General features: G+C 39.3%; 2 protein-coding genes and 1 pseudogene across 2 annotated transcripts; 2 read left to right on the top strand and 1 right to left on the bottom strand.

The window, feature by feature from the left end:
- Positions 1–21,691: 21,691 nt before the first annotated feature.
- LOC131694742 (thioredoxin-like protein 1) lies at positions 21,692–22,771 on the bottom strand (annotated as a pseudogene).
- Positions 22,772–31,429: 8,658 nt separating this feature from the next.
- Positions 31,430–33,276, top strand: LOC131694744 (uncharacterized). Its single transcript, XM_058983233.1, has 3 exons — positions 31,430–31,522; positions 31,649–32,651; positions 32,765–33,276. Exons 1-3 carry the CDS (start codon positions 31,430–31,432, stop codon positions 33,274–33,276), a joined length of 1,608 nt encoding a protein of 535 aa, XP_058839216.1.
- A 68-nt stretch (positions 33,277–33,344) lies between these two features.
- On the top strand, positions 33,345–34,505 carry LOC131694743 (uncharacterized). Its single transcript, XM_058983232.1, has one exon. It carries the CDS (start codon positions 33,345–33,347, stop codon positions 34,503–34,505), a length of 1,161 nt encoding a protein of 386 aa, XP_058839215.1.
- The last annotated feature ends 37,584 nt before the right edge of the window (positions 34,506–72,089 follow it).

Below are 72,089 nucleotides of genomic sequence, written 5' to 3'. Positions count from 1 at the left end.
ACTGGTTGCTTGACAGACCGTCCGTACCTTCCGCGTACGGGGTTAGCCTGTTGAGGATGATCCTCTCAAGCAGTTTGCCAGTCGTGTCGATCAGACAGATTGGTCTGTACGCCGATGGGTCGCCTGGCGGCTTCCCGGGCTTCAGCAACACCACCAATTTTTGCCTTTTCCATCTATCGGGGAAACGGCACTCGTCAATGCATCTCTGCATAGCTAGCCTGAACATGTTCGGGTTCGCTATGATCGCTGCCTTGAGAGCGCTGTTTGGAACTCCATCCGGCCCTGGAGCTTTGTTCATTGCTAGGGATTTGACCACTGCGAGTAGTTCTTCATTCGTCACTGGAGCCACCATTTCGGCCGTGCCCGCACTGTCTCGTAGTGCAGGTGGCCAGGGGCTTGTGGCTCGAGACGGGAAGAGTACTTCGATAATCGTTGCCAACCGGTCCGGAGACCGTTGTGGGGGTGAGGAGCCCCCTTTGGTCTTGGCCATCACAATCCTGTAGGCGTCACCCCACGGATTCGTGTTGGCACTCTCACACAGGTTGTCGAAACACGCTCTCTTGCTGCTTTTAATGGCCTTGTTAAGGGCCAATTTCGCAGCTCGAAACACTTCACGGCGGTTCTCTCTTGCATCCTCGGTGCGAGCTCTTTGCATCCTACGTCTAGCTCTGAGGCAGGCTGATCATAGAGATGCAATCTCGGCACTCCACCAGTATACCGGGCATCTGCCGTTTCTTGGCAGTGTTTTTCTCGGCATAGTGGCGTCGCACGCTCGTGATAGAACAGCTACCAGCGCATCCCCGCTTAGACTGTCGGTGTTGGCCTCCAGTCCGAGGGCCGCGGTGAAAGCTTCGCTGTCGAAGTGATTGGACTTCCACCCGCGTACCTGACAGGGATTTCCCGCCCTCGGATGCTGCACACCATAGTTGATCCTAAAGCGGATTGCCAAATGATCGCTATGGGTGTAACCTTCGTCTACCCTCCATTCCATGCCTGGAGCCAGACTCGGGCTGGCAAATGTTACGTCAATCCACGCCTCCACTCCGTTTTTACGGAATGTACTAGCGGAGCCATTATTAGCTAGCACAGTATCGAGTTCCGCAAGCGCCTCCATTAGCGCTTGACCCCTGCTATTTGTACAGCGGCTGCCCCACTCCACTGCCCAAGCGTTAAAGTCTCCCGCTATGACTACCGGTTTCCGGCCCACTAGGTCCGACGAGAGCCTGTCGATCATCTGGTTAAACTGTTCTATTGGCCACCTTGGTGGAGCGTAGGAGCTGCAATAGAACACACCATTGATCTTGACAATCGCAACACCCTCGGCGGAGGAGTGTATTACCTCTTGAACCGGGAACCGTCCCGTTGTACAGATTGCCACCATTCCAGACCCGTCCGACACCCAATTGCCGTTGCCGGCAGGGATGCGGTACGGGTCTGATAAGAGGGCGACATCTGTCCTCGACTCCGAGACCGACTGCCACAGCAGCTGTTGGGCTGCTGCACAATGGTTAAGATTTAGCTGTGTGACGTTCACGGTTTCTTCTTATTTGCCTCACCGAAGGGACACGAAGATCCGCCCATAGCATGTTTATGGGCTTGCTTCTTAGCGGTGCAGATAAGGCACTTGTACGCCTTAGTGCAGCCCCGCTCCTTATGCCCCTCCTCGCTGCAGCGACGACATAGTTTGCTCCTGTCTATGTTCTTGAACTCGTAGGCTTTATGGCCGGACTCAAGGAACCGATAGCACCTATCCACTGAAGGCGGCTGGGGTATGCTAATAGGGCATACCGACCAGCCGATCTTCAGCTTCCCTTTCTCAGTTACCTTTTTAGCATCCGCCTTCAGTAGCCTGAGGTAGGCTACTTGGGTGCCAGAGGGTCCATCTCTAAATCGCACAGAGGCCCGCTCGATTGTGACGTCGCATTGTTCCTTAACGGCTGCGACGACATCTTCTGCGGTCGTGAACTCGTCCAGATGCTTGCACTGGAGAGTCATTTCCGCCCCTAGCGACCTGACTTGGGCGCCTTCACCAAGGACCTCTTGGGCCAAGGCCTTGTATACCGCACTAGATTGTGCGCCTCGCTTCAGCACCAGAAGCATTTCACCCGTGTTGGTGCGTCTCACGCTACGCACATCTTGCCCAAGGGCCGAAAGGCTTTCGGCCGCCATCATCGACTTTAGGACGTCGCCGTATTTGTCCTTGTCGGTTTTTAACCACAAGGCCTCGCCTCTGTCCTTGGCCTTCTTCGCGGGCCGCGGTACCTCTGGTGTCGGTGCCGGCTTCTTCCTGGTGACCAGCGTCCAGGGGTTAACGCACCCTGCCCCGGTCGCGCCGGGTTGCTGGTACCAACGCTCTGCTCAGCGAGGTCACTCTCGCCCTCGCTTACCTCGGCCAGACGGCGTTTGGCCTTAACGGTTGCACGCCGTGTGGTGTCGGTTTTTGCACTCTCGCCTGGTGACTTCCTAGGGCGCTTCGCGTTCGACGCCGTCTTACGATTGCCCTTGCCCTTGCCTTTTCCCTTCGAGGGGAACTCGGCCGCCGCTTCAAGCGACGTAGCTGCTCCATAGAAGGTGAAGGCCACTGTCTGAGTGCCTGTATCGACCTTCCCGCTTCCCTCCCTCTTGGAGGCCACTGTCTGGGTTTCTCTGTTGGACTTCTCCCGACATTCCACCCTCTTGGCATAAGCCTGCTGTTTCTGTCTTGCGACACGAACAGTTTTCCGGAGTTCCAGGAGACTCTGTTTTAACTCCTTGCTTATGTTTTGCTTTGCGCTAGTGTACTCGATTATTGAATCGAGCTGCTCCACCACTTTGCGCATCGCTGATAGTGGCCCGTCCAGTGCGTTGGTAGGGCTATTTCCTACCACTACTGGGGGGTCACTGGTGCTATCCGATGCATCACTCGTCGCTCCACTACTCTCCCCACGGGGGGAGACCTCGCCAAACCACCTCTAGCAAAGGGGTTTGGCACCAAGGTTTGTTTGTTTTTGTTTTTTGTTGACTCCATGTTTGATCCCACGAGTAGCGCGAGAATAAATGTCCGCCACGCCAGAGCACCGCATTAACGTGGTAAGGGACGCTTACTGTGGGGGTTGCCCAGGTACCCCACAGGCTCCGTTAACGATCGAGCATCTTTTTCACCCCCTCGATCACTCAGCCCTCGGCACGGGTCGCTTCACGCCTTGGAATTGGGGTTATGACCTATCTTGCTTTACGTGGTGACCTCGGCCCAGATTATCACAACCATCCTCCTTTACCAGGGCTTTGGACCTGTAGCTCTGGTTCTCAATAGTTCCATGTACGTATATTATTACAGCCATGCCACTATTGAGATCCGTTATTCGCTAGCGGAGTTAAAATGTCTATGTGTGTATGTATGTGTGTGTATGTGTGTATGTGTAAAAAAATGTGACCTCTGTTTCTCAGAGATGGCTGAACCGATTTGCACAAAGTAAGTCTCAAATGAAAGGTACAACCTTCCCATCGGCTGCTATTGAATTTTTTATTGACTGGACTTCCAGTTCCGGAGTTACGAGTTGAAGAGTGCAATCACACAGCAAATTCCCATATAAACTGAAATGAAAAATTTTCAAAATCAAATTTGTATTTTTGATGCCAAATGACTTTAAAATGCATGAAACATTGAGATGTTTGACAAAAATTGACTTCTTTGGACTTTGGTACATTTTTGCCTTTCTCATATAGAAAGGTTATGCAATCACTTTAAAAATCGTGAGAGGTTACTACTTTAAAATTGAAACTAATTTGAAATTTCTTAACAAGTTGAAAATTTTCGGCAGGACCTGGACCTCCCGGATCTTTCTCCATGATCCGCCGCTGGTTTCAATCGATGTTTCAGTATCACATAATATCTCAAGATCGTGGCTGTCGATCCGTTGTATGTATGTGCAAATCGTACTGAACATGTAATATTCATTTCCACCATTGTATTGAACATAACCAGCCATGGAATCGTAGTCTGGACAAATGAGACAAGCACAATTCCACCACTAGGTGGATTAAAACAGGTTTTTATTTTGGGAATGCGTCGAGTTGAGACGAAAACGAAATATGATTAATAACGAGGATAACACTTTCCGAATGTAGAGAGAAATTTATGAAAAATGACGATTTCCATTCGATTCTAGCAGGTTCTGATCGATTTTGATGAGCATTTGATTTTTGTTGTATGACTAGTTTTATGTATAGGTCAAATGTTTAAAAACAGTAATTTATGGTCAAGATAACATCATTTTGAAACCGCCAATTTCGGAGGTTTAGTATCTTCGATGAGTTTTACAAACGTTAAACAGCGCATCATTTGAAAAAATAATTTTGACGGTATATCGTCCAAGAAGTATTTATGGTGAATTTTCTCAGGTTAATATTCATGACTACAATAAAGTCTCAACAAATTCGCTAAAGGCACGAACTCTGTTAGTATTTTCTGAAAAATTAATTCTGCATAATTTTAAAACTTCAAAAATTACGGTTTCGGAATTATGCCGTTTGGACAGTAAGATCGATTTTCACCAAACCCCCTCCCCCCCCAAACCGAATTTCTGGCTACACCGATGATTTCAAGTAAGTAGAAACAAAGTCGTTCTACACTCGTTCACAAGAAATTTTTTCGAATGCTGAATATCTATTATAATACATTGAAACCCCGATTTTATCAGCCAAATATGACATATGTTTGATGGGCTCTAGCAGACGAACAAGACTGAATTTGAGTAAATCCTTTCTTGAGCATGTTTTCCTTATCATGAAGATGGAAATATGCAAAAATAAAAAGTTCATCATAATCAGAAATAGTTATCAGACAACATCAATGAACGGGAAGAATATTTTAACAGCTTCAGTTTATTATAAAGAAAAAAAATTGCCCGATTTAGTCAATGTCCCCATTTTGTCAGCCTAAAATACGCCATGAGATTGATAAAAATGGGTCTTTATTGTATGTATTATTCACTGTATTTCACATTAATAGGTACATTTCATTTTTGGAGATTTTTTTATTGCATCGAACTACAACAATTTTTAGGTAGTTTTCAAGGGGTTATTTTATAAACTTCTTCGAAAATTTGGCGAACCTATTCCAATTCGTATACCAATTAATTGGTATACTTAAGGGTTTATATGTTGCAGATGGAGAAAATATTGGAATTTTCAGCTTTTTTCCTACACAATATTATGAAAGCTTATTAAACAATTTTTCCTAATAAGTTTGTGAAAATTATAAACTATTTGAAATTTTTAATAGTTTTATTTTTTATTTAACCGTGATTTTTTAATAAATTGTGACCATCACTTCACAACGTAGTCTATTTTTCATGGCTTGCGGTGGGCACGATTTCTCGAGTTGCTGAACTGAAAATTATGCAAAAGAAATTATTTTTTAGTATTCTTTGCAGATTTAACTCGCCGCGCAGATAGCTCTGAATTAGACCAGCTGGCGCCCTAAGACGATTTCGCTAGATTTTCAGAGCACTGTGCACCCAGTGCATTAACGCACGTGACGTAAGGTTATCGAAAAGATTCGTGAAAATGAAAATTTCAGTAATGATGATGATTTTCTCAAACGGTTCGTTTTCGTGAGGTTTTTATTTGTTATTTGGCATTAGGATTAGCGATAATAATTCAAATCAAGGATACTACTGGGAAGTCACCATTAGAAAAAGTCGATGTCGAAGTAAAATTTGAAACTATGCATGCATGCACTTCAGAGATAGCGTGATATCCGGAGCTGCGATTTCATTTCAACGCTTTTTTGTGAAAAGGACGATACTTACAAATGTAAACATAGGGCTTTTTTCATACATGCGAATGAGGGCTTTGAAACGCAACAAATTAACCTAAAAATTTGGATTCTACGATATTGCTTTCTAAAATTACAGCAAAAAATACAACGGGCGAAACTGTATTTTTGTTTGTTTATTTAAAGTTTCGCCCTCCACTCTCCATGCAAACAAACAGGGCGATGCTTTTTTTGCTAGCAGTTTAGAGGCGAAACTGTTATTTTCGTTTTTTTAGGATTATCAAGCTGATACCAGCTGTAAATAGTAACAATGATCTCTATTGAAAAAACACGGACGAAATCGGTGGTGTAGAACGGTAGTTATTGTAAAAAAACGTAAGGGCGATACTTCAATGCTGATAGGTGGGACCGAAAAAGTAAACAATCGCCAAAGGGGCGATACTATCATTTTGTCAATTTCAATAGCAAAAACAAATTTTAATTTAATTATTTCAAATACTTTATGAAGTTTTGGGTTTCGATCACTGAATCATGCAATCTAGGATGTAAAAAAACACAATAGTTCTTAAATAGGAAATAAAACCAAGTCAGGAAATATTCACTGTTGATTTTCTTTGAATGGTATCACTGCTAGTATCGCCCTTTTCAAGAAAAAGCGTTGATTTCTTAGTTCTCAGTCTCGTTGGAAATTTGAGTAAAGTATAAACTTCAAATCGATTCAAAAAAAAATTTCGACTTTTTTGGCTCAGTACAATATATAACCCCATTAGGAAAATTCAGTTTTCCCACCACAATTTAGGTATTTTATTCACACAGCATTAACAATAATTCGTTGGTATGTCTATTTTATGGACCATTTTTTTCGCTTTCCCATTGATTTGGTTTGAGATTTCTAGCACTGATGTTGTCCTATGCTGATTTGAGCGCTTCTCTGAGTCCTGCCACTATCCCATGTAGTATGTGTTATGAAAAACATCGCGAAGCATCAAGTTCTAAATGTTCTCAAACGATATAATATCCGAAGAGAGTGATAAGAGTTATAAGTAATGTCTCATCACACTGTTAGGTGGATTAAAAACGTTTTACATTTCTTACAAAAGAAATGTATAGGATTCGCTCAAACTTTGAAAACTTTTTCCGAGGCCCGGAGGGCCGAGTCTCATATACCAATCGACTCAGCTCGACAAATTGAGACAATGTCTGTATGTGTGTGTGTGTGTGTGTGTGTGTGTGTGTGTGTATGTATGTATGTATGTATGTACAAAATGTCATGTAATTATCTCAGCAATGGCTGAACCAATCTTTATGAAATTAGTTTCAAATGAAAGGCCTAACGTTGCCATTTGACACTATTATTTTTGATTTTCGATATGTTGTTTACTCTCTGAGATATGGGCGATTTTGTCAAAACACAGCAGGTTTTTGGCGAATAACTTTCGAACATTACAATATTGTCCAACAAACTGCACATAAAAAGATAAAGCTTGTAAAAATACCTTTCTAACAAGCTATAGATTGTCTAAATCTGTGCACGAGCGGCGGAGATATTAACTATTTTGTATCTTTAGTCCTCGCTTACCAATTTCCACCAATTAAAAATGAGATTGTTTCATACAGAGTATTGCTTTACTGGTGTTTTAGGGGCAAAACTAAACCGATTTTGAATATCGGGGTATGAAAACACATCTACGTGATTCAAGGAATTCGATGTTGAGAACATTTTGTGAATTACCTTTATAATAAATTAACTATTTCTCAAAAATCAATATATAAGTTCACTTCAAATACAAAATAATGTGTTGATAAAGAAACAGTGAGTTCTAGTATTTATTCCTTGGATTAGGCATTGCGTTCAATCATGAGGTAAATGTTGGATTGTATATCAATACACAGATCAACAAGTAATTCACCTAGTAGTGAGATAAAAGATTTCTCATATAATTATACTCGTGGCGTCACCGAAAGCAACTGTATGTTTGAAGCCCAAAAATCTAGCGAAAATTTATCTCTTTTCCGAGATTCAGGTTATACTGGTTATGGCGCAAAAATTACTACTCACATTAATTATGACAAGAATGAAAGGAATCAATATATCATAATAATATACCTATAAAAATAATGTCACTGCATTAACCATCATTTGCCATTCCTCACACGCCCCCCCCCGCCATCCATCTCTCTCTCGCTCTCTGTCTCTCTTCTATCGCATCTATCTAGCTATTTCTGTATCCATTTCTAAGTTGTGTGATAATCTGCCAATCTGAAATATTTATTAATTGTAATTGCGAAGGTTTGAGACAACAAAACTATTTTTTGTCTGCTGCTACATCAACTCAATTTTAATTCAATTGTATTCAAAGCCTGTATCTACACTATAATTAAGGAAATTCATGGCTATATCCGAAAAATATTTGGCTTAACTGGGTAATATGAAAGTTTGACGATGAAAATTTCCAAAAGAGACATTCCACGTGCGATATTTAAACTATTCGTATCTCTATTGAATTTTGAATGAAATATATGCTCAAAGACTGAAAGCTGAAGCCAGCAGGATTGGACTTGCCATCAACGTTTCGAAGACAAAATACATGAGAGGAAGAGGTTCTAGAGACGACAATGTGAACCTCCCACCCGAGTTCGGATTGACGGTGACGAAATCGAGATGGTCGACGAATTCATGTATTCGGGCTCACTGGTAACCGACGACAATGATAACAGCAGAGAAATTCAGAGAGGGATCTTGGCGGGAAATCGTGCCTACTTTGGACTCCGGAGGACGCTCCGGTCGAACAAAATTCGCCACCGCACGAAGTTGATTATCTACAAGACGCTGATTAGATCGGTGGTCCTCTACGGCCACGAGACCTGGACTATGCTCGTGGAGGACCAACGCACCCTTGGAGTTTTCGAACGAAAGGTGTTGCAGATGGGAGACGGAACGTTGCGCAGACGAATGAACCATGAGTTGTATAAGCTGCACATTCGTTGTATTGGTACGAACTTTCATGAAAAATAACGGATCAAGGACCAAAAATATCCACAAATTAGATCCAGGAAAAGAAGTTTCCCAAAGTACCCACTCTCGATGGGGGATGCAACTACAATGTGTCTTCTAACTTATCGTCGTCCATATCTGGATATACTGAGTAGTTTGAACCATTTATTTTTCACAGTATTGGTCTGTATAGGACTTATTTATCCATATTTCCTGCACGATAATTCCGAACGAAACAATATGAAAGCTATAAGGATGAATTGAAAGAGACGGCATTGCAATCAACTGAATGCACGGCTTTTTTGCTATCGACATAGCCTAGACATTTCACACTATTTACTTCAATGCAAATAAAAATTTTGAAATATCTACCTGTCTCATTCACGAATCGCATTCTCCCTGTCGTTCTTTGTTCAAGGGGCTTGAAAGCACATGTGACCTTGTCTCACTTTACTATATTCAATTACGCGTTAAAATACTGGACCAGTAAATTCTATTCTGTACATAAATATTTTTTTCGGGAATATGTGACCGAAAAGTAAACTTCGAATTCCAAAGCAAATTGAGCGTTCCAGGTTCCTGATAAATAAATATGGTCCAACAATAAGGTAGAAACACCAGATAATCTTAAAACGACACCGTCAAGTAAAGAAGCATGAAAACAAAAAGAATAAAACCAAAAAAGATGGAAGCCCTAGAAAGTCCATTGCATATTTATTAGCCTTTTCTCAGAAGATGGAATTTTCAAAAACATTTCAAAACTTTTTGATGCAATGGATCTCAAATTCGTACCGGATTGGTTTATTCATTTTCTTAATTCAAAAATATTTCTAGCTTCAAATATATGACCATTTCATTTTAATTAATTATTTCATTCCGCATCTTTTTATTCGTTTTGTTCATCTGCGTTCATTTTACTTATTTTATTCGTTTCATTCTTTGGATTCACTCTGATTAGTTTATTCTTTTTGTGCATTTTACTCATAACTCATTTAACTTATTTTATTCATTGATTTCATTGTATGCATTTTATTCATTTTTTCCAGTTTAATCATTTTGTTCAGTTTCTTCATTTTAATAATCTGATTATTTTTCAGTTTCAATCTTTTCTTCCAAATAATTTGTTTGATTCAATGTATTTCTTTATATTAATTTATAACCTTTTACCATTCTTCAATTTTTCATTTTAATCGATGCATTTAATTCTGCCAATTTTCTTCTTTTTATTCATTTTATCATTTCAGCTCATTTTGTTTATTTGATTCGTTTGTTTTATTTATGCATTTCATTTATTTTTTACTTTATTCATTTTGTTCATCCATTCTTTTTATTCATTTGATCCATTTCATTAATTTGATTCATTGTATTCACTGGATGAATTAAATCAATTTGATTCATTTGATTCATTTGATTCTTGTTATTCATGTGATTCATGTGATTCATGTGATTCATGTGATTCATGTGATTCATGTGATTCATGTGATTCATGTGATTCATGTGATTCATGTGATTCATGTGATTCATTTGATTCATTTGATTCATTTGATTCATTTGATTCATTTGATTCATTTGATTCATTTGATTCATTTGATTCATTTGATTCATTTGATTCATTTGATTCATTTGATTCATTTGATTCATTTGATTCATTTGATTCATTTGATTCATTTGATTCATTTGATTCATTTGATTCATTTGATTCATTTGATTCATTTGATTCATTTGATTCATTTGATTCATTTGATTCATTTGATTCATTTGATTCATTTGATTCATTTGATTCATTTGATTCATTTGATTCATTTGATTCATTTGATTCATTTGATTCATTTGATTCATTTGATTCATTTGATTCATTTGATTCATTTGATTCATTTGATTCATTTGATTCATTTGATTCATTTGATTCATTTGATTCATTTGATTCATTTGATTCATTTAATTCATTTGATTCATTTGATTCATTTGATTCATTTGATTCATTTGATTCATTGATTCATTTGATTCATTTGATTCATTTGATTCATTTGATTCATTTGATTCATTTGATTCATTTGATTCATTTGATTCATTTGATTCATTTGATTCATTTGATTCATTTGATTCATTTGATTCATTTGATTCATTTGATTCATTTGATTCATTTGATTCATTTGATTCATTTGATTCATTTGATTCATATGATTCATTTGATTCATTTGATTCATTTGATTCATTTGATTCATTTGATTCATTGATTCATTTGAGTCATTTGATTCATTTGATTCATTTGATTCATTTGATTCATTTGAATAATTTGATTCATTTTATTCGTTTGATTTTTTTTATTCATATCTTTAATTTTATGCATTTCATGTTCAGTTATTCGTTTTATTTCATCAATTTGTTAGTATGAGTCAATTTATTCTATTAATCTTATAACTATATCTAAATATAATCTTTATTTTTATTTAATAACCTAATCTAATTTGATTCGTGTATATTATAATTTTGATTTACATTATTTTTTCTACTCATTTCATGAATTTAAAAAACGTTTTGTTGATTTCTATAATTTATTAAGTTTATTCCAGATTTTATTCGTGCAAGACTAGAAACTGTTTTCATCCCACCTCTAGTTGGGTGCATACTTCTCGTGAGTTCTGCAAACTAATCCAATAGTGAAATGTGTAAGAAATGTCTCATCTCACTGCTAGGTGGATTAAATCGGTTTTTTTTATTCAAATTGTTTATTTGATAAGACACGTTGCGTTAGCTGAAAGGTGCCAATTTTGTTTTGTTTTACATTTTAAGTTGCCTAAAACTAGGGGATTACATATTGATTTTTTTTAAATAAAATTAATGCGAATTTATAGCTATCTTATATATCTACACAAGGGGATAATATTATTTTCGTAAGATTATGGGGGTCATTTAGTTTTTGTGGCAATATGGTTTGACATTTTTATCAGTGAGATTATTGGAGCAAATAATGTTTAACTAAGGGGGACAATTTTTTACGACTATCTTAAAAGTAGGAATAACTAGAGGGCATGATTGAATTTTGTAAAGATTCGTAATTATAGTTATTTTTGTGGGTAGTAGAGTTGGGCATTTTCAACGAGATTATATAATATAATAGTTAAAACTAGAAGAGACAAGAAAAGCTAAATGCTTCGTGAAGATATTGGGGGGGGGGGGGGGGGTTGGGGTGTTACTTCTGGGTATAAGAGTCAGGGGAGGGAGGGTAGACAAAGATGGCAGGGAGAGAAAATTATTTCAGTTTCAGACATCGTGAGATCAACGGATGGATTACAAACTCGGGTGGCCTTCATCAGGGGAATCATGTACTGGGACGCCGCACAGTGGCGGGTCTTCAAACAAAAGTCGGACAAAACCTCAAATGTTACCTAAATTGGCTGAAAATCACAATTTAAGCTAATTTAGAGGTGCTGAGCTCATTTTTGATGTCAAAAGTCGTAAAATATTAAATGCATTTTTCCATACAGTGTCATTGAACCTTTCTTATAACTAAGATCCTATTTTCATGATAGATTTTTCGTTACTGTTCACCAATGTCAGCAATATCATAAAAAATGAAGAACACTACTTTAAATCCATTGTATAACGTGTTGGTTTACTGTAGATCGCTCAACTATTTTACACAAAACACCATGCGCCTCCATATCAGCAACAAAGCTTCAAAATATCCTTAAAAAATTTTGCGCACCTAGGCGCAGAACGAGACCATGATATTCGAAAAGTAGAGGTTATTTCCCATAGAATGTATACTATGTGACCGTTCCGAAATGATTCCGAAATTTGTACAGAATACATTAGTGAAAAAAGTATTTAAGATCTGACCACCTCAAACATATTTAAACTAAAAAGCAAATTTACCAAATGTATTTTATTCACTAACGAAGTTCTTTCGTTCCTCTACACAATGAAACTAGTTGTGCTAAAATTGGCCCAAAATCAAAAGAGCAACATGCATTTGAAGTGAACAGAGCAATGGTGGTTTCGGAAATGCAAATCATTAAAAAGTCCGGACTTTGCTACGTTTAAACTCATGTCAAAAATCATGTTCTTATCCAATGATCATAAAATTTTGAATATACATCACTCAATACATGCGAAATTTAGGAAAAATATAAAATATCAATATTTCAAAAATAAATTTTTGAGGTTTTGGCCAGCTTCCAGCCACTGTGCGCCGGGTGGTCCAGACGATTTCGTAGTACGGCTCAGATGTGGATCGGCTACATTTCGAGTTAAGCGTGTTTTGTTCGTGCCGTAGGTCCCGTGTTTGTTGGCTCATTCGATATAGATGCTTTGATACAGGTGGAAGAGGGTTCTGAGAATGATAAGGAAAATAAGAAGGGGCAGTTAGACGTGTATATTGATGGTTTTCACAAAGGTGTATATAAGGACATCGCGGCTTGCCAGCACATTTCGAACCGGGACGTTGGTTGGTCTTCCTCGGGCCATTAGCCGAGACCTGGCGGAACTGTACTCGGTGCACGCCCAGACAATGTGCTCGATGTCGTGATAGCCGTCGCCACAAGCGCAGATACCACTATCCACGAGCCCAATACGCCGGAGATGTGCATTCAGTGTGTAATGGTTTGCCATGAGTCGGGACATCACACGAATGAACTCACGACCCACATCCATCCCCTTGAACCAAGGTTTCGTCGATACCTTAGGGATTATCGAATGTAGCCACCTTCCCAGCTCCCCACTGCTCCACGAAGTTTACCAACTTTCGCGGGTTCTCTGATGAGTAATACTGAAAAATTCGCTGAAGCAAATTGGTCTTTCGTAAACGTGTCCTTCTAAGGCACCCACCTTAGCTAAGGAGTCTGCCTTCTCATTGCCCGGAATGGAGCAATGAGAAGGGACCCATACCAAGGTAATCTGGAAAGAGTTGTCAGATAAAGCACTCAGTAGCTCCCGTATTTTCCCCAAAAAATACGAGGAGTGCTTTCCATGTTTCATCGAGCGAATAGCGTCAATGGAACTGAGGCTATCTGAAACGATGAAGTAATGGCCTGCGGGTAATGTTTCAATGACTCCAAGGGTATACTGAATGGCAGCTAGTTCTGCGTAAACTGAAGCAGGGTCACTGAGTTTGTAGGAGGCGGTGAACTTTTGATTGAAAATACCGAAGCCAGTGGACCCTTCGAGGTTTGATCCGTCAGTATAAAACATCTTAGAACAGTCGACTTCTCGGAATTTATTATAAAAAATGTTTGGAACCACTTGTGGGCGTATGTGTTCCGGAATTCCACTAATCTCGTCTTTCATGGATGTGTCGAAGAAAACAGTAGATTCAGAAGTATTTATGAAATGCACACGGTTGGGATTGTAAGAAGAAGGGTTAATATTCTGCGCCATGTAGTCAAAGTACAGGGACATGAAACGGGTCTGAGAATTGAGCTCAACAAGCCTTTCGAAATTTTCAATCACAACCGGGTTCAAGATATCGCATCGAATGAGCAATCGATATGAGAGTTCCCAAAATCGATTTTTCAACAAGAGAACGCCCGACAGCACTTCGAGACTCATCGTATGGGTCGACTGCATGCACCCTAAGGCGATAAGCAAACAACGATACTGAATTCTTTCGAGTTTGATGAAATGTATGTTCGCGGTGGAGCGAAAGCAGAAGCATCCGTATTCCATTACCGACAGTATCGTTGTTTGATACAACCCAATAAGGTCTCCTGGGTGGGCACTGCACCATGTTCCTGTTATTGTACGAAGAAAGTTGATCCTTTGCTGGCATTTCTGTTTCAGATACCGAATATGGCATCCCCAAGTACCTTTCGAGTCGAACCAGACCCCTAGATATTTTACTGTGAAGACCTGAGCGATAGTTTGACCCATTAATAGAAGCTGTATTTGTGCTGGTTCACGCTTCCTTAAAAATACAACTAGCTCAGTTTTCTCCGTGGAGAATTCGATACCCAGCTTAATAGCCCAAGCAGACAAATTGTCCAAGGTATTCTGTAATGGTCCTTGTAGATCGACAGCTTTGGGTCCCGTAACAGACACCACGCCATCGTCTGCAAATTGCCTTAACGTGCAGGAATTGTCAAGACATTCATCAATGTCGTTGACGTAGAAATTGTATAACAGGGGGCTTAGACATGAGCCCTGGGGAAGGCCCATGTAGCTAAATCGTGATGTCGATAAGTCACCATGCGAAAAATGCATGTGCTTTTCCGACAACAAGTTTAGTAAAAAGTTGTTTAAAGTCGCTGAAAGACCATGCTGGTGCAGCTTCTCTGAAAGAATGTTGATCGAAACTGAATCAAAAGCCCCCTTAATATCTAGGAACACTGATGCCCTCTGCTCTTTGCTAGCATAGTTCATTTGAATTTCAGTTGAGAGCAACGCAAGACAATCGTTCGTCCCTTTGCCTTTGCGAAAGCCAAATTGTGTATCTGACAGTAAGCCATTTGCTTCGACCCAATTGTCGAGGCGGGATAGGATCATTTTCTCGAACAACTTCCGAATACAGGATAGCATTGCGATCGGACGGTACGAATTGTGGTCGGAGGCTGGTTTTCCTGGTTTTTGGATGGCGATGACTCTCACTTGTCTCCAATCGAGCGGGACAATGTTAGCCTCGAGAAACTTATTAAATAAGTTCAACAAGCGTCTCTTGGCAGAGTCTGGCAGATTCTTCAATAAGTTGAATTTGATTCTGTCTGGCCCTGGAGCTTTATTGTTACACGACAAGAAAGCAAGTGAGAACTCCACCATCGAAAACGGTGTTTCGTTCGCGCTATCGTGAGGGGACGCGGCGCGGTAAATCTTCTGTGCCGGGGCGGAATCCGAACAAACCTTGGCGAAATCGAATATCCAACGGTTTGAATATTCTGCACTCTCGTTAGTACTGTTTCGGTTTCGCAAACGCCGGGCCGTGCCTCAAAGAGTGCTCATCGATGTTTCTCTCGTTAGTCCGTCAACGAACCGGCGCCAGTAACTACGTTTCTTGGCTTTCATCAAACTCTTCATTCGCGTTTCTAATGTCGCATATTGTCGATAACTAGCGGGTAACCCGTCGTCCCGGAAGGTCTTATACGCGGCGGCCTTCTCCGCGTACACGTCTGAGCACTCTTTGTCCCACCACGGATTAGGAGAGCGTTTTTGTATGTTCGCGCCAGGTACTGGCTTAGTCTGAGCTTGATTCGCGCTGTCGAGAATCAAGCCAGCCAAAAAGCTGTACTCTTCCTCCGGAGGAAGTTCTTGGGTAAATTCGATGATGTCGGATATCGCGGCCGCATAGCTCTTCCAATCGATATTTCGTGTGAGGTCATACGAAATATTGATTGATTTCAATGGGCTTGCACCGTTATTGATTGAGACTACAATCGGCAGATGGTCGCTGCCGTGGGGATCAGGAATTACCATCCACGTGCAATTTAACCGCAGCAATATTGAGCAAAGGGACAAGTCTAAGGCGCTCGGGCGCGCTGGAGGAGCAGGAATCCGTGTCATTTCACCCGAGTTTAAAATTGTCAAATAGAAGTTATCGCAAAGATCCTGAATTAAGGAAGACCGGGTCTCATCATAGAGGCAACCCCATGCTGTACCGTGAGAGTTAAAGTCTCCTAAAACTAGTCGCGGTGCTGGCAGGGATTCTAAGATGTCTTGTAGCCGTCGGTGCCCAACCGCGGTGTTGGGGGGAATATATATATGGAAGCTATGCAAAGGCTTTTGCCTTTGGTTGTTACTTGGCAAGCGACAACTTCAATACCTGTTATCGAGGGAAGGTTAATTCTGTAGAAGGAATAGCACTTTTTGATCCCCAAAAGCACTCCTCCATAGGGGGTGTCTCGATCCAGGCGAATAATATTAAAGTCGTGGAAGTTGAGATCTATGTCGGAAGTTAACCAAGTTTCACATAATGCAAATGCATCGCAACTCAAATTATTTATTAAAATTTTGAAGGAATCGATTTTCGGGATGATACTTCTGCAATTCCACTGTAGAACAGTGATCAAATCCGTGACCTCGTTCGATGAGTTCGCCATCGAAGGATACAATCGCTGAGAGGAGGGGCCATTTAGCAGTCAACTGCTTCAAAAATGTTCTCACTGTAGGGAGAAAAGCTAACATAAGACTTTTAATAGGATCAGTAGTATTGAAAGTTTTTATTATCCAGTCCACTATGTCCGAGAGTTTTGTAATTCCAGTGCTGTGATTACTCTCGAACTGAAACAAAGGAACACTTGGGATTTTTGATGTTCCTGGAAGTGCTGGGAACTCCTTCTCTGAGCTTAATCCTCCGAGACCAGGAGCTAATTGCTTCGGTTTGGTTGCAACACTTCCAATAGATGTCACTTTCGGAGCCCCGTCAAGGGACACCTTCTGGCCTTTACAAGGAACTTTACGAGAGGAAATGTTCCTCCTCTTCCTATAACTTCTAGGCACCCTAGTAGATGTTCCCTCTTGTGGGTTACCAGCCTCGCCCTCGTCAGGAGGCAAGTGAGTATAGATGTTTGCTGAGGATGGTGGCGTGGCATTCTTTAACATTTCTGCGAAAGAATGTTTGGATCGTCCCGCAAGGGAACGTTTCAGTTTATCCCCGCGTAGTTTGTACGCGGGACATGCCGAGATATCATGCAGACTCTCCGCACAGTAAGGACACTTTTCGGCTTGCCTACTGCACGAATCATCTAGATGATTCTCCCCGCATTTTCCACAGCGGGCCTTATTGCTACAATGGCTGGCTGTGTGACCCAGTTGTTTACACTTTGTGCAATTCATGACCCGCGGCACAAACAGACGCACAGGCAGACGAACCTTGTGCAAGAGGACGAAATTTGGCAAAGCGGTACCAGCGAAGTTCACCCGATAAGAGTTTGATTGGGGGTACGTTTTTGAACCATCCTCCGCAACTACTACTGAGTGCAAACGTTTGCACTCAAGTATTTTCACTGGCTGAAGTAAGCGGTCTCTGAAACGGCCAACCCCGTACTTCAGCAGATCCTCGCACGTCAAACTCTCATCGGTTACGACGCCTTCGGATTGTACTCTTACAGCCGGAATATACACGTTATAATCCCGCGTAAAGTGCTCACAGCAAGCAATATCGTTTGCCTGGTTTGAGTTGGCTAGCAACACCCTTATCTTGTCCGAGCGGACCTTTGAAATTTCGGCCATAGCCGAGAACCGTTCCGTCAGGTCTCTAGAAATCTGAAGAAGATTCAGTGATTTAGTCTTGGGTCGAAAGAAAACCACAAATGGACCAGTTGAGAGTTCTGGATAGCATTTGGGCCGGGGGGAGCCTTAGAAGTTGAACCCGATTCAACTTCCATTTGACCATCCGGAGAGGGAACCATAGAAAACGTCAACGCACGAGGTCAGCGCCCGTGCAGCCGGAAGAAAGCAATAAATGTGTTACAAAAGACAAAAACCACTTAGCTTTAAACTGGTGCCCAACGACGAAACGATCCAGCGTATACAGCTGGCTATTGTTTAATCCTCACACGCGAACAAAAGACTGAGGACGGAACCGAACTGGCAAAATAACCTTGAATGCGGATCAACACTATTCTTTATCGCCACACACAGCACTACGGACTAGAAAAAACAACCTCTGTCTCGATGGAGAGCTCGAAAACGAATGATTTCCTGATTATTAAGATAAAGATGAAAATTCCGAATTGATCTTTTACATGTATTATATACTGAGTTTTAGAAATCGAAAAAGTGAATCCATTCTCTAGAGTCCAATTTTCTAATCTAACTAAGGCAGGGTATGGAATTTTGAATAGCGTGTCTATCTTTTCCAACAACTGAAAGGACCTTATCATCAGCAAATTGATAAAAGATGCAGCCATTAGGAATAATTTGCAAAATATCACTAGTGTAAATATTGTATAAAAATGGACTTAAACAATATATACCAAAATGACTGTGTCGGGATAATTTGATTGAATCATTCAAATAAAAATGCATAATTTTGAAAGAAAAAAGATTGTTTAGAAAATTAACAAGGAATTCCCAATTGAAACATTTTTTGGGAAAGTATATTAATCAATTCTGAATCATAAGCTCTTGAAATGTCTTAAAATGTTGTAATCATGTCCTCTTTTTGATTGAAACATAATTGAATTTGGGGTGCCAGAGGAGATGTGCAATCTCTAGTACTTTTTCCTTTTCTGAAACCATATTGGGAATTAGATAATATGTTCTGCCCATATTTCTAATCGATTAAGAATAGCTCTTTCTAATAATTTGCGTATACATGATATTAAACTAATGGGCCGTCTACTATCAACTAATGATGGATTCTTGCCTGGTTTTAGAATGCTCACAAGCTTAATTTGGCGCCACTCATATGGAAGAATATTTTGTGATATGAAATGATTAAATAAATTTAATAAATGAATTTTACCTATATCAGGTAAGTTAGATAGAACGATAAATTTTATTTCATCTAAAATCTAAATGTCTCCTAGCAGACATTGAACTGTTCCTATCTAAATTTTTAATAAAATTTCTCCAATAAAAACGTTTCTTTAATTTTGTTTCCGTGTAAACATAGCTTCCATTTTGCGATAGTGTAGATAATCTTTTTGTAAACCAGTTGAACGAAATTGTTTGTAAGCCAAAGATTTAGATTCTAGAAGGGTGGAACATTCTGTATCCTACCAAAATGTAGGATTTTTTATATTTTTTTGTGCATAACTTTTTTTGGTTTGAGCTTGTAGTAAACATTTAGTATAGTGTCGCAAAACCGTTTATAATTATCAAGAGTACTTAACGATCTATCAAATTGATTGATATCTATAGATATTAAATTTAAAAATTTTGACCTATCGATATTTTTAGTTAAATCTGTTGATATGTATTCTACAAAATTGTATAAAATAGAAGAAAATTGAAAATTGATTAGAGTTGGTAAATGGTCACTAGCATTCAAATCTTCAACTACAGTCCAAGAACAATTTAGACTCAAGTTTCTTTAACATAAGGCTATATCAACAGCTGAATTTGTTGCTGGAGGTACTGCAATTCTAGTTAGTGAGCCATCATTTATTATAGCTAAATTGAACTCATCAATAATATTTAAAAGAAGAACACCTCTACCATTGTCTCTTTCACATCCCCAGGAAAAGCTATGAGCATTGAAATCGCCGAGGATAAAATATGGTTCAGGAACATTAGCTATTATTCTATTAAATTCAGAAGATGAAAGATTACCATTTGGTGAGATATAAATAGATAAAATGGAATATTTTGTTTTATTTAATTTAATTGATAAGCCAACACATTCAATTGAATTTGATGTAGAAAGATTTAAAGTACAATACTCAATATTTTGACGAACTCCAATCATAACACCACCATATGAATCATTCCGGTCTTGAAATACTGAAACTAGGAATACGAGAAAAATTCGATTCGTTTAACCAAGTTTCACAGATACAAAATATATCTATATTATTATTTATAATTAATGCTTTCAGTCTATCAATCTCTGGTAAGATGCTTCTACCATTCCATTGAAGAAATTTCAAATTATTTTTTGATAAGTTGCCAGCCATTAAACGTTTGAAAATAGTTGAACAAGGAGCGGCATAAATGAATTAATTTTACTAAGAAGAGATGTTATAAAGGGAACAACTTTTATAATTAAGTTTTTCCAAAAGTCACTTAAACCTAAAAAATTATAAATGCTTACAATAATTTCACTAATAATAGATTTTGAAGGGTTGTGTGATGAATCAATAGATTTTTCTTTTGTATTAATTTGTTTGAAAACGTGGAATTTCAGAAGTTGGTTTGAGTGAAGGAAATTCATTCCGATTATTAAAGTTAGGTCTCAAGGTTTCAGAATTTTCTTTTGTTTTATATCGTAAATTACTTCTTCTTCTTTTAATTGGAGGACGATAAGGTTGAAAGTCAGAAGGAACAGTTAAATCGTCAGTATCATCAAGAATATCGAATGAATTTTTAGTTGTAATTATTAATGTAGAAGATTTCAATAATTCAGCATAGAATATTTACTTCTATTTAATTTTTTTTGGTAAAGTTTAGTTTTGCAATCTTTATATGAAGAACATTCATTTAGTTTAGAATGTTTACCGTGACAATTAATACAATTTTCTGTGATTTTCTTACATGAAACTGTACTATGGTCACCACATTTAATTTTGTTAGAGCAAAATTTTTCAGTGTGTCCAAAAAGTTGACAACGTTCGCAATGCATCACTTTAGGAGTGAAAATTCGAACATTAAAAATTACATTATTCACATACAGGAAGTCAGGGAGGGCAGAACCTTCAAAAGTGACACGCACTGCATTAGAAGAAATAAATATTTGATTAATACACTGATAGAATATATTCGTAAATCGCCAGGAATTTGTTCCGTACAGACAATTTTCATAAAATATACGATTTTTTTCGTACATATGATAAATCGTTCGTAGTTCTATTGAAACATTTTTATTTTTTTATTACGAATTTTTCGTGAATACCACGAAACGACTTTCGTTGGCTTATTACGAAACAGCTTCATTCGACAAACGAATTGTTCGCTGCTATATACGAACATCTTTGTAATATTTACAAATACTATTCGTCAAACCGTCAACGTCAAAAAAGTTTCAATAGAGGTAGAATACGTCAACAATTCATCACGACGGTCTCAGTCTGACTATTTAGTAGCCGTATCCGTGCCCGCCGGTTTCAGGAAGATTTCCAGTTGATCCAGAATCCGGAGCTGTACGGATTCAGCTGAGCCATCGCGAACTGCTCGTTGGTTTTGTATGAATAAGATTGAGTTTTTCTCAGCCGGAGCAATATCAAAATAATATGCCATTTTTTCCTGCTCATTATTTTATTGAACAATTTATAAAAAGAACAAGTTCACGCGCATCACTATCTTTAACCTTTTAAATATGAGATCAAACATATTCGTCACCGCACGTATCCACCGCCTTCTAACCATCCTTCTCCCGGCGGCTCAAACAATCTAGTGGCTTTCACCCTTCTTCCCAGTCACCCGCTGGAAGTCATCCATCTTAGTCGTTGGAATCGGTGACCCGATGAAGGCCAAATGATCGATAATGGTCGTCTCGTCACCAGAATGGTTATCCTTCACGAACAGCTGCATATTCTGCACGTTCTGAAATTTAACGAAGTGCAACGGAATCGGCGATCCCGGCACAAGATCGTTCTGCCCCAGTACCAGATCCTGCACCGAAACTTGCGATTCGGCCATATCGAAATCGATAGTGCTTGGTTGATTGATAAAGATTCTCACCATTTTTTCGGACCGTGAGAAGGCGGTGCTTTGAACTTGATGGCACTGATTTTGACCAGCTGATTGAACGTAATCGAAATGATCAACTGTTCGTCACAATCGGACACCAGATGACCACCGCTGGAACTGAGCGCATACACCATCGGGTGGTCGTTCGATTCGTTCAAACATTCGCACTGGTTCTTCTGGATGAAGGTGTTCAAGTCCAACATTCCATGACCGTAATCTTCTCCAGATTCATACAAGCTGGCGACGTAATGTTTCTGTATTTTGGCTTCAAGTCCATTAATGTCTGCACCATGCATCCTGTCAATCTTTGTTCTGGCTCGGTAGAAAATAAACATTGGCATGGTCGACATGCCCTGGGATGGCGCCGTTTCGGTACATCTGTCGACGTCCACCTTGAGAAACACAGCCTTTGGATATTTCGCCGGAAGCTGATCGAACAAATGCGATATGTTTCGGCACTATCCACACCAAGCTGCGGTAAAATCCACAACGACCAATTTTCCTCCTGCTGCGGCTAGTTCGGTTTGGAAGTGAGCTTCATCGGTGATTGCTTTAACAGCCATGCTGTATGGTTTCTTGCGCTGCTAGATGCGGTTTGATGAAGATTCTAGTTACAGGGCCACTATTTTACCCGGAGAAATTAACTACTTAATTAACTTTTAACGTTATGCACTTTACTCCTCACAAAATTTAACTAATCGAGAATGACGAGAGATGAACGATGAAAGATGATTACGAAAACTTCTCTTAGATCAACGAAATGAATTCGTGCGACCAACGAGATTGTTCGTAATATACACAAATGTTTATTAAAATAAGCAAATCATTTCGTTTGATTCACGAAAAATAATGTCGTTTTTAACGACAACGTTCGTGCAATGTACACTAAATAAGTAAAATTTACGAAAACTTTCGTTCATCAAGCGGCCATTTCTTCACACCACAGTAAAATCGATTTGGCCACATCGATTGTTTTAAATTAAAAAAATCGAAGTTGTCAAACATCGATCCCAAAAGATCGAATGAAAACAATAAGATGCTAACAAATACGAAAACTTTTTTAAAATAAACGAAATGTATTCGTGCGACCAACGAAGTCGTTCGTAATATACGCAAACATTTATTGAAACAAACGAATCATTTCGTTTCATTCGTGCCATGTACACTAGATAAGTAAAATTTACTAAAACTTGTGTTCATCAAGCGTCCACTTCATCACACCACAATCTTTCTAGTCCTCAATACAGGTGAGCAGGTTGAAATAAAATCGATTTTGCCAGATCGATTCTTTTAGTTAGTTAAAAAATCGTTGTCAAACATAGATCCTAAAATATCGATTGCAAAAATAATGAATACGAAAACATTCCTAAGATGAACGAAATAAATTCGTGTGAGTAATGAAATCGTTCGTATTATACACAAACTTTTATTAAAATAAACGAAATATTTCGTTTCATTCACGAAAATTAGTGTCGTTATCAACGATTACATTCGTGCGGTATACATTAAACGTGTAAAATTTACGAAAGCCTTCGTTCACCAAGCGGCCATTCTTTTTCATGAAATGAACGAAACCTACTAGTTACAATGCACGAAAGTACTTCGTTGCAGAAAACAACGAATGAATTCGTGCATTGCATGATCGATTTCATTATATTTACGAAGTTATATTATCAGTGTATCATCGTTTGCTTTTTTATATAGACGTTCGCTATGTAATATTTGAACAGAAGAAATTTTTTTTGTTTTTAAGCTCTCCTGAACCAAAATTAATGATATCATTACAATCAATAGTTTCATCAAAAATTACTCCATCAATCGCAACGAGATCGCATGGAATATAAACACGGTATAAAAAGTTTTGATGTGACTAATAAATTTGCCTCATCACAATCAGAAAAAATAATTCTTAATTTGCTTAAAGAGATTTTTTTTATTTCTTTTACTGATTTAATTTTTTTTATAAATTTCAGCAGAAATAAGGAGAACATTTATAGGTGTCTCCTTTTTCCTGAAATATACCGAAAATGGACCTTTAGCTGATAGAGGATATTTTTTATACCTGGTTCTAAATTTTGACCATTAGGTAAATCATCTTGAGAATCAATAAGCTCAAGAGGATCACTCGGGTCACCGTCCATGTGAAAAATATTTAATGGATCGGAATAATTTTAAACACAACACAAAATTTAAAAAAACGCTATCAATAGAAATAAAAAATAGCAAAATAATACTTATCCTTTTCTTTTCCTAGAATGCTTCTTCTTCAAACTTCGAATACTGCTTGTCTGGTCTTGAAACTGTCTGACTTCCTTTCTTCAAGGAGAAAAATTCGGGTATTCTCTCCTTTCGTTCTTCACTTCCTCTTATTCTTCTTCGGGAACCGCAATTCCTTCTTCCGAAGTACTATTAATTTTCTTCACTCTAAAATGAAGAAAAAATTAATAGGCAGCAAAGAAGTAAAAACACGTCACTTCTCTTCAAAGCTTGCTTCGATCAATCTATTTTCTTGAGTAGGTTTTCTCTGATGTAAATGATAAGGTTCAAGTTTTTGTTTATGATCTTTATTTAGGAAGATACTTCTCTCTACATATATCTTTACATAGTTCTCTGATAGCCAATTTTTCAAATATATACTACAGTTCGGATACTTGAGTGTTGTGAAAGTTTTCGGGTATTTTGTGATATTATGATATAATAACTTGCTCATAATGACGAACAAATTTCCCGAAGCTTACCACCTGACAAACGATGAGGTAGAGTACTAATTGATGATTCGAGGTAGAATAGCGGAAGTGGGAATTGGATGCCAAATATCAGTTTTTAGGGAAACTTTTTCGCAACGATTCCCGAAGGCATCGTGAGTACCCTTCACAAAATACCACCATATTTGGCGAGGACTATTTCAAAAGGAAGTTCGATCGGGATGAAATGGTTATTGCCTCAAGCATTAGTCGATGAGAGTGGCGAGAAGCAAGACACCGGATGCCACGTCAGTAAGAATGCAAAATGAGCTCACGAACTTTATTCGCTCAATACTGGACAGGCCTGATGGAAAGAGGGGTCCCAATGAGCAGAGTAGGGAGTCAAAAATACGCGAACGACCGTTACACAATGCAGACGTGATTGATGTGGACATGCCAGGGTGCAATTACTGTCAATGTTCGATTTGTTTCCTTTTTTATGAACTGGAAACATGTGCGCTGCTTTCCAGCAGGAAGGGAATGTACCAGTAGTGAGAGATAGCTCGAAGACTCGCCGAAGTGGTTCAAGAAGCCCGCTGATGCACTTTTTGACAAAAATCGAGGGAACACCATCTGGACCCGGGGAACAGGATGCTTTCAGTTTGGCATTTGCTGCAAGAATGGCAGCATCATCGACACAAATACGGTTGATGGTTCGTCCTAGAGAAGGAGTTAAATTAGCGGCGGCAGCGACTTGTTGTGGTGGCAAGCGCTCGTTGGAAAAAACGCTTGAAAATTTGTCGGAGAACAGTTGGCAAATTTCCTTAGTGTCGGTGCCTAAAACTCCATTAAACGACATACAAGATGGAAAACCGGATTCCTTTCGCTGCTCGTTAACATACTTCCAGAACGACTTGGGCTTGGATTTCAGTTGACGCTCGACGTTTCGCTGGTGTCTAAAAAAGGTGCGTCTGCTTTGTTGTTTGTATTCGTGGTTGAGTTGAAAGTAGTGATTTCGTAATGCAAGTGTCTTATGCTTCGAGAATTTTTTAAATGCAGCTCGTTTGGCAGATTTTAAACGTCTAAGGACGGTTGATTGCCAGGGAGGGTGTTCATTCGGTGTACTAATTGTTCGTTTTGGTACATGGCGGTCGATAAGGTAGTTAAGAATACTAGAAAACGTCATCGCTGCTTCGTTCGCGTCATCATTGTTAATATTTTCGTCCTAGTTTATATCCAACAGCGTGCTAACGATGCTGTCGTAGTCAGCGTTTTTAAAATCGTAGACGATAGAGCTTGAGACGTCTTCAAAATTCACTCCTAGGTTACCAGCGAATACAAGATGTAGTGGGGGATGATGACGCACCTGCTTGACTAAAGGAGTCGGTGCAGTGCAGCAGTACGGAGCGCAGTCCCGGGCACTTATAAAGCAGAGGTCCAATGTACGTCCATTCTCGTTGGTGACATTATTAATTTGCCGAAGAGTTGCGCTGCTGTAGTTGTCCAAAATACAACTGGCATTGTTAATAAGCGCAGATTTTTCGATATCCAATCGTAGAAAACCATTACTTGCTTGGCACCACGTCAAGCCAGGTAAGTTGAAGTCGCCCAGTATAACGATATCATCAGACGGGGCGGCGATCGAGGCGATAAAAGAAACGGAGGAAAGATGTACATCGATCAGGCTGGAATCACGAATTCTGTCAGGTGGAAAATACACAACACACAGGAACAGATTGCGATCGGCAAGTTTCACTGATATCCACACTTGCTCGGAGCTCGCCCACCGGTCATCGTTGATCACTCGGGCTTTTATACCACAGCGAACGGCGATAAGCACACCACCGCCTGATGTCTTGTGGCTGTCGAGGGCATTGCGGTCACAGCGGTAGACGTCGAATGTTGAACCAAAGACCTGGCGAGACAGAGTACGGTTGTCGAGCCACGTCTCGGTCAAGGCGATAACGTCGTAACAGCAACCCGTGGTCGCGAGCAAATAGCTGTCCGTTGATGAATTTAGGCCACCAACATTCTGGTAGTAAACCTCGATGTTGTTGGAGGACGGGTCAGTTACAGCAGAGAGCGAAGCCATTTTGCCGTGTAGGAAGATCCTTTCGTCAATCTCACGAACAGTATCGGAACGGTTCACGGTCGCCTGGTCGACTGTGGTGAGGGATTCGAGGCATCCCGAATCAATTGCGTCGCGCCCCAAAATTCGACTATCGTCGTCGTCGAGAGAAATGGTTGGCATCTGATAACAAGATGTCGGAGCAAAAGGCAAAAAACTGGAAGCGAAGAATACATCAGCGCTTGAAGTGCTCGGAACAGATGTATACTTGCCATTTGCGGCAGGTTGGAAGACCCTTTCACCCATCCCACACACAGGACAGGGACGACTGATGATCGCTGGCTGCAAGTGCTCGACTGTGGCGGGGGGATCGAGGGCTTCCATAGTGCCAACTGCGGTGCGTCCCAGTATGCGTTGGAACCCGATGGCGGAATGCGGAGAGCAGGAACGGGGTGGTAGCAGCTTGCGGCGAGATTCGTACGATGAGCTAGAAGCGTAAATCGGTTCAACCGTTGTATCGTTACAATTTTTATTATACTTGCCGAGAAAGGCGGCTTGGAAGACCCTTTCCCCACCCACACATACAGGACCGGGACGACTGATGAACGCTGGCGGCAAGGGCTCGACTGTAGCGGGGGGATCGAGGGCTTCCATAGTACCAACTGCGTTGCATCCCAGTATGCGATCGGCATCGATACTCCTTCACAAGGGCGGTGTGGCTTGGTACAGTGGCATGGCCAATCGTTGCGGAGTCCTCTGCAGGACCATTGATGGGCCGGGTTGCATTAGAGAGATACATGCTTCTTCTGGAGGCGGTGGAAAATCAGTCGGCGGACTCCAAATGTTCTGGGTACGGCTGTCTTCAAATTCCCTGAACAGTATGCCTTGCGGTCATGTGTCAGGATTAAGAGCTGCATCACGGTACTTTGAGTGAACTCCAACTTTGAAGGATATGAAGTTCAAAGTACTGACGTCTATGCCTTTTTTAACAAGCGGAATAACCTTTATCTCCTCGTTCCAATTTAATCCTTCTTTAGACATTTTTTCGACAGTCTCTTTGCTAACGCTAAGATGAAAGCGCGAAAGATACATCCAGAGCAACGGCGCGGGAGGTGGAACCGTAAAAATGTTGCTATTATCGACTAGCTTTCGACCACCAACAAGAATATTGCTCGGATCAGGGCCATCCTCGCGACGACGTTTCTGAGGTGGTCGAGAGGTACCGGAGTTTGGCCTGACTGGAGTAGCTGTTGAAACCTTTCTAGCCAGGCGCGAAATTTGCTGTTTTTTTTGGATAACTCGGCCTTTAGCTCAGCACAGACGTCATCCGTTTTCCCAGCTATAGCAGCGATAACACATCCAAGTGAAGAAACGGTGTCGCGAAAGCGAGCAAACTTCATCAGCTTGACACATTCATTGCACATCCAAAATAAGTTTGGGTTTTCCGCAAGTTTTTTTCAAAAACGGCTTGTTAAGTTGTTTCCCACATTGCATATGTACCACATTTTTGCAAAAACCCATGCATTCAATAAAGTCGTCATCCGATTTGACGGTTTTCGCGCAGTGATCACATACACTTGCCATAATGCGTGCCGATCAGAGAATGCGAACAATGAAATATAGATGGCGCTGCGGTCGGTGGAAAGTTTGGTGGTTAAGTCACAGAAGTTCACTCAATTACGTTCTTCGCTGATTTTTTCGCAACACAAAAGCAAACAGGAGACACTTTCACACTGCACAATAACAATGTTAAAAACAAAATACTGAGTCGATTAACACGACAAACAACGATAAAAACTTCACAAATCTCGTCAAAAAGTAAAAATAGTTGGAGCGATTTATGTAAACAACTAATCGGTAGGAATACACTGAACCGTGACATCGATGAGTGGCTAAGCTTCAGGGACCTCTTCACGTCATTAATTCACTGGAAAACGGAAGTTCTAGAAGTGGAAAAATTCCACTATCTGAAGGGATGCCTTGAAGGCGAGGCAAAGGCTCTGATCGATCCAATTAAGATCACGAGGGGAAATTATGTGATTGCTTGGGAAATGCTACTCAAGCGATACAATAATAGCAAATTGCTGAAGAAACGTCAGGTCGAATCACTGTTTAAACTTCCTACAGTTTCAAAGAAATCGGCTGTCGAGTTAAACAACCTTTGGGATGGATTTGAAAGGATCATACACACTCTGGATCAAATAGTACAACCTGTGGATTAAAAGGACCTACTACTAATAAATATGCTGTGCTCACGGTTCACCGCTAACTCACACACACGGCGAGGCTGGGAAGAACACTCGTCGACCAAGGAACAGGACACATTGAAAGACCACAGAATCCCTGCAACGTCGTATCAGAATACTGGAATCTCTTCCGACGAAATCTACGGAGCATAAACGAGAGTCATCACCCATTAAAAGGAAGCCACCACAATTTCGAGTTAGCCATAATGCAGTGCAATCATCATCGGTTGGAAAGTGTTGTGCCTGACCAGAAAACCATTGGTTGTACACCTGCCAAGTTTTCCAGCGAATGACGGTGGCGAACAGAGAATCATTGCTTCGTTCTCAGTCTCTTTGTCGAAACTGCTTCAAACGGGGTCATCAAGCCAAAGACTGTTCGTCAAAATACTCCTGTCGGAAATGTAAAGGCCGATATCACACGATGGTATGCTTTAAGGCGGATGGGGAAGGCAGTTCCCGGGACCAAGCAAATGAAATTGGTGCATCTACAAGCAACAAACCATCAAAATCCGCTCCAAGTACAAATACGAGGGTAGCAAATGTGGCTGCTACCGAAACTGTTGCATCAAACTTCGCTCAGAAGCAGGGATGGGAATTATCATTCATTCGCATGATTCTTGGCGAATCCGTTCATTGCTTTGACAGCAGCCTGTCGTTCATTCACGATCCGACTAAAATTCTCCAAAAGAACACAACTGAACGTAGGTAGAGATGAACTTCCGAAGATGTGAGACAGGTAAAAGAATGACACGTACTATGTTGAATGAAGAAGATCGTGTTCTTCATTCGCGGATTGAATCGGAAGATTGTACTGTAAACATTCACAAGTGAATCAACTTTTAGTTCACAAATGAATATGAGATTGTATTCTCTGGTTGGGTTAGGTCAACTTTATAGTGCAAATGTACACTATAATCAATGTTGAGAAGTAGATTGCACTAGAATCCACTTGAAATTGATATTGTGATATGCACGGAATCGTTTTAAGAAGTTATTTCCGGGCAAATGCATGCTTGTACATGTCATACATGAAAATTATTCAATTAATATTTTCGTATTTTTCAAACAATCTATGTTACGGCACCGCGGTTCGGTTTTCTTGTAAGGCGCTGCAGGTAAATTCAGTACTGCGTAGACAGCAGGGTGCATTTTAAAATGTTCCTTTTGAAATTTTCGAGCATCAGCGGTGCTTGCTTATATTCGTAATTCTCATCTGCTTTGAAGTGGAATTTTCTATCCACTTCCTGGATAAATTGCAACAGTATCTTTTTTTGAGTACAGCGTCGTCGAAATGAATCTTTGTGAATGAAAGAATGCATTCATTTGCGATCCTTTCTGCTTTCATTCAAAACACTACGTATGCGATGGAGAATGAATCATAGCCGGGCGCTGTCACTTTTTTCAGTTTTGTGTTTTGTTTCTCGCTTTCGCATGAACGTGTAACTCTGCACAAGAAGGGTTGCCGTGATCGGGTTTCACAGTAAGAGCATGTTGGTGGATGATTTCAAATTGATCGTTTCGTGAAATGATTTTTCCCATGCCTGCTCAGAAGAGAACATCCAATGTACTTCTTGCTACGGCTGTAGTCATTATCGAAGACGACGGGGGAGCTCGCTACCCAGCGCGAGCTTTACTTGATTCCGGTTCAGAATGCAATTTTATCTCGGAAAGGATATGTCAACGTTTGAATGTGTCAAGAGAGAAGGTGGACATTTCTGTCCTAGGCGTTGGCCATGCGTCAACTCAGGTTAACCAACGATTTCAAGCGACAGTCAAACCTCAAATCTCGTCATTTTCGCACAAAATGAGTTTTCTTGTTTTGCCAAGGGTTACGGTCAATCTACCTACAGTAACAGTGCAAATATGGGGATTGGAGATCCCAGATGGAATCGATCTAGCGGATCCCACTTTCTTCCAATCAAAAGGTGTGGATTTAGTGCTGGGCATTCAGGCATTCTTTAGCTTCTTTAAGAAGGCAATGAATTATCGCTGGGCAATGGTTTACCACTACTTACCGAGTCGGTTTTCGGTTGGGTGGTTGCCGGAGAAGTTGATTCTACTAGAAAGACCACATGCATAGTATGTAACATGGCGGTATCTGACACTTTGGAGAAGTTAATAGAGCGGTTTTGGTCCTGCGAGGAAGTGGGAAGTGGCAAAATTTACTCTCCAGAGGAGGCGCGCTGTGAGGAGCAGTTTGGGCGCACTATTCACCGAGAATCAAACGGTCGGTACACAGTAACACTTCCCAAGAACGAGGCGGTCTTGGAACGGTTAGGGTCATCAAAGGATATCGCCATGAAACGCTTTCAAGGACTGGAAAGAAGGCTTTCCAGGGACGATGAACTTCGCAGACAATATGAGCATTTTATGACAGAATAGCTTCAGCTCGGACACATGCGAAGAGTGGACGATTCCCAGGAAGACGAGGTCAAACGATGTTACTTACCGCATCATCATGTAGTGAAAGAGTCCAGTACCACGACTAAGGTTAGAGTGGTCTTCCATGCTTCATGCAAAACCTAAACTGAAATTTCGCTAAATGATTCGTTACTCATCGGACCAATCGTGCAGCAGGATCTTCGCGCAATCATATTACGTTGTCGAACTCGCCAGGTAATGGTTGTCGCTGATGTCGAAAAAATGTTTCGGCAGATTAATATGCATCAGATAGATGTACCCTTACAGAGTATCTTGTGGAGGTTTCAGGCACATGAAGAAATGGTTAATACGTTCGAGCTTACGACGGTCACCTACGGCACAAAACCAGCACCGTTTCTAGCCACACGGACACTCAAACAGCTGGCATTTGACGAACAAGGTCGATTTCCTCTTGCAGCACAAGCAGCAGATGAAGACATCTACATGGACGATGTAATATCTGGGGCTGGTGACATCGAAACCGCTTTGCAGCTCAGGATGCAATTTGATTCAATGATGTTGAGCGGTGGATTCAGACTACGAAAATGGGTTTCCAACTGCGAAAGGGTCTTGGAAGGAATACCGAAGGAAATTCGGGCACTACCAGAGGCGGACGAAATTACTTGGGATAAAGATGATACAGTTAAAACCCTTGGGTTATCATGGCTGCACAAAACGGATTGCCTGAAATTTCAATTTACTATACCTACACTTACACCAAATCAATTTCTAACCAAGCGCATGATTCTGTCTATCATCGCATCACTCTTCGACCCCTTGGGGATCTTGGAGGCGACCATCGTAATGGCCAAGATTTATATGCAACAACTGTGGAACTATCGTAACAAAGATGGGCAACGTTTGGAATGGGACGAATCTATACCTACAACGGTAGGTGAGAAGTGGCGAAGATATCAGCTACAACTGCCTTCGCTAAATTTGCTTCGGATTCCACGATGTGCGGTCGCACCGAAAAGCGTAAATATCGAGATCCATTGTTTCTCAGACGCCTCTGAGAAGGCGTATGGAGCTTGCTTATTCCTTCGCAGTAGGGATACCAACGGAAGAATTACAGTCCAGCTTCTAACTTCGAAATCGAAGGTAGCACCATTAATGGTTCAAACGTTACCGAGACTGGAGTTGTGTGGCGCTCTACTAGCGGCGCAGCTTGTGGAGAAAGTTTCGGATGTAGTGAAGGGTATCAGCAAGGTTTATTTCTAGACCGACTCAACGTGTGTTCTTCAGTGACTGAAAGCAGAATCACCAAATGTTTGGAGTAGTTTTGTGGCGAATCGTGTATCAAAAATTCAGGCTATTTCGGAAAATCATTCTTGGCATCACGTCTAATATCGCGTGGTATTCTACCGAATGCACTAGAAGGGAACAGTTTGTGGTGGGAGGGCCCAGACTGGTTACTGGAGGAAGCTGATAAATGGCTTAGTCAGCCGAATATTAATTGTACTGATGCACCAGAAATGCGACGAAGTACAGTAACCGTTATCGCCACTAAATTGCCAACGTTCACAACAAGCTTCATTGTAAAATTCCCATCCTACAGTCAGCTCATCCGGGCCACTGCTTATTGGTTACGGTTAATTGCTATCTTACAGCACAAGGAAAGCGGTAAGAGAAAGGGATTTCTCAGTACAAACGAGCTGCGAGAAGCGGAAACTGTAATACTACGGAAGGTACAGCAGGAATCATTTGGAGATGACCTAAATGCTCTGAAAGGTGGAAAATCTGTTTCTCGTGGTTCCCCGCTTCGATGGTTCATCCCAGCTATAGGGGAAGATGGTATTCTGCAGGTGCAGGTGGCAGGTTAAGTCACTCTCAGGAATCGTTCGATACAAAACACCCGATTATTATGCCAGCCAGACATTTATTGACGGCGATGCTATTTAAACACTACCATGAGAAACTATTACACGCGGGAACTCAATTGCTATTGAGTACAGTACGATTACGGTATTGGCCTTTGGGTGGCAGAAATGTGGGCAGAAGGATAGTTCACCAATGTCTTCGATGCTTCAGAGCCAAACCGTCGGCCATCAAGCAGCAAATGGGTGGACTGACGGCTGCTCGGGTTACAGTTTGCAAGACGTTTTCAAAAACCGGAGTGGATTATTTCGGACCGGTGTACATTCGGGATGGCAGACGTCGACCCACGATCAAGGCATACGTAGCGGTTTTTGTATGTATGAGCACGAAGGCAGTACATTTGGAACTGGTTACTGACCTGTCTACAGAACGCTTTCTTCAGGCGCTGCGACGCTTTATTTCTAGACGGGACTTATTTACAGATGTGTATTCCGACAATGGAACAAATTTTGTTGGTGCCAGAAATCAATTAAAAGAACTCTTTACGCTGCTGAAAAATAAGAAGTATCATGAAATGGTTTCAAAGGAATGCGCCAAGGATGGCATTCAGTGGCATTTCAACCCACTACGTGCCCCACACTTCGGAGGCTTGTGGGAAGCCGCTGTACGTTCAGCTAAATTTCACCTACTTCGAGTGCTCGGGGAAAACTCTACGTTGTACGAAGACTTCAACACACTGTTGATCCAGGTAGAAGTTTGTCTAAATTCTCGGCCTTTGACGCCTATGTCGGATGATCCAACAGACCTAGAACCGTTGACACCGGGTCACTTTCTAACCGGAGGATCCTTTCAAGCTAGTCCTGAGCCTGACTACACCGATGTACAACTAAATCGGTTGAATCGATGGCAGCTAGTACAACGTCAGCTTCAGGATTTCTGGAGGCGTTGGCGGCGAGAATATTTATCACAACTACAAGGCAGAACTAAAAATTGGGAACCACCAGTGAAGGTAGAGACCGGCCAATTGGTGACTATTGTAGACGGAAACCAACCTGCAATGCGCTGGAAGATGGGTCGAATTCACGAGCTGCACCCAGGAGATGATAACGTGGTACGAGTGGCCACCGTAAAAACAGTATCTGGATTCCTTCGTCGACCAGTAGCGAAGCTGTGCATCCTTCCAACACAAGAAACACCATGTTCATCAGCTACAGCAAACAACTCACTCAACTAGATCGTACGGTAGTATCCATCCAATGCATCGAAAGGGAGTATGTTTATTTATTTCAGAAGTTCCTGTCAACTTCAGGGTAGGTGAGGATGTCTGAGGATGTGACATTACTACCCTATGGTTACCAATTGCTACCAACACAAGCATGCAGCCATTATCAGCGATCGATCATCTGTGCACCCAGTTGCGATCACCACTATCTAAACCAGCGTGGCGCGAAAAGGATGGCTAATCATCTACCTATCGTTGGATCGACCAAAGAAGGAGAGATCAAACTGCTACCGATCACGGCCGAATATGGGTGTCCCAAGGGAAACCTGCGTGCACTTTTTTATCTAATTGTAACCGAATTATTGTATAGTCGTAATATATGTTAATTCTAGTAAATTGAGTATTAAATGTTCGTATTAAGGAATAAATCGCTTGTGTAATATGTGTAACATGAAGCCTTTTATTCACGAGGGGCCTTAATTGCCCATTCCGACCGAACGGAGAGAGGCACTGGCGGTCACGAATTACCCTGGAAAACCGATCATCGAGACACAAGGGGGTCATCAAAAGGTCAGTCGTCGTCTTTCCCAACAGAGGTAAAATTACAACTATCTTAAAACTAGGAATACGGAATACAAAGTTGATTTTTTATCGGAGACTTATGCTTGGTCAAGATATTCAGAGGGGGGCTTATTTCCAAAATCGGTGTAGAAGCAGTTGTATCAAGGACAGGGGAGAGATGGCGTAGATAGTGACCGGGAGAGAAGAGCAAAACTTGCAACGTTCGGACAAACGGGAGATCAGCGAAACAAATTAGCGCCTCAGTCGAGTAGGTCGGATTGACGGATGGTATTCTTCGGACCCGCGAGGAATCCTTCAAAAGTCATCGGACCTCGAGTCGCTCTCGCTTCAGTTTCCGTAGTAGTAAAGGCGACGGCGGTTACATAGTGGCAGTCTGGAGCTGATCGGTTCCACAAGGCAGAACGAAACTTCTAAAAACGAGAAATAAAAAGACAGGGGCTAAATTGGGATATTTATCGTTTTTATGAAAGTATAAATAAGGGACATATAGGGGAAATCACGATTTGCCAGCATATCTCGGACTGGGACATTGGGTGGTCTACCTCGGGCCCGAAGGGAATCCTTTAACTGAGACCTGTCGTCACAATACGGCGCATACCCAGACAACGTGCACGATGTCGTGATAGCCCTCGTCACAAGCGCACAGACTACTCTCTGCAAGCCCAATACGCCGCAAATGCGCATCTAAGGTGGTTGGACATAAGTCGGGACATTACACGAATAAAATCCCGACCCACATCCATCCCCCTGAACCAAGGCTTCGCTGATACCTTTGGGATAATCGAATGTAGCCATCGTCCAAGTTCACCATTGCTCCACGAGGTTTGCCAACTGTTGAGTGTCTTCTGACGACAAATACTAAAAAATTCGTTGAATCAGATTGGTCTTTCGTATATGTCACCATTTAATGCGCCCACCTTTGCTAATGAGTCGGCCTTTTTATTGCCCGGGATAGAGCAATGAGAGGGGACCCAAACAAAGGTAATCTGATAAGATTTTTCAGATAACGTACACAAGGACTCTCGTATCTTCCCTAGGAAATATGAGAATTGCTTTTTGGGCTTCATCGAACGAAGAGCCTCGATAGAGCTGAGGCTGTCCGAAATGATGAAGTAGTGATCTGTGGGCAGAGTGTCGATGATCCCAAGGGTGTACTGAATTGCAGCTAACTCTGCGACGTAAACTGAAGCATTGAGATTGAATGAAGCGGTGACATTATTGAAGATACCGAAACCAGTGGACCCATCGAGATTTGATCCGTCAGTGTAGAACATTTTGTCACAGTCGACTTCTCGTAATTTATTATAAAATATATTGGGGATCACTTGCGGGCGTATATGGTCCGGGATTCCATGAATCTCTTCCTTCATGGATGTGTCCAAGAATTTAGTAGAATCAGAAGTATCTAGGAAACGAACACGGTTGGGAGTATACGACGAAGGATTAATGCTCTGTGCCATGTAGTCGAAGTACAAGGTCATAAATCGGGTTTGAGAATTAAACTCGACGAGTCTCTCGAAGTTTTCAATCACCAACGGGTTCAGAATATCGCATCGGATGAGCAATCGATATGAGAGTTCCCAAAATCGATTTTTTAGCGGAAGAACGCCCGCCAGCACTTCGAGACTCATCATATGGGTCGAGTGCATGCAACCCAAGGCAATGCGCAAGCAACGATACTGGGTTCTCTCCAATTTGATGAAGTGTATGTTCGCAGCGGAGTGGAAACAGAAACACCCGTACTCCATCACCGACAATATCGTTGTTTGGTATAACCTGATCAGGTCTCCTGGGTGGACACCCCACCATGTTCCAGTTATTGTCAGGAGAAAATTGATCCTTTGTTGGCATTTCTGTTTCAGATACCTATGTCACATTAGGTACCTTTAGAGTCGAACCAGACCCCGAGATATTTAAATGTGAAGACCTGATTGATCGTTACACCCATTAATAGAAGCTGGAGTTGCGCCGGCTCACGCTTCCTAGAAAAAATAACCAACTCAGTTTTCTCCGTGGAGAACTCGATACCCAGCTGAAGAGCCCAAGCAGACGAATTGTCCAAGGTATCTTGTAATGGTCCTTGCAAGTCGGCAGCTTTAGGCCCTGTAACAGAGACCACCCCGTCGTCTGCAAGTTGCCTTAGCGTGCATGAATTGGCAAGACAATCGTCAATGTCATTCACGTAAAAATTGTAGAGCGGGGGACTAAGACATGAGCCCTGGGGAAGACCCATGTAGCTAAATCGCGATGTTGTTAAATCGCCATGCGAAAAGTGCATGTGCTTTTCAGACAACAGGTTTAGCAAAAAGTTATTTAAAATTGAAGAAAGACCAAGCTGGTGCAGCTTCTCTGACAGAATGTTGATAGAAACTGAGTCAAAAGCCCCCTTAATATCCAAGAAGACTGATGTCATCTGCTCTTTGTTAGCATAGGCCATTTGGATTTCTGTAGAAAGCAGCGCAAGGCAATCGTTCGTCCCTTTGCCTTTGCGGAAGCCAAATTGTGTATCTGACAGTAAGCCATTTGCTTCAACCCAATTGTCGAGGCGAAACTAGATCATTTTCTCGAACAACTTCCGAATGCAGGACAGCATTGCAATCGGCCGATACGAGTTGTGGTCGGAGGCTGGTTTTCCTGTTTTTTGGATGGCGATGACCTTCACTTGCCTCCAGTCATGAGGGACAATGTTACCCTCAAGAAACTTGTTAAATAAATTCAACAAGCGCCTTTTTGCAGTGTCAGGCAGATTCTTCAGCAAGTTGAATTTGATTTTGTCTAACCCTGGGGCGTTATTGTTGCATGACAAGAGAGCAAGTGAGAACTCCACTATCGAAAATGGTGTTTGTATCGTAAGGAGACGCGGCGCGGCACATTTTCTGTACCGGGACAGAGTCCGGACAGATCTTCTTGGCGAAAGCGAATATCCAACGGTTTGAATTCAACGTTCTCGTTGGTTCTGTTTCGGTTTCGCATACGTCGAGCCGTACCCCAAAGAGTGCTCATCGCTGTTTCTCTCGTTAACCCGTCGACGAACTGGCGCCAATAACTGCGTTTTTTGGCTTTCATTAGACTCTTCATTCGCCTTTCTAACGACGCGTACTGTTGATAGCTAGCGGGTAACCCGTCTTCCCGGAAGGTCTTATATGCAGTGGACTTCTCCGCGTACAGCTCTGAGCACTCTTTATCCCACCACAGGGTGGGAGACCGTCCATGGGTATTCGCGCTGGGTACTGGTTTAGTCTGAGCTTGATTCGCACTGTCGAGAATCAAGCCAGCCAAAAACCTGTACTCTTCCTCCGGAGAAAGTTATTGAGTGGATTCGATTTTAACGGATATCGCGGTCGCGTAACTATTCCAATGAATGTTCCGTGTGAGGTCATACGAGACATTGATTGTTTCCGATGGTCTTGAACCGTTAGCAATTGAAATCACGATAGGCAAATGATCGCTACCGTGGGGATCAGGGATCACCTTCCACCTGCAATCTAACTGTAGCGATGTCGAGCAAAGCGAAAAGTCCAACGCGCTAGCGCTTGCTGGTGGTGTAGGGATCCGCGTCATTTCTCCCGTGTTTAAGATGGTCATGTTGAAATTGCCGCAAAGATCTTGGATTAATGTTGATCTATTATCGTCATGAAGACAGCCCCATACCGTACCGTGCGAGTTAAAGTCTCCCAGAACTAGTCGCGGTGCCGGTAAGGATTCCGTGATATTACAAAGCGTTGAAAGAATAGCACTTTTTAATCCCCAAAAGTACTCCTCCATAGGGGTTTTCTCGATCCAGACGAATTATATTAAAGTCGTGGAAGTTGAGATTTATATCGGAAGTTAACCAAGTTTCACATAATGCGAAAGCATCACATTTTAAACTATTTAGTAAAAATTTAAAGGAATCGATTTTCGGGAGGATACTTCTGCTGTTCCACTGTAGAACAGTGACCGAATCGGTGACTTCTTTCGATGACTTATCCATCGAAGGATACGATCGCTGCAAGGAGGGGCCATTTAGTAGTCAACTGCTTCAAAAATGTTTGCACTATAGGGAGAAAAAGTATCAGAAGGCTTTGAAGAGGATCAGTAACATCAAAAGCTATGAAAATTAAGTCCACTATGTCAGAAAATTTCATTAGTCCGCTACTGGACTGAGTATCTGTTTGAAAAAAAAAATTAAAGGGTTGTATACAGGACACGACCACGGTGACATTAAAAATGTAGCGTTTTTCAAGAGCGTGCAAATGAATTTTTTCTATCACACATATCGACGTGAGTTTTGCTCACTCGCCTCTTTTCATATGTTACAATTTGCTATATACCCTCCCCATTAAAACATAATTTATTGAAGGTCATTTAACGGTAATCTATTATTACAATTAATCTCACTAGGTGATTGGCATTATTTGGCTGATCCATCTAGTAAAAATAGGCTGGTCTCTCCAGAAAATATATTCAAAAGAAAAGTTCCATATTGAGAACTGTGATGAGGAAGCCCACGCCCGCCAACGGAAATATACAGATTCCATGAAATATGAAATTTCATTTTCCATTTAAATTTTGAATAATGTACTAAGTAAACAATCTTAAGGCTAAGTATTTCTTGATCGATTAGTGGTTGAACAAATGAAATTATTTGATAAATTACATACAATTATACAACGTTTGCACTACCAGTTAAAACGGGTTTTTATACGATCTTGGTGACATTTTTCTTGTTGATAATTATTATATCGTGTTATAACTCTGTAGTGTAAACATTGTATTATTAAACCAATTCTGTAGCGTTTTATGTCATATAGGTGTTTTATGTGGTAATATGACTGACATAATTATATCTTCAGTACAGCGGTTTGTTTCATAATTTAAAACAGATTTATTTTAAAATTTAAATTGGTATACCCAACCGTTCTATATGTTGGATACTTCAAAACGCGATTAGAACTGTGTTTTAAATACCTGGCTTGACGTGGTGCCAAGCAAGTAATGGTTTTCTACGATTGGATATCGAAAAATCTGCGCTTATTAACAATGCCAGTTGTATTTTGGACAAATACAGCAGCGCAACTCTTCGGCAAATTAATAATGTCACCAACGAGAATGGACGTAAATTGGACCTCTGCTTTGTAAGTGCCCGGGACTGCGCTCCGTACTGCTGCACTGCACCGACTCCTTTAGTCAAGCAGGTGCGTCATCATCCCCCACTACATCTTGTATTCGCTGGTAACTTAGGAGTGAATTTTGAAGACGTCTCAAGCTCTATCGTCTACGATTTTAAAAACGCTGACTACGACAGCATCGTTAGCACGCTGTTGGATATAAACTGGGACGAAAATATTAACAATGACGACGCGAACGAAGCAGCGATGACGTTTTCTAGTATTCTTAACTACCTTATCGACCGCCATGTACCAAAACGAACAATTAGTACCGATGAGCACCCTCCCTGGCAATCAACCGTCCTAAGACGTTTAAAATCTGCCAAACGAGCTGCATTTAAAAAATTCTCGAAGCATAAGACACTTGCATTACGAAATCACTACTTTCAACTCAACCACGAATACAAACAACAAAGCAGACGCGCCTTTTTTAGACACCAGCGAAACGTCGAGCGTCAACTGAAATCCAAGCCCAAGGCGTTCTGGAAGTATGTTAACGAGCAGCGAAAGGAATCCGGTTTGCCATCTTGTATGTCGTTTAATGGAGTTTTAGGCACCGACACTAAGGAAATTTGCCAACTGTTCTCCGACAAATTTTCAAGCGTTTTTTCCAACGAGCGCTTGCCACCACAACAAGTCGCTGCCGCCGCTAATTTAACTCCTTCTCTAGGACGAACCATCAACCGAATTTGTGTCGATAATGCTGCCATTCTTGCAGCAAATGCCAAACTGAAAGCATCTTGTTCCCCAGGTCCAGATGGTGTTCCGATTTTTGTCAAAAAGTGCATCAGCGGGCTTCTTGAACCACTTCGGCGAGTCTTCGAGCTATCACTCACTACTGGTACATTCCCTTCCTGCTGGAAAGCAGCGCACATGTTTCCAGTTCATAAAAAAGGAAACAAATCGAACATTGACAATTATCGGGGAATCTCGTGTTTAAGTGCTGTATCAAAACTGTTCGAGCTGGTTGTGTTAGATCCTATTTTCTTTCACTGCAAACACTACATTGCAGATGACCAACACGGTTTCATGCCTAAACGATCGACAACGACAAACCTGCTCTCGTTCACAACATATGTAATGGATGGATTCGCTGACGGATTGCAAACCGATGCTATTTATATGGATCTATCTGCGGCCTTCGACAAAATCAACCATGATATCGCAATAGCGAAGCTGGACAAACTCGGCATTCATTGACAACTTCTGCGCTGGTTTGGTTCCTACCTCGATGGAAGGCAACTTCAAATCAGCATTAAGGACTGTCTATCTGCACCATTCTTCGCTACATCCGGCATACCACAAGGAAGCCATCTCGGTCCAGTAATATTCCTCCTCTACTTTAATGATGTCAATTTCACATTACAAGGACCCCGCCTTTCTTTCGCCGACGACATGAAAATTTTTCAACAAATACGGGATAAAACCGATGCCGAGCTTCTTCAGAGGGATCTGGACAGCTTTAGCACGTGGTGTGATCAAAACAGAATGGTTTTAAACCCGAGCAAATGCTCAATCGTTACGTTCACGCGGAAACGCCAACCGACTCAGTTTAACTACCATTTCTTCGGCTCGAGCATTCCAAGACACTCTCACATCAAAGATCTCGGAGTCATCATGGATTCGGCATTAACATTCAAACCACATACGTCATACATCGTGGATAAGGCATCACGACAGCTTGGGTTCATCTTCCGAATAGCGAAAAACTTCAGGGACGTATATTGTCTTAAATCGCTTTACTGCGCGTTGGTCCGCTCAACGTTAGAATATTGTTCAGCTGTTTGGAATCCGTACTACCAGAATGGGATTGACAGAATCGAGGCTGTCCAACGCAGGTTCATACGCTTCGCCCTTCGTCATCTCCCATGGCGAAACAGATTTCAGCTGCCGAGCTATGAAAACCGTTGCCAGCTTATACACCTCGATACACTCAGCATTCGGAGGGACTGCTCTCGAGCCCTGTTCGTCTCGGACTTACTCTCTGCCAGAGTGGATTGCCCTACAATCCTCGGACGTCTGGATCTTCAAGCCCGCGTTCGAGCTCTACGTAATAACTCCCTTCTGCGAGTTCCGTTCAGGAGAACCAACTATGGTTGCCAGAGCGCTGTAACCGGACTCCAACGAATTTTTAACAGTGTGGCGACGGCCTTTGACTTCAACCGGACGCGGAATGCTATAAAAGCGAAAATGTTGTCATTTTTAAAATGTAATTAGTTTAAGCAACCACCATTGGGACCAAGGGGCTTGTTGGTGAAGGTAATAAACATAAACTGCGAAATAAACTGCGAAATAAACATAGGGCAGGGCAGATACTCTGACTGCATAAACTGGGAAAACAATTTTAAGTCCAGTAACGCTTAAGACATGGCTTGAATTTTAATCGAAAAAGAACACCCGCTTAAACTGCTGCTGGGACGGTAAGTTTTGTTTTAAAATTTTCCGTTTTGTGCAGTACGAAACAAAAGTGTTTGAAATTAGAAAACAACAAGTTCTGCTAGGAATGTGATTGTTTCCGATGCAATTACACTCAGGTTTTTTACGCGGGGGATACAGGCCGCGTAAATGAAAACCGCGTAAATTTCAAAATCCTCGCAAAAAAACCTGAGTGTACTCTCCTATAGCACACATAAGCCGCATCCTGCCGTATTGAATTAAATCCAAACCACCCCACCCACCCACTTTGCAAATCATTTTGTGACACCGTGCTGGTACCCGAAAAATCCGCACACGCCCATCGCTGCCGAAAATGCATAGCGTCTACCGCTTAGTGTAGCGTCCAGACGCTGCAGCTAAGATCTTACCCGTTCGCCATAAGAACAAAAACTGATTCAAACGTTTATGCGTCACCTCTATTTATAAACTAACCGTATATGGTTTAGTAACTTAGGTGCGAGTGTGTGCAAATGCCAACGTTGCCGAAAATCGATAGCGCTTATTGCATCGCCCGGAGACGATGTTGATCGTATGGGATATTAGCAACAACTGATTTAAACGGACATGCGTCGCTTCTATTTATGACTTTTCGTGTTTGACTGAGTCACGAAGGTGCCCTCTAATGACGGCTGTGTCTGAGAAATCTGCCTCACGAATGGTAATTTTCCCGTTTTTCGTCAACTTTTTAATTTTACCAAGTCTACTTTTATTGGGGAGATATTAAATTATTACCAATATTTAAGTTAGGTGTTTCTGAATCGGTTGGTGTATGAATGATTAAAATCCATCTAGTAATATCGGATTTATAAGCGTGCAAACCTTACATAGTTTCGTTACATGGGAGATAGTTTAGATTTTAGAATGACACCTAGCCCCAGATAGTGGAGTAAGACATTTTTAATGTCAAAAGGGGACACTTGGGGTTTTTGGTGTCCTTGGAAGTGGTGGATACACCTTGTTAGAATTATAATTTCCAAGTCTTGGAGCAAATTTCTTCGGCTTTAGTGCATCACTTCCGTTGGATTTATTGATTGTAGTTGGCGCACTCTGAGTGGACGACATCTTGGTACCCTTACGAGGCAATCTAGGGGAGGCGAGATTTCTCCTCTTCCTGGATTCCCCTGGGTTAATCAATTATGTTCCCTCTTGTGGGTCGTCAGATTCTTGCTCAACGCCAGCCAAAAGAGCAAAGGAATTTTCGGAAGGGACAGATGGCGAAGCATTCTTTAGCATTTCTGCATAAGAGTGCCTCGAGCGATCCTTAAGGGAGCGCCTAATTTTATCCCCGCGCTGCTTGTACGCCGGGCATGACCTAAGAGCACGCGGAGGGCCCACGCAGTAAATACACTTTTCAGTTTCTCCACCGCAAGCGTCATCCTCATGCTCTCCCTCGCATTTGCCGCACCGCTTTTTGTTGCCACAATAAGTGGCTGTGTGGCCCAGTTGCTTGCAATTGCTGCAGTTCATTACCCGCAGTACAAACAGGTGAACAGGTAGGCGAACCTTATCCAGGAGGACATAGTTGGGAAGAGCAGACCCGGAGAAAGTCACCCGAACCGAGTTTGACGGAGAATAAGTTGTCTTATCATCTTCAGTTTTTGCGGAATACAATTACTTGCATTCCAGAATCTTCACCTGTTGAAGTGAAGGGTCCTTAAAGCAAAGTGGTGGGAAAACTGAATTTTCCTAAAGGGGTTATATATTGTACTGAACCAAAAAAATCGAATTTTTTTTTAATCGATTTGAAGTTTATACTTTACACAAATTTCCAACGCGACTGAGAACTAAGAAAATTGAAATCGCAGCTCCTGATATTTTTCTAAAGGTGACTTCCCAGTAGTATCCTTGATTTGAATTATTATCGCTAATCCTAATGCCAAAGAACAAATAAATACCTCTCGAAAACGAACCGTTTGGGACAATCATCATCATTGCTGGTTTTTTTTATTTTCACGAATCTTTTCGATAACCTTCCGTCACTTGCCTTAATGCACTGGGTGCACAGTGCTCTGAAAATCTAGCGAAATCGTCTTAGGGCACCAGCGGGTCTAATTCAGAGCCATCTGCGCGGCGAGTTAAATCTGTAAAGAATTCTAAAAATTAATTTCTATTCCATAATTTTCAGTTCAGCAATTCGAGAGATCGTGCTCACCGCAAGCCATGAAAAATAGACTACGTTGTAAAGCGATGGTAACTATTTATTAAAAAAAAATCACGGTTAAATAAAAAATAAAACTATTAAAAAATTCCAAATAGTTTATAATTTTCACAAACTTATTAGGAAAAAATGTTTAATTAGCTTTCGTAATATTGTGTAGGAAAAAAGCTGAAAATTTCAGTATTTTCTCTATCTGCAACATATAAACCCTTAAGTATACCAATTAATTGGTATGCGAATTGGAATAGGTTCGCCAATTTTTGGAAGAAGTCTATTAAATAACCCCTTGAAAGCTACCTAAAAATAATTGCATCGAAGCAACAAAAAAACCCCAAAATGAAATGTACCTTTTAATGTGAAACACAGTGAATAATAATACAATAAAGACCCATTTTTATCAGTCTCATGGTGTATTTTAGGCTGACAAAATAGGGACATTGACTAAATCGGGCAAAATTTTTTCTTTATAATAAACTAAAGCTGTTAAAATATTCTTCCCGTCCCTTGATGTAGTCTGATAACTATTTCTGATTATCATTAACTTTCTATTTTTTGCATATTTCCATCTTCATGATAAGGAAAACATTCTCAAGAAAGGATTTACTCGAATTCCGTCTTGTTCGTCTGCTAGAGCCCATCAAACATATGTCATATTTGGCTGATAAAATCGGGGTTTCAATGTATTATAATAGATATTCAGCATTCGAAGAAGTTTCTTGTGAACGAGTGTAGAACGACTTTGTTTCTACTTACTTGAAGTCAGCGGCGTAGCCGGAAAGGTTTGGTGAAAATCGATCATACTGTCCAAACGGCATAATTCCGAAACCGTAATTTTTGAAGTTTTAAAATTATGCAGAATTAATTTTTCAGAAAATAGTAACAGAGTTCGTGTCTTTAGCGAATTTGTTAAGACTTTATTGTAGTCATGAATATTAACCTGAGAAAATTCACCATAAATACTTCTTGGACGATATATCGTCAAAATTATTTTATCAAATGATGCGCTGTTTAACGTTTGTAAAACTCATCGAAGATACTAAACCTCCGAAACTAGCGGTTTCAAAATGATGCTATCTTGACCTTAAATTACGGTTTTTAAACATTTGACCTATACATATAATTGGTCATACAACAAAAATGAAATGCTCATCAAAATCGATCAGAACCTGCTAGAGTCGAATGGAAATCGTCATTTTTCATAAATTTCTCTCTACATTCGGAAAGTGTTATCCTCGTTATTAATCACATTACGTTTTCGCCTCAACTCGACGCATTCCCAAAATAAAAACCTGTTTTAATCCACCTAGTGGTGCAATTGTGCTTTTCTCATTTGTCCAGACTACGATTCCATGGCTGGTTATGTTCAATACAATGGTGGAAATGAATATTACATGTTCAGTACGATTTGCACATACATACAATGGATCGACAGCCACGATCTTGAGATACTATGTGATACTGAAACACCGCTTGAAACCAGCGGTGGATCATGGAGAAAGATCCGGGAGGTCCAGGTCCTGCCGAAAATTTTCAACTAGTTAAGAAATTTTAAATTAGTTTTAATTTTAAAGTAGCAACCCCTCACTGCATACTTCCTCCGGGCCGGTATGATTGACGATTTTTAGAGTGATTGCATAACCTTTCTATATTAGAAAGGCAAAAATGTACCAAAGTCCAAAAAAGTCAATTTTTGGCAAACATCTCAATGTTTCATGAATTTTAAAGTCATTTTGCATCAAAAATACAAATTTGATTTTGAAAATTTTTCATTTCAGTTTATATGGGAATTTGCTGTGTGATTGCACTCTTCAACTCGTAACTCCGGAACCGGAAGTCCAATCAATAAAAAAAATCAATAGCAGCCGAAAGGAAGGTAGTATCTTTCATTTGAGACTAACTTTGTGCAAATCGGTTCAGCCATCTCTGAGAAACAGAGGTCACATTTTCCGATCTCGACGAACTCAGTCGATTGGTATATGACACTCAGCCCTCCGGGTCGGGATTAGATTGACGAATTTTAGAGTGAATGAGAAAGGCAAAAACATTTTTAGCAAATGTTGAAAGTTATGCATTTTTTTGGTGAGAAGTTCTATGTTTCATAGACATTAAATCAATTTTAACTTCGCTTCCTATTAAATAAAGACCCTTATTACAGTACATTTCTACAAAAACGAGCTCAATTTGAAAATAAATCTGAGGATTATGATTGATTACAGAACTCTGGAATTTTCTATTAGAATGTTTTCAGGCAGGAATTTGATATAGATGCTATTAGACAACTGTGATATCAAGACCAATAGATCAGTTACATATCAGGACCCCATTTCGACCATTTATCAAAAGTCCTCATGATGTTTACAACAACAGGTTATCAAGCTACGGATCAGATAATTGTTATTGTAATATTGAATTAAGTCAGTCTGCATCAATAAATTTTCAAGTTCAATCCAATATTTTTTTTGGGTGTGTGGGGGGGGGGGGGGTTGGAGGCGTTGTATTGTGTTTAACCCCAAAACCTTCTCTAGGCTACGCCGTTGCTTGGAGTTTTTTTTTCGCATTTCATTTTCCGATATGTTTCAGATCGATCCGAAGGTTATAAGTTAGAAAAATTGCAGTCAGAAGGTTCGCACAGATGAACATTTTTGCACTGATAAGTTATCAAGTTCCTTCCAACCTGGAAGTGTTCGGTGATTATTTCTAGCGGTTGCAGATAGTAAAATGAAATACAAAATTCGTTTTATCGAAATAATGTTTAGCTTATTTCAATGGATTATTACTATATTGAACAATAAATAGGCGACAAAGAGTAATCCACAAACAACAAGCCATAACTTTTAAAGTATTCTAAATAGATATTTAAAGTCTTTAGTAAAGTTATTCGCAAAAGTAAGAGCTACAAATTTGCTGAAGGCATCATTTCGATATAATCACTTCCACGAAAATTTGTGAAAATATCTTACTCATAGGGGGATTAATCAGCAAAAGCACAATACCAAAAGAAAGGGCATATTTCCTGCATTAAATTCTCCGAAGATACTATTGACTAGGGTTGTGGTACCGGTAATACCGGTACCGAAAATCCCGGGAATACCGACCCATTTTTGGTACCGTAATACCGGTACTGAACAAAAGCCAGTACCGGTGTTTTCGGTACCATACAATTTTTTTACAAAAAATATGTGGACTCTCTAGTGGGACCTGTTTCAAAATATTGGTCTGCAAGATGACTTTTAATTATATTAATTACCTTCTATAAGTTAAACATTACTAGCTCCCGTTGTACTGAACGGAATGTTTAAACTCCTGCTTTATTTTATCGAAATTAAATTTAAACGGTCTTGTATATCTAGCGTAAGAGATGTAAAAATTTGCCTTGAATTTTTTTATTAGCGACATTCTAATAGGTTTCATTATTTACTGGGTGGCGCGTAATAAGACTATGGTCTAAGTCATGTCTTTGGTTTGCTCTTTAACCTTTATTTATAAAAGAACGAACAGCGATTCAGTAGCTAACAATTTTAGACTTGATGAACTACTCCAAATGAAGCGATTTGTAATTATTGATGAACGAAATTCAGCAAAACTCCATAGTTTACCGGGAAACAAGTAGGAAAATCGAATAACCTGCTCGGATTTACTTGTTAATAGGGTTTCTTACATTTACCATCTGTTGAAGTCGACAAAAGTCGCACCGATTAGCAGTTATTGATTTCAAAGTGGCCTAGATTTCGAAATAAAAGAAGGTGCCGCATACGAAAAATATTTTCTGTTGAAATGAGTCATGCCATTCCGAATCAATTGAAAACAATAAACATACTTTTTTGATTAGCAAAAATCAATCATCTGAGAATAACGTCACTAATTTGAGCATTCAATTTCACTTTGAAGCTTATTTCTATTTTTTTTAAATTCGAGTACCGGTACTTCACCGGTTCTAGCGGTACTGAGGGCTTCAGTACCGTAGTACCGGTTCTCGCCAAAAAGGGTTGGTACTGCGAACCCTACTATTGACCTAAAATGAGCCATTTTGGCGTTAATAATAGATTACATTTTTACATTTCTTATAAAAGAAATGTATAGAATTCGCTCAAACTTTCAAGATTTTTTCCGAGGCCCGGAGGGCCGAGTCTTATATACCAATCGGCTCAGCTCGACGATTTGGGACAATGTCTGTGTGTGTGTGTGTGTGTCTGTGTGTGTGTATGTAACGGACAAATTCTCATTCGTGTTTCTCAGCAATGGCTGAACCGATCTTATCCAAACAAATTTTAAATGAAAGAACTAAAAAACAGTATGAACGCTATTAATTTGTTTTTGATTCTGATGTTTAGTTTCCAAGATATGAAAGTTTGAATGCGTAAAAATGGCGTTTTTTGCAGTTTTTTTTAATTATATGCCGAAATTGACAATATAGATTAACAATTTATATGTTTCTAGACAGCTTTACCGAATACCTTTCGAACAAGCTATAGATTGTTGAAATCGGACTATTATAAAAAGAGATATTTAACATTAAATGCGGACGAAAGATTTTTATCATTTCCCATTGCCAGAAATATGACCAAAAACATGTAATCTATTATTAACGCCAAAACGGCTTATTTTAGGTCAATAGTATCTTCGGAGAATTTAATGGAGGCAATATGCCCTTTCTTTTGGTATAGCGCTTTTGCTGATTAATCTCCCTATGAGTGAGATATTTTCATAAATTTTCTTGGAAGTGATTATATCGAAATGATGCCTTCAGCAAATTTGTAGCTCTTACTTTTGCGAATAACTTTACTGAAGACTTCAAATATCTATTTTGAATACTTTAAAAGTTATGGCTTGTTGTTTGTGGATTAACTTTTGTCGCCTATTTATTGTTCAATATAGTAATAATCCATTGAAATAAGCCAAACATTATTACGATAAAACAAATTTTGTATTTCATTTTTCTATCTACAACCGCTAGAAATAATCACCGAACACCTTCAAGTTGTCTGGAAGGAACTTGATAACTTATCAGTGCAAAAATGTTCATTTGTACGAACCTTCTGACTGCAATTTTTCTAACTTATAACCATCGGATCGATCTGAAACATATCGGAACATGAAAAGCGAAATAAATAATTCCAAGCAACGGCGTAGCCAAGAGAAGGTTTTGGGGTTTAACACCATACAACCCCCCTCCCCCCCACTACAACCAAAAAAAATAATGGATTGAAGTTGAAAATTTATTGATGCAGACTGATTTAATTCAATATTACAATAACGATCATCTGGTCCGTATATTGATAACCTGTTGTTTTAAACATCATGAGGACTTTTGATAAATTGTTGGAATGGGGTCCTGATATGTAACTGATCTATTGGTCTTGATTTCACAGTTGTCTAATAGCATCAATATCAAATTCCTGCCTGAAAACATTCCAATAGAAAATTCCAGAGTTCTGTAATCAATCATAATCCTCAGATTTCTTTTCAAATTGAGCTCGCTTTTGTAGAGATGTACTGTAAAAAAGGTCTTTATTTAATAGGAAGCGAAGTTAAAATTGATTTAATGTCTATGAAACATAGAACTGCTCACCAAAAAAATGCATAACTTTCAACATTTGCTAAAAATGTTTTTGCCTTTCTCATACACTCTAAAATTCGTCAATCTAATCCCGACCCGGAGGGCCAAGTGTTATATGCCAATCGACTCAGTTCGTCGAGATCGGAAAATGTCTGTGTGTATGTATGTGTGTGTATATGTGTATGTGGAAAAAATGTGACCTCGGTTTCTCAGAGATGGCTGGACCGATTTGCACAAAGTTAGTCTCAAATGAAAGGTACAACCTTCCCATCGGCTGCAATTGATTTTTTTTATTGATTGGACTTTCGGTTCCAGAGTTACGAGTTGAAGAGTGCAATCACACAAATTCCCATATAAACTGAAATGAAACATTTGCAAAATCAAATTTGTATTTTTGATGCCAAATGACTTTAAAATGCATGAAACATTGAGATTTGATGTAAACTCGAAAAAAATAGTGTTTGACAAAAATTGACTTTTTTGGACTTTTGCACATTTTTGCATTTCTCATATAGAAAGGTTATGCAATCACTCTAAAAATCGACAATCATACCGGCCCGGAGGGAGTATGCAGTGAGGGGTTGCTACTTTAAAATTAAAACTAGTTTAAAATTTCTTAACAAGTTGAAAATTTTCGGCAGGACCCGGACCTCCCGGATCTTTCTCCATGATCCGCCGCTGGTTTCAAGCGATGTTTCAGTATCACATAGTATCTCAAGATCGTGGCTGTTGATCCATTGTATGTATGTGCAAATCGTACTGAACATGTACTATTCATTTCCACCATTGTATTGAACATAACCAGCCATGGAATCGTAGTCTGGACAAATGAGAAAAGCACAATTGCACCACTAGGTGGATTAAAACAGGTTTTTATTTTGGGAATGCGTCGAGTTGAGACGAAAACGTAATATGATTAATAACGAGGATAACACTTTCCGAATGTAGAGATGAAAAATGAAAAATGACGATTTCCATGCGACTCTAGCAGGTCCTGATCGATTTTGATGAGCATTTCATTTTTGTTGTATGGCCAATTATATGTATAGGTCAAATGCTCAAAAACGGTAATTTAAGGATAGCATCATTCTGAAACCGCCAATCTCGGAGGTTTAGTATTTTCGATGAGTTTTACATACGTTAAACAGCGCTTCATTTGATAAAATAATTCTGACGGTATTTCGTCCAAGAAGTATTTATGGTGAATTTTCTCAGATTAACATTCATGACTACAATAAAGACTCAACAAATTCGCTAAAGACACGGACTCTGTTACTATTTTCTGAAAAATAATTCTGCTTAATTTTAAAATTATGGTTTCGGAATTATGCCGTTTGGACAGTAAGATCGATTTTCACCAAACCCTCACCAAACCGAATTTCTGGCTACGCCGCTGACTTCAAGTAAGTAGAAACAAAGTCGTTCTACGCTCGTTTACAAGAAACTTCTTCGAATGCTGAATATCTATTATAATAAATTGAAACCCCGATTTTATAAGCCAAATATGAACACATGTTTGATGGGCTCTAGCAGACGAACAAGACTGAATTCGAGTAAATCCTTTCTTGAGCATGTTTCCTTATCATGAAGATGGAAATATGCAAAAATAAAAAGTTCATCATAATCAGAAATAGTTATCAGACCACATCAAGGGACGGGAAGAATATTTTAACAGTTTCAGTTTATTATAAAGAAAAAAAAATGCCCGATTTAGTCAATGTCCCTATTTTGTCAGCCTAAAATGCACCACGAGACTGATGAAAATGGGTCTTTATTGTATGTATTATTCACTGTGTTTCACATTAATAGGTACATTTCATTTTTGGGGATTTTTTATTGCATCGAATTACAACAATTTTTAGGTAGTTTTCAAGGGGTTATTTTACAACCTTCTTCCAAAATTTGGCGAACCTATTCCAATTCGTATACCAATTAATTGGTATACTTAAGGGTTTATATGTTGCAGATAAAGAAAATACTGAAATTTTCAGCTTTTTTCCTACACAATATTACAAAAGCAATTTTACCTAATAAGTTTGTGAAAATTATAAACTGTTTGAAATTTTTTAATAGTTTTATTTTTTATTTAGCCGCGATTTTTCAATAAATAGTGACCAAATCAAGGAAGTCACCTTTAGAAAAAGTCGATGTCGAAGTAAAATTTGGAACTATGCACGCATGCACTTCAGAGATAGCGTGATATCAGAAGCTGCGATTTCATTAAATTTCTTAGTTCTCAGTCGCGTTGGAAATTTGAGTATAGTATAAACTTCAAAACAATAAAAAAAATCGATTTTTTTGGCTCAGTACAATATATAACCCCTTTAGGAAAATTCAGTTTTCCCACCACAAGGCATTGATTGAGGAATTTAGATATTTTATTAACAGAGCATTAGCAATAATTCGTTTGTATGTCTATTTTATGGGCCATTTTTTCGCTTTCCCATTGCTTTGGTTTGAGATTTCTAGCACTGATGTTGTCCTATGCTGATTTGAGCGATTTTCTGAGTCCTGCCACTATCCCATGTAGTATGTGTTATCAAAAACATCACGAAGCATCAAGCTCTAAATGTTCTCAAACGATATAATATCCGAAGAGAGTGATAAGAGTTATAAGAAATGTCTCATCACACTGTTAGGTGGATTAAAAGCGTTTTTTGATCATATTTCTGGCAATGGGAAATGATAAAAATCTTTCGTCCGCATTTAATGTTAAATATCTCTTTTGATAATAGTCCGATTTCAACAATCTATAGCTTGTTCAAAAGGTATTCGTTAAAGCTGTCTATAAACATATAAATTGTTAATCTATATTGTCAATTTCGGCAGATAATTTAAAAAAAAACTGCAAAAAACGCCATTTTTACGCATTCAAACATTCATATCTTGGAAACTAAACATCAGAATCAAAAACAAATTAATAGCGTTCATACTGTTTTTTAGTTATTTCATTTAAAATTGGTTTGGATGAGATCGGTTCAGCCATTGCTGAGAAACGCGAATGAGAATTTGTCCGTTACATACACACACACACAGACACACACACAGACATTGTCCCAAATCGTCGAGCTGAGTCGATTGGTATATAAGACTCGGCCCTCCGGGCCTCGGAAAAAAATCTTGAAAGTTTGAGCGAATTCTATACATTTCTTTTATAAGAAATGTAAAAACCGCGTTAATTGCGAAATTCGTGTAAAAAAAACCGTGTTAATTCAGAAAACCGTGCAAAAAAACCGCCGTAATTCCGAAAATCGTGCAAAAAAACCGCGTTACATTCAATGCAAAAGACTTAGACGATTTTAGGAAAAGGGATGACTTCGGAGTTTTATCAAAAATGTTCTAAGTCCTTTTGAAGGCAAAAGACTTAGACGATTTTTGAACAGGTTTTTTTTGCACGGATTATGCAAGTAGCACGGTTTTTGCTTTTTCCAATTCCTTAGGTTTTTGGAAAAGTGGAAACGTCGGATCTTGAGGTTTCCTTTTGTCTCGCACTTTAACAATATGGTTGTTTTCGGTACAGTGTTAACGAGTAGGCACCAAATATCGATGCCTGAGGCCATTTGGAATACCAAGATGACGACTTCCGGTCTAACAGAATTTTCAATAACCCAATCAGTATGCATATTTTCCGAGCGGGCCTAATGAGCCCATGATAGAGATCAATGTCTGAGGCCATTTTGAAATACAACATTGAGACTATCGGCTTAGCGATATTCTGTATAACTCACAACATGGAGTGTTTTGGAACTGGATTGACAAATATGCAGTTGCCAGAGGTCTGAGTATAAATATCCAGCGTAAAACAAAAAGATACATTTATTTTTGTATATTTTGCATTTATAAGATAAGAAAAATGTGCTCATGAATGGATTTACTCGAATTTGAGTTGGTTCGTCTGCTAGAGCTCATCGAGCGAATCTTCATGCGAGACTCAAAGTCGAATCAAAAAGCTGACATAATCAGGGAAATAATAAAATCAGGTCTTCGCTGTATTATTAAGGGGGGCGTCTGGTGTAAAGTGCTCAAACCGAAAGTTATTTTGTTATACGATTTTGAAGGCAAGGAAACAATGCATCTTTTATGTAATGTTAAGCTTTAACTTTGTACGTTTATTCTGTACGAAAAAAATATTTGCACGGCCTTATTCTGCGCGGCGTGTGACGTGAGACGACGAAACTCACCTCACTTTACGTGACTTTTCTCACCCGATTCTGAGAGTCGACTCGGGTGAGGTGAGATTCCTCATTGCGGTTAAATGGGAGTCTCACGTCACCCGAAGTGACTCTTCAGAATTGGGTGAAGTCACGTAGAGTGAGGTGAGATTAGTCGTCTCACGTCACACGCCGCGCAGAATAGGGTCGGCAGCCACGCAGAGCCACACATACGAGTGTTCCAAGAGTAGACGTCCAACCATTTCCACGTCGAGGAGCGCCGCGGCTAACACGATGACTCTTGATAAAATTGTTTGACACAGGAAATTAAGTAAAATTTGTAAAGCTTAGACTTGTAGTTACTCGATGAACCCAAAAAAAGTTCGAGTTTAGGAAAATGGCTTCATGTAAACCGAAAAATCTAATATTTTTCTGTAAAATTCGTGCACTTTTCTTCAAAATAATAGAGAGAACAATTTTTTCATTCTGTTTTCTGTGGTTCACCGACAGGCTACACATATTGTGCATTTTCATAAAAAAAATCAAGTCAATTCTTTGATTAGTTTTTGAGTTATCGTGTTCACCAATTTGAAAAACGCGGTTTCGAAAAAACGCTATTAAAGGATACTCCATATCAAATTGCATCACGGAAAAAATGACGTGGAAAACAATCCATTTGGTATTTTCTCTTAAAAATTTGGGTGGAAGTAGTTTAAAGTGTATTGTTCACACTGTATTTTTATCGCTGTCAGTCTTAAGAAAATTGTTGCCGATAGATTGAAATCTGCGTGTGTCACAGCAAATACGCGCGAGGAATGCATGGCTGTTTAAAACAAAAGAAGTTCAGCGTGGTCACCGAGATTGCGGGAGACTATTCTAGAGGCTCAATACTAACAATTAAGCGGATAAAAAAGAAGTCGATTTTTTGCCCACTACACCAGACGCCCCCTTAAGATGAATGAGATGTACACTAAAGCAGAGATGATGCTTATAGAGATGCGCGAAGACTGAAACCAAAAGTTCCAATCGAACCCAAAACAACGGTTCCAAACTAGCAATGTAAACAAATATGGCGGATTTAGGAAGTAATGTGTGGGGAGTATCGAGATTGAAATGAAAAGAAATGCATGTTTGCATCCTGCATCCTCGATACATTTTTTCTAGTGCAACGAAAAACATGTAGACAGGCTCAGTAACGTAAATCAATGCGTTTCCAAGTTACATGATTGAGTATTGAGGGAAATATTTCAAAAAAGGAATTCACCAAGCATTCATTAAAACTACAAGTCACTCGCTGTTTACACAATATTCCTGGTTGCCAAAACTATCAGACAAATAATTTGTAAAACCGTGCAGCCAAATTTACTGTTTTTCTCGCCGCGTGTCTTTATATTTAAAACATCGTCTTGGCACTAAAATAGAAGTCACCATCTTAGATGAAAACATGACTTCCGGAATTGACATCCGGTATCTATTCATTAACGCTATTACAAAAATTCTCACATTGTTGTGGTAATTGAAAATTTTACTAAACCGAAGTAGCCATCTTGATTTTCGAAATGGTCTCAAACATTGATATTTGGCACCTACTCGTCAATCCAGTCCCAAAAATACTCATATTGATTGGGCTTTGGAGAATTCCACAGAACCGGAAGTCGCCATCTTGAATTTCAATATGGCACCAGACATCGATATCTACCGTCTATTCGTCAATTCCATTCCAAAAATACCCATATTGATTCGATTTTAGAGAATTCCAATGAACCTGAAGTCGCCATCTTAGTTTTCCAAATGGCCTCTGACACTGATCTCTATCATGCGCTCTATTAGGCCCGCTCTGAAAATATGCATGCTGATTGGGTTATAGAGAATTCCACTGAACCGGAAGTCGCCTTCTTGGTTTTTAAAATGGCCTTAAACCTCGATATCTGACGTCCACTCATCAATCCCGTTCCAAAAATATCCACATTGATGGGGTTTCAGAGAATTCCACTGAACCGGAAGTCGCCATCTTGGTTTTCAAAATGGCCTTAAACATCGATATCTGACGGCCACTCATCAATCCCGTTCCCAAAATATCCATATTAATGGGGTTTCAGAGACTTCCACTGGACCGGAAGTCGCCATCTTGGTTTCCAAAATGGCCTTAAACATCGATATCTGACGTCCACTCATCAATCCCGTTCCAAAAATACCCATATTTATGGGGTTTCACAGAATTCCACTGAACCGGAAGTCGCCATCTTGGTTTTCAAAATGGCCTTAAACATCGATATCTGACGTCCACTCATCAATCCCGTTCCAAAAATAGCCATATTGATGGGGTTTCAGAGAATTCCACTGAACCGGAAGTCGACATCTTGGTTTTCAAAATGGCCTTAAACATCGATATCTGACGTCCACTCATCAATCCCGTTCCAAAAATACCCATATTTATGGGGTTTCAGAGAATTCCACTGAACCGGAAGTCGCCATCTTGGTTTTCAAAATGGCCTAAACATCGATATCTGACGTCCACTCATCAATCCCGTTCCAAAAATAGCCATATTGATGGGGTTTCAAAGAATTCCACTGAACCGGAAGTCGCCATCTTGGTTTTCAAAATGGCCTTAAACATCGATATCTGACGTCCACTCATCAATCCCGTTCCAAAAATAGCCATATTGATGGGGTTTCAGAGAATTCCACTGAACCGGAAGTCGCCATCTTGGTTTTGAAAATGGCCTTAAACATCGATATCTGACGTCCACTCATCAATCCCGTTCCAAAATAGCCATATTGATGGGGTTTCAGAGAATTCCACTGAACCGGAAATCGCCATCTTGGTTTTCTAAATGGCCTCAGACATGAACATTTGGCATCTACTCGTTAATGCTGTTCCAAAAGCAATCACTTCCACTTTTCCAAAAATCTTCGAAATTCTTTGCATTCAAAATGGAAAAGCAGAAACCGTGTAAATTTCAAAATCCGTGCAAAAAAAACTTGGTCAAAAACCGTCTAAGTCTTTTGCCTTCATAAGGATTTTTGCTAAAACCGTGTTAATTGCGAAATCCGCGCAAAAAAAATTGATCAAAAATCGTTTTTTGCCTCCAAAAGGACTTAGAACATTTTTGCGAAACCCGTGCAAAAAAATTGTTGCGAAATCGTCTAAGTCTTTTGCCTTTAAAAGGACTTAGAATATTTTTGCGAAAAACCGTGTTAATTGCGAAAACCGTGTAAAAAAAGCCGTGTAAAAAAACCGTTAAAAAAACCGTGTAAAAAAAACCTTAGTGTATTGGGCAATTTCGTGTTGGGCCGGAAATACACCACCCAGGGTCCATTTGAACTGGCTGGGTATGTTTTAATACGGGGATGACTGGGTGAATCAGAGGAGGGAGTAATTTCGGGTTTATTCGGTAAATCCATGGGAATATCATTCCAATCAATAAAAATCCTTAGCTTATATAGCGGCGATTCCGGCTATTCTGGTATTCACTTCACCAGCCTGGGCACCGGCGAACAAAGACTGCCTCAAACAATGGTTGACCTTCACTGACAATATTTATTCTTATTCACTTTATGCACGGCACCAGAAAACGAACTGGTTCGATTGAGAGCTCGGAGAGTTATGAAATTAATCGTTCGATTCATTTGATTCATTTGATTCATTTGATTCATTTGATTCATTTGATTCATTTGATTCATTTGATTCATTTGATTCATTTGATTCATTTGTTTCATTTGATTCATTTGATTCATTTGATTCATTTGATTCATTTGATTCATTTGATTCATTTGATTCATTTGATTCATTTGATTCATTTGATTCATTTGATTCATTTGATTCATTTAATTAATTTGATTTATTGGATTCATTTGATTCATTTGATTCATTTGATTAATTTGATTAATTTGATTCATTTGTTTCATTTGATTCATTTGATTCATTTGATTCATTTGATTCATTTGATTCATTTGATTCATTTGATTCATTTGATTCATTTGATTCATTTGATTCATTTGATTCATTTGATTCATTTGATTCATTTGATTCATTTGATTTATTTGATTCATTTCATTCATTTGATTCATTTGTTCATTTGTTCATTTGATTCATTTGATTCATTTGATTCATTTGATTCATTTGATTCATTTGATTCATTTTATTATTCATTTGATTCATTTTTTTATTCATTTCGTTTATGATGATGATGATGGTCCCACCTCATACCCCCACAAAGGTGTGAGCTGAACGATTTTTCTAAAAGATAATTAATATTTTGATCCATAACAAAACCAGTTAACAAAAAGAAACGGACTGGTTCAATTTGCAGACATAGCTTTCGTAAGAACGTAACCAGATACATTTCGAATATTCCGCCAACAACCAGGATCCATCAAGAAAGTTTCCATTCCGGGAAGATACTTGATAGAATCGGGAATTGAACCCAATAGCTTCCATTTCCGATAATTCTCTGTAAGACTCCTCCCGCCTGACCAAGACATCGGTACTACCACCTGCTAAGGTGAGAAGTGACGAGCCTAGTGGCAGTGCAGAGTCCGGTCGAGTTATATCATCCACATCAGACCCCTTTATTGAAAGTTTCCTACCATTAACCCAAGGCAATCAAGGGATACTCCTATCCGAGAACATCCTTGATTGATCAGGAATTGAACCCGATATCTAGTAGTTATCAGAAGGAGTCATCAAGCCCCATACTCAACGAGCTAACTCCGTTATTACCACTATCGCAGCAATAACCGAACTTAACTCTATTGTCGAGCAAAGTCAACACAACTCCATCATCAAATCAGACCCTGATCACAACAAAAGTCTAAAAGCTTCGATTCAACCCGATGAGCTTTTAGTGCTGGTCACCATGTTCGATTTCAAGTTAGTCTCTATCTGCTTAGCGCGCGCGTGGCTCAGGCTTTTGTAGACATCTCATTATTTTTTAATAGCTTTAATAAACAAGTAACAAAAATCCATCATCATCATAGCGAATATAATAACTTAGTGTGACTAAATGCAAATAATAGAAGAGAAAAAAAATACAATCTTCGTGGTATTACATAGTTATTCAAATAACTCCAAAATATAAAAATTCAAAAAATCTGTCTACAAAGCAGATTTTACGTGTGAAATACATAGTGTTTTGAACTCCGCTAATGTTGCTGCACGTTTAATGTGCCTAGGCATCGAATTGAAAAAACTTATTCCTTTGTACAACAAGGAGTTCTGTGATCTACTAAATAAAAAGTTTGGTGTTCTTGGATCCGACGCGTTTCTAGTGTTGTACCTATGCACATCACTTCCTCTTTCTATTCGATCACACAAATATCGAGGCAGCATTCCATTAATAATTTTAAAAATGAACACCATTGTTAAGTAATAAATTCTTTGCTTCACAGAGAGCCATTGTAATGCGCTTAGCATGAAACTAGAGGAAGTGTATCTGTTACATTTTAAAATTAATCGCATGATTCTATTTTGCAATCGCTGTAACCTCAATATTTGTGTTTGATTGGCAAGAAACAAAATGGATGGGCAGAAGTCAATATGTGGTGAAACAATAGATTTATATAATAAAATTTTACTACTAATTGTTAAATCATTTTTCAGACGACACAATATACCATACTTTTTAGCAATCTTTTTGATGACATTGTCGATGTGAGACTTAAAGGTTAACTTGTCATCAATGATTATTCCAAGATATTTTAATTCACTAACGCGATCAATAGTCTCACCATTTATTTCAACGTTAACGTCAGGCCTAGTATTAGCCGAAGAGATGATCATATATTTAGTTTTAGCAACATTTAACTTTAATTGTTTAAATTTTAACCAACGAGCAAGGGAATGCAAATCTTCGTTCAAATGCGCCACGGCTTCATCTATATCCTTAGCTGCAATGAACAGAACAGTGTCGTCAGCAAACAAATTTAAGTCACAAAATCGTAAAACTCGCCTCATGTCATTTATATACATAATAAATAAAATAGGACCTAAGACACTACCTTGCGGCACTACAAGAGGATTGCCGAGAGGACTAGATACAAAATCGTTGAAACTAGTTTTCTGAGTTCTATCACATAAATAGTTTTCAAACCACTTATGTGCTATCCCTCCGATACCAAATCGCTCTAAAGTTTTCAAAAGTAACGGTCTTGAAATTGTCTCAAAAGCGTGTTTCAGATCCAAAAATACAGCAAAAATAGTCTCTTTAACCTCGATTTTCTCTTTCCATTTTGCTAACACTAGATTCAAAGCGGTTTCGCAAGAGTGTCCCTCTCGGTATCCCGATTGCTCCGGAATTAGCAAATTATTAATGTAGAATACATTTAAGGTTTCAATATAGGGGTCCCGTTTCAAAATATCGGCTGCGGCGCCGCGTCAGATTTTGAACGTTAATAACTTTTATCATACTTAACAGAATGATTTGATTTTTAGACCAATTTGTTGCAAATATGTTCCTCTATGCTGTATTAAAATTTGAAGTATGTATAACATGTACTAATAACAAAAAAATGTGTTTTGAAAAATCTTTCGAAAACGACTCGGAAAAGTGAAAATTTTCAGCCCATCCCGCATAGAGCCGTCGTTATGGTAGACCAACCGAACAATAAAATAATGAAAAGTTTATATATAGGTCCATTACATGTTTGTTCGTATGGTTATTCGCATTGGGTTGCTTGACGAGAGCACTTGGTGGGGGAAAGACGGCATATTCCTTTGGTTAGGCCATTAGAAGCCGGACGGAAAGGAAAGGCTCATGCACGGCACGAGAACGAGCGAGAAAGCGATAGTAGTGCATATTAGCGCGATTATATAAATATCTGTCGGTCGGTTTTTCTCATCATTCGTATTCGTTCAAGCACTAGCAAGCAGCCAGTCCACCGAAGAAAAGCAGTCGGCGATGACGACGGCGGAAAAAGTGCCCCAGCTACTGGTGACTCATCGCAACCCGATCAGGAACTGTCGCCCTGCAAGAATTTCGCCCCAACTAAAGGGCAACAGAGTAGGCTATCGTTCCAGCGTCTGGGTCGTGAGATTGTGCAGGACTGCAAAGTCGAGCTACGCTTACAAAGCTCAGTCGTAATGATGCCCCGAGAAGCCAACGATGCCTACTTGGTCGGTTTGTTCGAGAATGCAAAATAGTGCTTTCTAGCTCACCGTGTCCGCGGGGAGTGCGTCTGAATTATGCTCCCGCAATAAAACAATAAACGGTTCTTTACAGGACCAATTAATTGTGTTCTAATAAGAGTTAAACTGAAATTTACATTTTATGGTGTATAACAAGTAATTTTCAGAAAGCAATATAAGAAATACGATGTGTGGAAAGAAAGAAAGAGAATTTAAATTATCCTCTCGCTCGTTTTCGTGCACTGCTTTTCCATTCCTTTCTGCTGCTACTACCATCATAACTAAAACGAATGTGCGTGTTCCCCCACCATCTCATGACCAGTGTTGCCACAATTGCATGTCGCTATTACAATTTGAATTATTTTATTGATCCTCTCTAGTATTGATAAAATATAGAACGTGCAAAGTACACTAGTCGCATGCTTTTATTCGAACTTTTTGGCAGCCTCCGTTGATTAACTGCATAAATCGATTTGTTTGTGCAGCTCCTTGCTAGTAGCAAACTAAATAGCCTTTATCAGCGCTAACAAATAAAACAAAAGAATTTAAATTTGTGAAAATCTTTTCCTTCCTTCTTTTCAAATCTGCAACATTCTTTGAAAATATTGTTTGAATGTTGTTATTGAAAAACTGAACATGCAAGTTTGCTAGCACTGGCCACTAGATTGAAGGCGATGGAAAGACAGAATATTCGTTTTGGTTATGCTAGTATTGGTAGCCGAACGGAAAGGAAAGGCGCAGGAATGGCACGAAAACGAGCGAGAGAGCGATAGTAGTGCTTTCTCGTATATGAATATTGGTCGTTCGGTTTTTCTCATCATTCGTATTCGTTCAAGCACTAGCAAGCAGCCAGTCCACCGAAGGAAAGCAGTTGACAATAGCGACGGACGGAAAAAGTGCCCCAGCTACTGGTAGGGTTCGTCGCGGTTGCGGTAATTACCGCAACCGCGCGGTATTTACCGCACCCGCACCGCAAAAACTGCGGTGCGGTGAGACACTTTTTCTCGCGGATGCGGTGCGGGAAATGAGCTTTTACCGCGCGGTATTACCGCAACCGCACTTAAAAAAATAATTGATAAAGTCTGCAGCCTGCATTAAAAAATGAATTAAAACTTCTACTGTTACCATTTAATAACGACGCAACTTATTACCTTACAATAGTGAAACATAATAAACATTTAATTGCTCTAATTTCCATGGACTTGACAATGATTTGAAAAGAAATCCGAATATAATCTTTACTCGACCTATCGCTACTTGATTTTTTACATTTTGTTTATTATAACATGATAAAACAATCTGTTACTAAGAAATAAAATCTATAAGCTGTGTCCAATATAATTTGGCATTATCATTTTTACGATATATTTTGAACACTTTGAACAATTTACAAGCGAACCTTTCCAAATATATAAAATGCACAATTCAATCATTGAAAAACAATTAAATTGTACTGTCAAATCCAATTTAAAAATGCATCATTTCTCCCGATTCCTCTTGGCAATAGTGGAATTATGAATCGTTTACGATGACGTTTTCTCAACTGTGAATTTTGATTAATTTGGAGAGCTTAAAGATGAACTTAAAAAAGTCTTAGACTTAAAAACAACCCAAAAACAACCCAAAGAATGTAATTATCAGCAGTAAGGGAGACAAATGTTTGAAAAGCGTCCAAAATAAGGAGGGGTCCAAATTAGGCTGATAACCTTATCATTCGTTCTTCAACATCGTATTTCTATCTCTTTGGGTTTCTGTGTAAATTCGCAATGAATTTTTCTACAGTCCGTTTTTAAGACTCCTTCTACATAACTTTTTTTTTCGCATACGTCCGTTGTTCGTCCAACGGGGAATATTTTCTACCAAATTAACAACTAATATTTTTCAGTAGGAGTATTTCGTAACTTTTTGAAATTAAAGCTTTCGAAGTTAGGGTACTTCGATTTTTTTGTGTTTCTCACAGCCTCGCTTCATATTGTGACAAGTGTCAAAGTTAGCCCAGTTACCAAGTTTTGCACAGTTTGGACAATTTTTGACCCCTACCAACTTCAATTGAAGTTTTTGCCATTGACATTATGGGAAAATATTAGAAAAAATACATAAAAAGGTAGAACTTTCGAACTAGCTATTAGAAAATTACAACTCATGCAATTTTAAGGGAGCAATCTTAGTATTTGAATAAGAATACATCTATTTCTTGAAAAATATAAAGTAAGTGTTTTGAGGTATTTTGTTCCTAAAATCCCCTATTTGTAATAACATTTCTTCTGTATGCTGTAAATCATACATATTTTGCAGTTTTCCAAATGTCCTTCAACAACTCTGTACCGGTTGAAATGGGATGGATTCCTGTTATGATATGTGTAGAACGATTTCTGATAATTAAATTAAAAGTTTTCCTATTAATTGCTGCGGAAGAACATTTTTGTATGTATATAATGATGAAATGCAGCTACATTTCAGGACTTCAGTGCTATGATAATATTTACTTTGTTTCGAAAGTATTTATCTCAAAATGTACGGCATTTTATTAATAAAACTTGCAAAGTTGACATTTTTTAAAAAATGTTACATTTTGAGGAGTTAAAGTTAATGTTCGTGTAAATAAGAATAATATTTCATTATATACGGTTATACAAAAAAAATGAATAATTTTTCAACACACTTCAAAAATACAGAATTTTACCGCATTTACCGCATTACCGCGCGGTGCGGTGCGGTAAATGCAGTGCGGTTGCGGTAAGCGGTGCGGTTTTATTATTTTTTTGCGGTTGCGGTGCGGACTATCCATTTACCGCCCACATCCGCACCGCGACGAACCCTAGCTACTGGTGACTCATCGGAACTGTCGCCCTGCAAGAATTTCGCCCCAACTAAAGGGCAACAGAATAGGCTATCGTTCCAGCGTCTGGGTCGTGAGATTGTGCAGGACTGCAAAGTCGAGCTACGCTTACAAAGCTCAGTCGTAATGATGCCCCGAGAAGCCAACGATGCCTACTTGGTCGGTTTGTTCGAGAATGCAAAATAGTGCTTTCTAGCTCACCGTGTCCGCGGGGAGTGCGTCTGAATTATGCTCCCGCAATAAAACAATAAACGGTTCTTTACAGGACCAATTAATTGTGTTCTAATAAGAGTTAAACTGAAATTTACATTTTATGGTGTATAACAAATAATTTTCAGAAAGCAATATAAGAAATACGATGTGTGGAAAGAAAGAAAGAGAATTTAAATTATCTTCTCTCGCTCATTTTCGTGCACTGCTTTTCCATTCCTTTCTGCTGCTACTACCATCATAACTAAAACGAATGTGCGTGTTCCCCCACCATCTCATGGCCAGTGTTGCCACAATTGCATGTCGCTATAACAATTTGAATTATTTTATTGATCCTCTCTAGTATTGATAAAATATAGAACATGCAAAGTACACTAGTCGCATGCTTTTATTCGAACTTTTTGGCAGCCTCCGTTGATTAACTGCATAAATCGATTTGTTTGTGCAGCTCCTTGCTAGTAGCAAACTAAATAGCCTTTATCAGCGCTAACAAATAAAACAAAAGAATTTAAATTTGTGAAAATCTTCTCCTTCCTTCTTTTCAAATCTGCAACATTCTTTGAAAATATTGTTGGAATGTTGTTATTGAAAAACTGAACATGCAAGTTTGCTAGCACTGGCCACTAGATTGAAGGCGATGGAAAGACAGAATATTCGTTTTGGTTATGCTAGTATTGGTAGCCGAACGGAAAGGAAAGGCACAGGAATGGCACGAAAACGAGCGGGAGAGCGATAGTAGTGCTTTCTTGTGTTTTCATATATGAATATTGGTCGGTCGGTTTTTCTCATCATTCGTATTCGTTCAAGCACTAGCAAGCAGCCAGTCCACCGGAGGAAAGCAGTTGGCGATGATGACGGTCCGCAAAAGTGCCCCAGCTACTGGTGGCCCATCGCAATCAACTACCGATCAGGAACTGTCGCCATGCTAGTATTTCGCCCCAACTAAAGGGCAACGGAGCAACTAATCCGCTGGCTAACATTCCAGCGTCTGGTTCGTAAGGTTGTGTATTACTTCAAAGTCGAGCTACGCTTACAAAACTCAGCCGTAATGAAGCCACTGATGCCTACTTGGTCGGTTTGTGGGAGTGGGCGTAAATTACAATAAAAGCAACGGTTCTTTTCAGGACCAATCAATTGTGTTCTAGTGAGAGTTAAACTGAAACTTTTATTTTAAGGTGTGTAGCAAATTTTCAACAAGCAACATAATACGTTGGGTGGAAAGAAGTAGCTTGCACACGGAACAAAAATTTAAATTATCCTCTCGCTCGTTTCGTGCACTGCTTTTCCATTCCTTTCTACTGTTATTATCAGTATTACCAAAACGAATGTGTTGTTGCATGTGTTTAAGAGAAACGTTGAAGTCGCATGCTTCTATTCAAGCTTTTTGGCAGCCCCCGTGAACTAACTGCATTAAATGATTTTTTGTGCAGCTCCGTGCTAGTAGCAAACAAAATGGCCCTACCAGTGTCTGATTCGTGAGATTGTGCAGGATTTCAAAGTCGAGCTAAGCTTATAAAGTTCAGCCGTAATGGTACCCGAAGAAGCCAGTCTTGTCGTTTTGTTCGAGGCTACAAAACAGTTCGCCAGGCACGTAACTATCATGCCAAAAATATCCAACGATCCAGCGCATCACCATCAACACCAACGCCGATACCAAAGGTTCTTTTCAGAACCACCATTATTACCATAGAGAATTATTTGAAAATTTCCCATTCAAACGTGATTCTGTTGAATATTATTAGATTTAAATTAACGTCTCGAATTGAAATCACGACGCTCCGGTTATGTGACAGACATTACCCACCCATCTTTTTTTATTGTGACCACGACACCCCATTTCAATATTTCTGAATGAACAGAAGGTCGAGTTTGGAAAGTTTGTAACTTTCATTGTACTTAACCAAATTACACAATGTTCGCACTAATGATTCAGAAATATGATCAGGAATCTTCTGTTAGATTTGTAAGTATGTATAATTTACATGAATAAAGCAATATTGATTTTCAGGAATCAATTATTATCTGTTCTTCCATTGGCCAGTACTACGCGACTTCCTCATGCTAACAATTAATTTCATCGTTAGCCATCTCCCTCACCAAGGCCAACAACGCCAACAAAACCGGTCCTTTTCAGGACCACCATCATTTTTGTAAAGAATAATTTGAAATATTCCTCGCCCAAATCACCTTTTGTCCGAAAATTCCAATGACAACATATTTGAAGAACGTGTTCCTTATGTATTCTACATCTCTCCGGTTATGTCGCAGACATTACCCACCCATCTTTTTTATTATTCAAATAACTCATCAGCTGGCCCTTAACAACAAGTTCTAAAATTTTCTCTAATGTGTGCAACATGTTAATGGGGCGGTACTCTTCGGCTTTATCCGTCCCAGTAACTTTGGGAATAGGAATCACAAGTGATTCCTTCCAAACTGTCGGCACGTGCCCCGTTTGTAGCGATTCATTTACAAGGTCCAGCAGATCGTGTTCGATGGCATGAAAGCAATCCTGTATCACTTTTGCATTGACATTATCGATACCAGCCGATTTTCCCAAAGAAAAACAAATATCTTTCAATTGTTCAAAAGTGATTGGGTGAAATCCATCAAATCTACAGTTAATATTAATCGGCTGTGTTATTTCCGCAGGTTCACTGACCAGCTCAATACTTTGATTGATCAGTTGCACACTGTAAACGAAATAACTGTTCAATTTTTCAGCTATTATTTGCTCAGATTGTTCTTCTACCCCGTTAAAAGTTATGGACTGCGAGGAACTAGGTTTAGGTTTAATTAAATTCTTTAGGATTTTCCATAACTCTTTGCTGTTGTTTTGATGTTGATCGATCTTCCTTTGAATGTACTCACTTTTGGTCTTTTTCAAAGCTCGTGAATAAATATTTCGCGTGTGTGTGTACCCATTCCAAAGACGTTCACTATTAGTTCTGCAAAATTTCTTGTACTTTTTATCCCTTTTACGTTTCAGGCGCAAAAGATCTAAAGAGTACCAGCTGTTCGAGTTATTTAAATTAATATACTTTTGAGAAACTAAACTATTTGTATACTCTTTTAACACATTAGTTAGAACAGCTGCCTTGTTATCCAAATTTCCATTCAATTCCGTAAAATCCAGGCTTCTCGAAACCAGTTGAGACATGGCTTGTTTCGAATATCTTTTCCAGCACTTAATTTTAACTTTATCCTCCTCACGGTTTGGTTCACTCTCCAGCAAAATTGAAATTGTCTCATGATCTGAAATTTTACAATCGGCCTCTACATACGAATGAACCCCATCAAAATTGGAATACACGTGATCTATCAATGTTCTACTGTGTCTGGAAATTCTTGTAAACTCACTAACCGTTTGCTTGAAATTGAAAAACTCAGCCAACTGCTTCAACTGATTCGAATTTTGGTCGTTGAGCCAATCAATATTGATCAATCAATATTGAAATTGATTGAAAATTGAATTTGATAGGCACAAATGCGTTAGCTTGGCGGTGCCGAATTCTTTTGTTTTTACATTTTGGATATTTTTAAACTAGGAGGTTACAATGTTGAAATATTTTTTTTAAAAGAGAAAAATTTTACAGCTATTTTAAGACTAGAAATAAGATTCTATAACAAGAGAGGTAACAAAAGATTTTTTTCATGAAAAAAATTAAAACAAGGTATTCAATAGTAATAGTTTTTTAGGAAATATTTACAGTTATCCTAAAACTAACAATATAGTTTGGTACACAAAAGGGGGAACAAATATTTATGAAAAATTTCACAGGTGTTTTAAAACTAGAGATACAATTCTATTTACAAGATGAGGACAATAATTTTAACAAAGAGATAAAATTACAACTATCTTAAAACTAGGAATACGGAATACAAATTTAATTTTTTTTACCGGAGACTGTTTGATTCATTTGATTCATTTGATTAATTTAATTCGTTTTGTTAATAATGATAAAATTAAAGATATGAATTTTATTCATTTCATGTTCAGTAATTCCTTTTATTTATTTCATTAAATTTGTTAGTTTTTTGGGTACCCTCGTCGGCCTGTTACGCAGTAAAAAAAATCATGAACCCCTCCTCGCTCACCCCTGGCTGCATCAACAATATTATTAACCCAAAAGCTTGACTTAGTGAAGTTCTAAGATGTCACAAAGTTTCAATTTCCAGCTATGGATAAAACATTGGAAAATCATTATTTGAAACCTGAAGAGGTATCCGGGTACCGCGTCGGACACATGCCATACATGGACAAGTTAATGCCAAGTGCCCTAATCGAAGCTATTTGAAAAAATTATATTTTTTCATTTCTTATAAAAGAAATGTATAGAGATCGCTCAAACTTTCAAGATGTTTTCCGAGGCCCGGAGGGCCGAGTCTTATATAACAATCGACTCAGGTCGACGATTTGGGACAATGTCTGTGTGTATGTAACGGACAAACTCTCATTCGTGTTCCTCTAGCAATGACTGAATCGATCTTATCCAAACCAATTTTAAATAAAAGGCCTATCACCCAGATAGAACGCTATTAAATGGTATTTGATTCTGATGTTTAGTCTCCAAGATATGAATGTTTGAATGTGTGAAAATGGTGTTCTTTGATAACTCCTTCCTAGGTCCGTGTTCGGAAGTTTACAGCAACCTCTAGCGGCGATTTTGTGAACTGCGAGTGTTTCCCCACTTTAAGCTCTTTGGGTGAGGGGTTAGGGTTAACCGTTTTTGCTCAAATTTGGAAGTATCATTTTTTCATGATTTGGAACGCTTCTAGGGGGTGTAGGTTGTAATTTATATATATATATATATATATATATATATATATATATATATATATATATATATATATATATATATATATATATATATATATATATATATATATATATATATATATATATATATATATATATATATATATATATATATATATATATATATATATATATATATATATATATATATATATATATATATATATATATATATATATATATATATATAGAAATCCACACAGCCGAGCAACGCAACGTTTTCCCAATTCATATATCCAACATTTTCTTAGCGAATTGACCTGCGATGGTGACTATAAGAATGATTCAATCAAAAAACGCACATATTAGTCGACAGTTCAATTTTCAATTTTCCAATGATACAAAGACATAAAGGGGTGTTGGTGGGGCGTGGGTAAGATTAGTTCGGAGAAATTGCACATTAAAAAAATGTTTTGGCGATACAGAGAGTGTTAGTATATTCATACACTTTTTATATAATCATTGCACAATTGTATAATATTTCATCAAATATCAAAGCAAAATACTGAATATTTGGCCAGTAAAAGCGAATCTCCAGAGGTGTCTCGTTGAAAACTTCTTTTGTGGTTTACATCATAACTCAAAATATTCCAGACCAATCGTTTTCAAGGTTTGCACAGTTGTTCTGCACATCCCTAGATATTGATCGAAGCTTTTATGTTTTTCTTTATACATATTTGAATTTTTTAGCATTCTAAAGTAGCTAAAAAGCGATTTTCGTTAAAAAAAATCAGCTTTGTGTTGAAAAAATAATAATTAATAATAATGAAGTAATGATTTGAAGAGGAACTGTGCAAAATTTCAAACAATTTGGTTCAGTAGACTTTGAGTTATGGTGTACATCGCATGTCTCCTGAAGGTTCACTGTAACTCACCTAATTTTCAATATTTTTGCGGTGAAGATTTAGGAAAATTTTGCTCAAATCTTGCATCAGTGTCTGCCATCTTTGTTCAACGCATTGAATCAAATGGTAGCGCAACAATAGGGGCATTCGATTCGAGTTTTCGTTGCGTTCAAACACGAAAAATTCACTATTTCCAGCGCATTTGTGTTATTATATTGGTTCTTAACAACCAAGCACAGCTGTTGACGTAAATTTTTGCACATTCCATTGCTTGTAGGCTGAGAAATTAATGAATTAGTGAGGCACCCTGCTTAGTATGGTGAAAATAGGGACTTCACCTTACCTACCCCCTTTAGCAAGAATGGATTTCATCAGTAGGTGTGGAACAACGGGCAAATTTTGACGAAGATCGCCGACCACGCCACCTAATATTCGATTGGTTCCTTTTATGTGGCATCGTGAATTCGCCCTATATAACAGTATTGCATTGTTTCAGCACTTGCTTATGCTTTCTGTAATCGTAAGATTTAGGGGTTATTTTAGGGCAAAGCTGTTCGTCCATCATCCAAAAGTGTGATTTTGCGTAGAGATTTATCGTCACAACTTTGCCGTTTAAGAATGTGAAGCAAGCCGCAAAAAATACACCCGTTCAGTCTGCTTAGCGCCTATAGCGCCTCTGGACCTGAGTAGCTGATACAACAATTTCACGGATGGAGGAGAATTCTTCAGAGAATAAGTAAATTCAGAGAAATCTCATGAATTTATTTACTCAAAGCTCAGATCGTTTGAGAATGTACGTGGAGAAACAGGCATTCTTGAAATGGGTCGTTGGATGTACAGTAGAGCTATCGCCTTTCATATACACACAGAGCTGTTCGTCCATCATCCAGCAATGTTCATACTACTTCAGATAAAGCGATCGCATGTGCAATTTTCAATTTAATTTTCAACCTAATTGAATTTTCGACGAATTCATGTAATTAATCAGTATTATATTGTCATTCACGTCAAATCTCTCTATCAAATAAATTTTTGCCATTCCATTTGTGTGATGGTATACCTGAATATAAAGTTTTTTGATTTTTATATCAATTGATAGATATTGCTTCAGAAACCTTCCCTCTCCTTCAGGTTCCAAAACTACCAATTCTGATTTTTTTTAAAGTGTTTGATGCATTGTCTGCATTTGTAGAGACAAAAATATGTGACGCGGAAAACCCGCCAACTTACCCCGGGCCCGGGGTAAGTTGGCGGTATGTGACTATACGCCAAAAACTAAGCAATCAAATGGAGATTCAATTACTTCAAGGGTACTTTTGGAAGGTGCTGAATGTCTTTTCGAGAAAACTGTATATTAACCGACATTTGCTATTATATTTCAGTACCCCGGCATTTTGACTTTGACGCGTACTCCCTATTCAAAAGCAAATTTTCGAAATTCTTCATGCAATTAGCTGGAATAAATGTCTCCTACATTGGCGATATACGCAAGAAAAAGATTTTTTTACTTTGGACTGAATTCCAGAAATAAAATTTTTTGATGACTTTTTTGCACTGTAAATAGTACCGCCAACTTGCCCCGCGTGCAGCATCGCCAACTTACCCCAACCCCAAATTTTATTAAAAACTATTTAAAAAATAACTTGTGTTTGTGGATAGATGTAATATCTTTACGGATACTGAAAGCTCTTTTCACGCGCTATCGAAAAAAAATAAGCATTCG

Source organism: Topomyia yanbarensis, unplaced genomic scaffold, assembly GCF_030247195.1.
Source record: "Topomyia yanbarensis strain Yona2022 unplaced genomic scaffold, ASM3024719v1 HiC_scaffold_130, whole genome shotgun sequence".
Classification (NCBI taxonomy): domain Eukaryota; kingdom Metazoa; phylum Arthropoda; class Insecta; order Diptera; family Culicidae; genus Topomyia; species Topomyia yanbarensis.
This window is presented reverse-complemented; position numbering and strand designations above follow the sequence as displayed.

Coding starts and splice junctions, on each gene's coding strand:
- LOC131694744 (XM_058983233.1), top strand. CDS start 31,430: ATGCGAAGAGTGGACGATTCCCAGGAAGACGAGGTCAAACGATGTTAC. Junction 31,523..31,648: donor AGTCCAGTACCACGACTAAG/GTTAGAGTGGTC, acceptor CGAACTCGCCAG/GTAATGGTTGTCGCTGATGT. Junction 32,652..32,764: donor AGTTTCGGATGTAGTGAAGG/GTATCAGCAAGG, acceptor TCAAAAATTCAG/GCTATTTCGGAAAATCATTC.
- LOC131694743 (XM_058983232.1), top strand. CDS start 33,345: ATGCTATTTAAACACTACCATGAGAAACTATTACACGCGGGAACTCAA.